Below are 72089 nucleotides of genomic sequence, written 5' to 3'. Positions count from 1 at the left end.
ACTTCCACTTTAAAGTATCAAAAGGCCTGGAATATGATATACCAGGAGACAAAGCATTTTTGAATTACAACCAAAAATCAATTACCAGCAAAACTAAGCATTATCTTTGAGGAGAAAAGATGGTAATTCAACAAAATGGAAAGGTTTTATTCTTTTTATATATGAAAAGACCAGAGCTGAACAGAAAATTTGATTTTCAAATACAAGATTCAAGAGAAACATGAAAAGATAAACAGGGAAGGAAAAACAAGAACAACATGTTTTTTGCAAGTCAAAATGTTTATACCCCTATATGGAAAGACTATGTGTAATTCTTGAGAACGATATCTTTCTCAAGGAAGTTAGAAGGAGTATACTTAGAGGGTGTAAGTATAAGTTGACTTTAATGTGATGATATAAAAAAAATGAAATTGGGGTGAAAAAGGGATTGTACAAAGAGAAGAGGAAAGGGGAGGGAAATGAAGTAATTTACATCACCTAAAGAGGAAAAAAAAGACCTGTTACAATTGAGGAACAGAAGGAAGGGAGGTGAGTATTGTTTGAAACTTAATTTCTAAGATTTGGATTAAAGAGGGAGCCCATTCTTACTTTTAAATAGAAATTTGTCTCATCCAAAGGAAATAGGTGGGGAAAGGGGAAAGAAAATGGGAAGGGTAATATAGAAGGAAAATAGAGGTATAAGGGGAAAGGGATAAAAAAGAGAGGGGTTGAAAAAATGGAGGGCAGATTGAGAGAGGTGGTGGTCAGTAGAAAAACACTGGTAGGGAGGGAAAGGAGAGAGAAAAGTGTAACTTGGGGAAAATAGGACGGCAGGAAATACAGAGTTAGCAATTTCCTGTGAATGTAAATGAGATGAACTCTTCCATAAAACAGAAATGGATAGAAGAATAGATTAAAAGCCAGAATCTTACTCTGTTATTTATGAGAAATACATTTAAAGCAGAGACATAGTTCAGAGTCAATGTAGAAGGCTGGAGCAGAGTATATTATGCTTCAGCTGAAGTAAAAAACAAAAACAAAAAACAAAAAAAAAAAAAACAAAAACAAAGTGATTTTGATTTCAGATCCAGCAAAAGCAAAAATAGATCTAAGAAAAGAGATAAGGAAGGAAACTACATCTTACTAAAGAGTACCATACATGATGACGAATATCAATACTAAACATATATGCACCAACCAGACTCTTAGAGGAGAATTTAAGTGAATTGAAAAATACATAATTTTTATTATATTAAGTTAAAAAAATTTCTTACAAACTAAACCAATGCAGACAAAATTAGAAGGGAAGCAATAATTTTGGATTTTTTTTTATATTCAGAGGTTCTGATTAAGGCCTCATTTCAAAAATATAGAAAACTATCTAAAATTTATAGTAATTCAAGCCATTCTGCAATTGATCAGTCATCAATGGATATGAATAGAAAATTTTCAGATGAAATTAAAAACATTTCTAGTCATATGAAAGGGTGCGCTGTATCATTATGTATCAGATAAATGCAAATAAAGACAACTCTGAGATACCTCTACACACCTCTTAGATTGGCAAAGATGGCAGGAAAAGATAACAAGAAATGTTAGAGGGGATACAGGAAAACTGGGACACTAATACTTTGTTAGTGGAGTTGTGAACTTATTTAACCATTTTGGAGAGGAATTTGGAACTGTCCTCAAAGTACTATTAAACTGTGCACACCATTTGATCCAGCAGTATGTCTACTGGCCCTGTATATCAAAGAAATCATGCCCATCAATTGGTGAAAGACCAAACAAGTTTTTGTATATGAAGGTAATGGAATGTTATTGTTTTATGAAAATGATGAACAAGCTGATTTTAGAAAGGGCTGGAAAGATTTACACGAACTGATGCTAAGCAAAACAAGCAGAACCAAATATACGTTTTACACAATAATAGCAACAATGTGTGATAATCACCTATGAAAGGCTTGATTCTTCTCAGTGGTTCAGTGATCCAAAGCAATCCTAATAGACTTGGGACATTTTTTATAATCATATATACTGCAAAGAATAAAAAAAGATTATATATGAAACTATGAATATTTGTCTTTGCACATTATATTTTAAAAATATATAATTTTAAAAAAGCATTGGTTGTTGGTTAACTTTTTTCATAATCTTGTTCTTGATGGTTTTTATTTTTTATTTTTTTCTTGATTTTTAAAGTAGTTTTTGAATTCTATAAATTTTCTTTGGAGAGGTAATCATTTAATGTTACTCTTTAGAGTACAAAAGATTTTTTTTTTTTACTTCATTGTCCTCCCTTGAATATGAACTGTGTTCTTCTCTATTTCCATAATGATTTTCTATGATGGGTTTCTTATTTTTTATTTCATTTTTTAAAATAAGAATTATTGTAAAGACTTCTAATTATGGGGTGAGGGAGTATGGTGCTTCACTTCAGTTCTACCCTCTGACCTGGAACCCCAAAACAACTCCACTCCATTCCAATTTTCAGCAGCCAGCAGCATCCCTCCCCCACTGCCTCTTCACATACTGGCTGTCCAGGTCCCTTCTCTCCCAGGGCCTCATTTCTGCAGCACAGCTCAGCTTGGAGTTCCTGATCAGCTGTGTTTTCCTCAGTCTTCCCAGACTCAGACTGCAGACTCCCCATAAAGTTCAGGAAGTGAAAGTTCCTGAGGTTCTGGCTGAGGCTCCAGGAAAACTCAGTTAATCCCAGGTATCCTCACTTGTTGCTTCTGTGGAGCTGTCCTAGAGGTGTTTGCAATTTTCATTGGTTTGTCCTGCTCTGAGGTCAGTCTTCTGGTCTTCTTGAGTTGTCCCAGGAAGACCCCTTTTCTGCTCTAAGTCTTCTTTGGGTTTCATTAGTCTATATTCTCCCTGAGGCACAAATTTGTTCTGTTTGTGGAAAAAACCTAAAGAATCTGAAATTTATTGATCTACTACACCATCTTCCCAGAATCGTCCCTTCAACTTACTCTTAATTGAAAAAGTTCCACACCACCTCGAATTGTGACCCAGAAGTGGTATAAGTAAGGGAGCTGACAAATAGTACCATGTAATCTCTTTCCAACAGTTGTCAAATCTTCTCCCCATCTCTGGCTTGAAAGCTTCTAAAGTTGCTACTATTTTTGTCATCATCACTTAGTCCTATCTAGGATGTTTCATCCATGCAGATTCTAAATTACTTACCTCCTTTAGTCACAGATCCCTTTTTCTGACCTTCTATATTTTTGTGGGCTAGAAGAATGCTTCACTCTGTCAATTCTCCCATTTCAGAATTTGATTTTAGGCATTATTTAAAGTGACTTGCAGAGGAATATTAGTAGAGTTCTACTGAGAGTTTCTCTACTCCACTATCATCAATCACTTAACTTTCCAAAGCTCATCTGAAAAAATGATGAAGTTCACTTTTGAAGCTTATTGTTTTAATTATATATTATGTTTTCTTAGTCAATTATTTAGCAGGTCCTGTGGATTTCATTTCTATAATATCTCTTGCATCTTAGATATCATTTTTTTATTACTCTTTTATCTTCTCTGTTGCTATGATTACCATTGTATCCTAGATCCTTATTTCTTTCCACCTGGACCAATATTATGTTTCCCAACTAATAATTCTTTCTGATTCTATTTCCTCCTTCACCTTTCATGATGGGAGAAAAAAGAAACCATCCTTCACATTACTGCCGTACTAGTCATGTCATCTTCTAAAAATTCATCAATAATCCAAAAATAATTTACTATGTAAAATTCAAACAGCCTGAGTGTTAGGGCTCTTCACAACCTAATTATACTCATTCCTTCCAGTTATAACATTATGCTTTTCTGCATTATTTCATAATCACTTCATATATGTAATCTCATCTCTGTACCTTTATTCATGCTATTGTTTGTGCTTGAAATGTCCCAAGTTCTGTATCTCTCAATCCAACTGGTTCACACACGGTTACTCTATCTTATTGAAATCCTACCTACTTTTAATGTCCAAATTAAATACTACCTTGTAGGTTTCCTTGATGTTTTCAGGTGTTAGTAATCTTCCTTGTCCTATCATTGTGTCCTATAAATATCTAAGTGACAAAGCTTTTTACTGAGCTATATCATTGAAAGTTAGATATTTTACCTTAACAAAACTTTATATCCCAATCTCATAAAATGCCTAATAAAATTATGAATTTGATAAAATTATATTTTAGAGACAGGAATAAAGCATATTTTCTGTCCAAGGGAATTGCTCCCTAATTTATTTTTGTTTTAAAAATATAATAAAAATTAGATTCACATGAACAAATTCTCTCTTATGAGTACAACAACAACAACAACAAACAAAACAAAAAAAACAGGAATTATAAAACTCTTTCTGAACTATTTTCTTTAAAGAATTATATTTTACAATGTTCTGCCTGCCTTGTACTAACATATTTGACAATCTTTCTGACTTACCTCGAGACTTTAGTTTAGAGCCTCATTGTCCGTTTCTATGACTTAGAAATAGATCATTTGAAGTATATTGACATCTGTACTAGCATGTATGAGAGTTTAAATCTCCATTTCCTCAGCAAAGTGATTAAGGTAAGGGTGCTTTTAAAGAGGAGCAATATTCTATAAAGTAGGTCTAAATTTTGGGGAAGTGATGATGGCCTCTTTTTCACTCTCCTGGCATTAGAAACAAATTGTAAGTAAAAAACTGAATATTACACAAGAGATTTATTTTTTCAGTTCCCAAAACTTTGGCACCATAGACATATGTTCCATTTGATATTTGGCTTCTTCCAGTGAGATTGTACAACATAATTGTGAGATCATATTATTAGTTCTCCTATGTCACAGTAAGTGAAAAGCACATTGTGTTCTGCAAACTATAAACACACCCACATATGTGAATATACACTCAAAGATATGAAGTCACATAACGTAGTTAAACTTCTCAGAAATCATTAAGCTGAGGACAGATCATTTGTTCTTACTCATCTTCTCAATCTTATAATTTTAACAGTATGGGAAATTTAATGAAAAAATAAAGTGATGTAATGGAAGGGAGAGCTGGACCTGTAGTTGGTAGTGATGTGTGTTCAAGTCTTGTCTTTTACAGTTATTAACTATGATTATGTGCCAGTTCCTGTGGTGCTACTTGGAAAGTCTAAATTTATTTATTTTTTCTACACATTCAGCATTCTACAGCAGCAACAAATACTTTATGACCAACAGTTCTCCATTATCACTTGACTAGATAGAGAAATAGTATTCCCCCCAACTCCCATCGACTGAGATTAGAGGATAAGTGAACCAGTAAAAGACAATTAAGTAAGAGCTGCACTCACCATCTCAAGTACTTGAGGAACAGTGAATGCATGCAGGTCACATAAAGCAGTCTTTATTCACCAGGCACACACATAAATCAACTTTAATGTCAATAAAGTCAGTAATGACAGATTTCATCACGAAGATATAACTAAGGTATAATGACCACAAAGAAAGTGAGGAGCTTATAGGCAGCGGGAATAGTTCCTTTTTTTCTTTCTTTCTTTCTTTTTTTTTTTTTTATTTTTTTTATTTCGTTCTAGGTGAAACCAAGGATAACGGAAATAACTGGCCTTCTCCTCTCCTCCCCTTATTAACTGCAAATAATCCTTGTCATGTTAAAAAGCAGATTGTTTTCTCCAGTGTTATTCACCATTATGTTTTGGATCATATAACCTGACCTTCTTCTGGGTAACTTAAACTTTATTTCCAATTAGCATGTACTTAATGCAGAGATGAAGCTTTATCTGCCTTTATTGCTTTATCACTAGGTCCTGGAATTAAATTTTCTGTTCCTCCCTCACTAAATGTCACAGTATGGTCAAACTTTCTGATTTATTGTCGTTGCCTTTTATTTCTTCTGTAAACAACAGTGATGACAATAATAACGACAAGAAATTTTTAGGTCTTCAATTTTGGCTCTTAGTGAGCTAAAAAAACGAAGAGGGGGAAAGGCGAAGTGTGATGGCATCTATTTTATTTTATTTTATTTTTTCGATATGGGGACAAAGGGAACTTCAATGCAGCAGCCCCTATTGGGAACTTCAGTAAAAACATCACCTTGGGGAAAATGATGCACTCTGTACCATTCTTTCAGTTGTGGAATAAAAATGCCACGATTTTTTCCCATGCATTGAGGTTTTTATCCCCTAGGAATGTGTTCCAGAGCACTCGATTGCCATGTTTCAGTCATTTTGGCTGACATTCAAGAAATGTCTGAGCAGCTAATAATGCCCTTAGTTCAGTTAGTCCACCCATCTGTCCATTACATCTGTCCATCCTTTGGAAAGCTATTATTAAAGGAAACATCACATCTCTCACAAACTTGTTGTCATCATTTCATTGCCTAGCAGGAAGAAAAAGACCGTCTTTGTTCACAAGTTTCTAAACACCTTTTCACTGGCAAAAACTAAATTCAAAACCCCAACTCAAGTGAAAATGAACAATATAACTATTTCTTTTCCCATTCCATTAAAAGTACTTGAGCCAGTTAATAGTATTGATGCCAGTCAAGCACTAGTCCCAAAAGGAAACAAAACAATAATAGCCATAAATTTTCAGTGGAATTATTTGTTTTTTTGTGAGAAGATTGGGGCCATAGGAAGAAATCTAAGCAATATAAAAGATACACACATATTTTATTTAAAAAATTTTAAAGTAGCATAAGATTGATGTGACTTGAATTTTTTATTTGTCTATTTCTGTGCTCATGCATGTTTTATTTATTTTTTTCACTCCTTTCCCAACCATTTTGATAGGATATTTCATTTCTATAGCTTCAAAAGTTAAAATGTGTGCATTATGTCTTAAGATTTTTTTTCACATTTTACCCCATGGAAAGTTCAGTGGTCCTACCTAGGAATATTTGAGGCCATGATAATTTTCAGTCAGAATACATCTAATAACTTCTTGAGTCTTTTGAAACTCTATGGCTCTATCGTCCTTTTTTTTTTTTTTTTTTCTATTTGAAAGATCTTATTTTAAAAACATGCAGAGTCTTCAACATTCGCCCTTGTATAACCTTTATGTTCCAAATTTTTTTTCTTCCTCACTTCTCCTCATCCCTTTCCCTAGACAGCAAATAATCCAATATAAACAAATTCAATTCTTCGAGATATATTTCTACAATTACCGTGCTGCCCGGGAAAACAATTAAGAAATAAATGCAAGCAAACAACAACAAAAAGAGAAAATACTATGTTATGATCTACATTCAGTTTCCACAGTCTTCTCTCTGGGAACAGATGATTCTCTCCATCAGAAGATCATTAGAACTGGCCTGAATCATCTCCCTGTTGAAAAGAGCCAAGTCCATCACAATTGATCATCACATAATCTTGTTGTCATGTATAATGATCTCTTTGTTCTACTCAATTCACTCAGCATCAGTTCATGTAAGTCTCTCCAGACCTCTCTAAAATCATCCTCTTTATCATTTTTTATAGAACAATAATATTCTATCACATTGATATATCATAACTTATTCAGCCATTCTCCAACTGATGGATCCACTCAGTTTCCAGTTCCTTGCCACTACAAAAAGGGCTGCTACAAACATTTTTGCACATGTGGGTCCTTTTCCCTTTTTTATGATTTCTTTCAGATACAAGCCTAGTAGAAACACTGCTGGATCAAAGGGTATGCAGTTTGAGAGTCTTTAAGCATAGTTCCATATTGCTCTCCAAAATAGTTAGATCAGTTCACAACTCCACCAACAATGTATTAATGTCCCACATCCCCTCCAACATTCATCATTATATTTTCTTGTCATCTTAGTGTACTTCTATCTTAATATTAAAGGTGATTATAATTTGCTACACAACTGCAGTGTAGCAATATGGCAAGCTAATAGCAAAAATTATCTTCTAACACATGCACAATTCAATCAATGTTTCCTTAACAGTCACATATTTATAAATCCAAAATCTGCATATTTAGCTACCATAGATTGGTCCATAAAATCTATGTTGTTTTAAGTCAAGAATTTTCAAAATTAAGGTAAAATGTGATGACATATAAATGTAACAAAGGTACATTTTATAGTAACATATGTATATATTATTAAGCTAAATTTTAGTTTATTTTAAAAAAGCACTAATAGAAGCCAATCTGGCTGTACTGAATCGGTTTATGATTATTTCATATTGTATCAGAGTATAATAAGGCAACTAAAGTTGAAAATAAGTAATTCTATTATTTCCTAAAAGAAAATTAAGTAGACAGAAGCTATAGAGCCCATCATTCTTTATTTTCAATTAGTTAATAAGTATTAAAATCATCACCTTTTACAGGATTTAATTATTTCCAAATGAGTATGATTGGGGGAAAATCATGTCAGTATGGCAATTCATGGAAAAGCAGGTTAAACTAAGATTTACATTCCCCAAATTCTGGAAAGTTCTCTTCAGTTTTCACACAGTAATTATAACCAGTGCTATAATAAATAAAACTTGTAAAAAGTCCATTATTTGCCAAAGGATAGGTTCTTTACCTTTATGATTCCCTTTCTGATCTTTGATTTAATGGGGTATTTAGTGTTTATATTTTTAAATAGACTAACAAATCATTTTAGAATTGTAACTTTTGGAGAGACTGTGAAAATCCCCTAGTCCACCTTCATTTTAAAGTTGAAGAAATTGAAGATCATAGATATGTTTTATTTTCCTCATTTTCAAAATACAGAGGAAACATGATCTGTAATTTGGCAGGATGATTATGTTCTATATATTGCTCCAACTTAACATCAAAAACTAATATACAAAAACTAGTATTAGTTGAATCCATACGAAAAAATAAATAACACAAAAGATAAAAGCTTCATGTGTTTATATTACACACTGAAATTATTTTGTTCCCATTCAAGGTCCCCAGGATAGTTCATGTTTCTCTCTTGATGTTGCTAGAAAAAAACAATCTCATAGGTTTATACTTCAGAGTCCAAGTATTAGGATGAGAAGGAGGGGAGAAAGAGGAGCAGGAGAAAGAGATATTTCCATGATTTCCCCTCAATTTTTCAATAATTCAAAAGAAAAATAAAACTTGAAATAAGACATTAGAAAAAAATCAGAACTCTCAAATTTTAATTATTCCTGATAGCATTTTTATAATACTTTAAGATTTGCAAAGTCATTTACATAAATTAACTTATTTGATTCTTATAACTTTATGAAGTAATGAAGATCATCAACACAGTATAAATGCGGATGAGGGACTTGAGATTTCAAAATAAGTTGTGGTTAAATTTTATAATTTTAATTTAAAACTCAAACAAATTTTCACTGTAATCAAGAAAAAAGAAGTTCCTGTTCAAATAACAGCATTAGTACAAAATCTTGAAAAATGTGAGGAAAATTTATAATTATGTAATACAAAAGATGAAGCTCAAGTTGTATACCAAAATAACACCTTATATTTTAAAGTAAGCTTATTTTCCTAGGATAAAGGGAAAGATAAGAAATGTAAGTCATCTGAGGAAAGCCTGCTCCCACAAAAGAAATAGAAACTAACAGAAAGTTTAACTTTCAATAATCAAAAAAAAGAGAGAGAGAGAGAAAAAAACACAAGGAAACATAAGCATTTTTATCATGAAATAATAATTATTTTTTTTTAATTTTTTTTTATTATATATATATATATATATATATATATTTTATAATATTATCCCTTGTATTCATTTTTCCAAATTACCCCCCCTCCCTTATTCCCTCCCCCCGACGACAGGCAATACCATACATTTTACATGTGTTACAATATAGTCTAAGTACAATACATGTGTGTGAATATCATTTTCTTGTTGCACAATAAACATTAGAATCCGAAGGTATATGCAACCTGGGCAGACAGATATTAGTGCTAACAATTTACATTCCCCTCCCAGTGTTTCTTCTCTGGGTGTAGCTACCTCTGTCCATCATTGATCAACTGGAAGTGAGTTGGATCTTCTTTATGTTGAAGATTTCCACTTCCTTCAGAATACATCCTCATACAGTATCATTGTTGAAGTATACAGTGATCTTCTGGTTCTGCTCATTTCACTCAGCATCAGTTGATTTAAGTCTCTCCAACCCTCTCTGTATTCCTCCTGCTGGTCATTTCTTACCGAGCAATAATATTCCATAACCTTCATATACCACAATTTACCCAACCATTCTCCAACTGATGGACATCCATTCATCTTCCAGTTTCTAGCTACAACAAAAAGAGCTGCCACAAACATTTTGGCACATATATGTCTCTTTCCGCTCTTTAGTATTTCTTTGGGATATAATCCCAGTAGTAGCGCTGCTGGGTCAAAGGGTATGCACAGTTTGATAACTTTTTGGGCATAATTCCAGATTGCTCTCCAGAATGGCTGGATTCTTTCACAACTCCACCAGCAATGTATTAGTGTCCCAATTTCCCCACATCCCCTCCAACATTTGTCATTATTTGTTCCTGTCATCTTAGCCAATCTGACAGGTGTGTAGTGGTATCTCAGAGTGGTCTTAATTTGCATTTCTCTGATCAGTAGTGATTTGGAACACTCTTTCATGTGAGTGGATATAGTTTCAATTTCTTCCTCTGAGAATTGTCTGTTCATATCCTTTGACCATTTATCAATTGGAGAATGGTTTGGTTTCTTATAAATTATGGTCAGTTCTCTATATATTTTGGAAATGAGACCTTTGTCAGAACCTTTGTTTTTAAAAATATTTTCCCAATTTGTTACTTCCCTTCTAATCTTGTTTGCATTAGTATTATTTGTACAGAAACTTTTTAGTTTGATGTAATCAAAATCTTCTATTTTGTGATCAATAATGATCTCTAGTTCTCCTCTGGTCATAAATTCCTTCCTCCTCCACAAGTCTGAGAGGTAGATTATCCTCTGTTCCTCTAATCTATTTATTATCTCCCTCTTTATGCCTAAATCATGGACCCATTTTGATCTTATCTTGGTATATGGTGTTAAGTGTGGATCCATATCTAATTTCTGCCATACTAATTTCCAGTTTTCCCAACAGTTTTTTCCGAATAATGAATTTTTATCCCTAATGTTGGAATCTTTGGGTTTGTCAAAGATTAGATTGCTATAGATGTACCCTTTTTTGTCCTTTGTATCTAATCTGTTCCACTGATCTACCGGTCTATTTCTTAGCCAATACCAAATGGTTTTGGTGACTGCTGCTATATAATATAACTTTAGATCAGGTACACTTAGACCACCTTCCTCTGAGTTTTTTTTCATTAGTTCCCTTGCAATTCTTGACCTTTTATTCTTCCATATGAATTTTGTTGTTATTTTTTCTAGGTCATTAAAATAGTTTCTTGGGAGTCTGATTGGTATAGCACTAAATAAATAGATTAGTTTGGGGAGTATTGTCATCTTTATTATATTCGCTCGGCCTATCCAAGAGCACTGAATGTCTTTCCAATTATTTAAATCTGATTTTATTTTTGTGGCAAGTGTTTTGTAATTTTTCTCATATAATTCCTGACTTTTCTTTGGTAGATGGATTCCCAAATATTTTATACTCTCAACATTTGTTTGGAATGGAATTTCTCTTTGTATCTCTTGCTGTTGCATTTTGTTAGTGATATATAAAAATGCCGAGGATTTATGTGGATTTATTTTGTATCCTGCCACTTTGCTGAAATTTTGAATTATTTCTAGTAGCTTTTTAGCAGAGTCTTTGGGGTTCTCTAAGTATACCATCATGTCATCTGCAAAAAGTGATAGTTTAATTTCCTCATTTCCTACTCTAATTCCTTGAATCTCTTTCTCGGCTCTTATTGCCGAGGCTAGCGTTTCTAGTACTATATTGAATAGTAATGGTGATAGTGGGCAACCTTGTTTCACTCCTGATCTTACTGGGAAAGGTTGCAGTTTATTTCTATTGCATATTATGCTTACTGACGGTCTTAAATATATACTCCTGATTATTCTAAGGAATAATCCATTTATTCCTATACTCTCAAGAGTTTTTAGTAGGAATGGATGTTGGATTTTGTCAAATGCTTTTTCTGCATCTATTGAGATGATCATATGGTTCTTATTAATTTGATTATTAATATGGTCAATTATATTAATAGTTTTCCTAATATTAAACCAGCCCTGCATTCCTGGAATAAATCCTACTTGATCATAGTGTATTATCTTGGAGATGATTTTCTGAAGTCTTTTTGCTAATATCTTATTTAAGATTTTAGCATCAATATTCATTAAGGGGATTGGTCTATAATTTTCTTTCTCAGTTTTCGATCTACCAGGTTTAGGTATCAGTACCATGTCTGTGTCATAAAAGGAATTTGGTAGGACTCCTTCATCCCCTATTTTTTCAAATAATTTATATAACATTGGGGCTAATTGTTCTTTAAATGTTTGGTAGAATTCACATGTGAATCCATCTGGCCCTGGGGATTTTTTCCTGGGGAGTTGATTAATAGCTTGTTCTATTTCTTTTTCTGAAATGGAACTATTTAAGCAATTTATCTCCTCCTCTGTTAATCTAGGGAGCCTATATTTTTGGAGGAAGTCATCCATTTCACTTAAGTTATCAAATTTATTGGCATAAAGTTGGGCAAAGTAACTCCTTATTATTTCTCTAATTTCCTCTTCATTGGTGGAAAGATCCCCCTTTTCATTTGTAAGACTATCAATTTGATTTTCCTCTTTCTTTTTTTTGATCAAATTTACCAAAGGTTTATCTATTTTATTGGCTTTTTCATAAAACCAACTCTTGGTTTTATTTATTAATTCAATAGTTTTTTTACTTTCAATTTTATTGATTTCTCCTTTTAATTTTTGTATTTCGAGTTTAATTTTTGGTTGGGGGTTTATAATTTGGTCTTTTTCTAGCCTTTTAAGTTGTAAGCCCAATTCGTTAATCTTCTCTTTCTCAATTTTCTTCAAATAAGCCTCTAAAGATATAAAATTTCCCCTTATTACCGCTTTAGCTGCATCCCAAAGATTTTGATATGATGTCTCATCATTATCATTATCTTGGGTGAAATTGTTAATTGTTTCTATAATTTGCTCTTTCACCCAGTCATTCTTTAAGATGAGATTATTCAGTTTCCAATTACTTTTTGGTCTATTTACCCCTAACTTTTTACTGAATGTAGCTTTTATTGCATTGTGATCTGAGAAGAAGGCATTTATTATTTCTGCCTTCCTACATTTAATTTTGAGATCTTTATGTCCTAGTATATGGTCAATTTTTGTATAGGATCCATGAACTGCTGAGAAGAAAGTATATTCCTTCCTATTGCCATTCAGTTTTCTCCAAAGGTCTATCATACCTAGTTTTTCTAATGTTCTATTTACTTTTTTAATTTCTTTCTTGTTTGTTTTGTGGTTTGATTTGTCTAAATCTGAGAGTGCAAGGTTGAGATCTCCCACTATTATAGTTTTACTGTCTATTTCTTCTTGCAGTTCTCTTAACTTTTCCTTTAGAAAGTTAGATGCTATACCACTTGGTGCATATATGTTTAGTATTGATATGGCTTCATTATTTATGCTACCTTTCAGCAGGATATAGTTTCCTTCCTTATCTTTTTTAACGAGATCTACTTCTGCTTTTGCTTGATCTGAGATAAGGATAGCTACCCCTGCTTTTTTGGCTTTACCTGAAGCATAATAGGCTCTGTTCCAACCTTTTACCTTTACTCTGTATGTATCTCCCTGCTTTAAGTGTGTTTCCTGTAGGCAACATATTGTAGGGTTCTGCTTTTTGATCCAATCTACTATCCGTCTCCGTTTGATGGGATCGTTCATCCCATTTACATTTACAGTTAAAATTACTAATTCTGTATTTCCTGCCATCGTATTATCCCCAGATTATGCTTTTTTCCCTTGACCCCCCTGATCCCCCTCCCCGATATTTAATTTACAGACCCCCCTTGTGACGCGCAACCCTCCCTCTTTTTTTTTTTTTTTTTTTTAGGATCCCTCCCCCCTCCCTCCAAGTCCCTTCACTTATTCCCCTTTTCCTTTTCCCTTTTCCTCTCCCCCCTTTTAATGAGGTGAGAGAAAATTCTCTGAAAAACAAATATGTTAATTATTTACTCTTTGAGCCTCTTCTGATGAGAGTAAGATTCACACAATGATTCTCCCCCTCACTAAGTTCCCTCAGATATGGTGTATTTTCTATGTCTCTTCCTGGGATGTAGTTTCCCTCTTTTTATCACTCCTTCCCCTTTTTCTGAACCGACCTCCTTCCCTTTACTACACCCCCCTTTTTTTCTTTTATATCAGTAAAATCAAATTATCCTTGAGTATTTTTTATATACCCACAACAGAGTTACAGTTCTCAAGGGTTCTGTGTACCTTTTTCTGTTTCTCTTCAGTCTTGTGGATGTAGATCAAATTTTTTGTTTAAGTCTGGTTTTTTTCTTAGAAACATATAGAATTCCTCTGTTTCATTGAATGACCATCTTCTTCCGTGGAAAAAGATGCTAAACTTAGCTGGGTAGTTCATTCTTGGTTGCAGTCCTTGATCTTTTGCCTTACGGAATATCAGGTTCCAGGCCCTTCTATCTTTTAATGTGGAGGCAGCCAGATCTTGGGTGACCCTTATTGTGGCACCTTGGTATTTAAATTGTTTTTTTCTAGCTGCTTGCAGGATTTTCTCCTTTGTGTGGTAATTCTGCAGCTTAGCCACAATATTCCGTGGTGTTCTTTTTTTAGGGTCTATTTCAGAAGGAGTTCGATGAATTCTTTCCACATCTACTTTCCCTTCTGTTTCTATTATCTCTCGACAGTTCTCTTTGATAATTTCCTGTAAAATAGAATCTAGGCTCTTTTTTTGGTCATAGTTTTCTGGAAGTCCAATAATCCGCAGATTATCTCTCCTAGATCTATTTTCCAGGTCTATAGATTTTCCCAGTAAGTATTTGACGTTGTTCTCCAGCTTCTCATTTTTTTTGTTTTGTTTGACTGATTCTTGGGTTCTCTGTGAATCATTCATTTCTATTTGTTCCATCCTGACTTTTAAGGAGTTATTTTCTTCTTTCACAGTTTTTAGTTCTTTTTGTAAATGCCCAATTTCGTTTTTAAATGAATTATTTTGCTCTATTGAATTTTTTTCCATTTCCCTAATTTTTTTTTGAGAATTATTTTCTTTTTCCAATTCAGAAATTCTATTTTCTTGAGACTTTTTTATCTTTTCCAATTCAGAAATCCTACTTTCCTGTGTTTTTTTAACCTTTTCTAATTCGCTAATTTTGTTTCCCTGCATCTCCTGTGAATTCTTTATTTTTTCCAACTCCAATTTCAGGACGTTGTTATTCTCTATCATAGCTTCCCTTTCCTTTCCCCATTTTTCTTCGATCTCCCTCAATTTTTTAAGAGCTTCTTCTAGGAGAGAGTTATGTGATGGGGGGCAGGAATCGTTCCCCTTTAGGTTGTTATCTTCTGAATCTTTGCTGTTAACTTCCTCGGGGTTGGATACCCGCTCTTTCTCTGTATAGAAGGAATCTATAGTTTTTCTAGGTTTTTTGCTCATACTTAAAAAATGTTTTGGGGTCTGTCCCTGGGGTAGGAAATTATTTACTTCTTTACCAGCTTCCTCCCAGACCGGATGGATGCAGCGGCCCCTGCGCCCGCGCTAAGAGAGAGCTCTGGGAGAGAGTTCCCCACCCCCTCCCTGGAAGTGCCTCAGAGGTGATTAGCACTGCTGTGCTTTGAGGGCGTAGAATAGTGAAGACAGCAAGAAGCTCAGCCTATGTGTCCGGGTGGGGAGTGGATGTCTGCAGCAGGTGACGTGAGAAGCCCCTGCGCTCAAACTGGAAGTGTCTGCCAGAAACCGCGGTCCCTAGTTCAAAGGTTCCGCTTCTCTGGGACTTCCTGGAGCTGAGTTCCACTCCCTCCAGCTAAGCTAGGCCGTGTGTTGCCTTGGGCCGTATCCACCCACTTGTCAGTCTCTTAACTATTCTCAGGAGGTAGCTGAGGCCACACCCCCTGGTGCCGAGTCTGCCCCAGGGTGGGGGGGGGGGGAAATCTAATCTGAGTTTTAAAATATTTTGGCTTTCTCTTCTGAACTGCTAAATAATTAGCAGAGAAGAGCTAACAGCCTGTGCCAGATTCCTTTACCTCAGTGGCTTCTCTGATCCCAGAGCCCTTCCCAGAGCAATGGGCGCAGTGTGCCCCTACCCCACCGTCTGTGCTGGTCTTTCTTATTCCTCCCCTGAGAACTGACCTTTCCTGTTGAAACTCCAGATTCTCTTCAGCTGGTAAGTCGTGCTTCCAGTCCTTGTGGTATCTATCAGTCCTGAGCTAATTTTGAGACTTAATTTATCTAATTGGTTGTGAGGGAGTGAGGACGTTCACTGAGTAGTGTGTTTCTTCTCCGCCATCTTGGCTCCGCCCCCGATCACCCCGAAATAATAATTATTAATCAATAAAATTAGTTTTCTTATGTTTATTATCTTTTTTAAAAATAAAGAAATTGGGCTGTGGGATAAAGGATAAAAAGGGATTATCAAGGAACAAAAAGGATCTAAGCAGGTAATGATTAAGAAAGAATCAAAGATTTAGATAAAGTCAGGAAGGAATTTTAATGTTCTTTAGATTAAAGCCCATATTTTTCTAAAACCAAAATGAAAAGATGAGAAGTCAGAAGTAGCACAAAAAAACAACTAAGAAAGAACACTCAAATTTAGTACAATGATGACCAGAAAAGGAATTGCTTCAGAAATTGTTCCAATGTCTGAAGGATAAGGGCCTGTGAGAGAGTAAATAGTAGGGAGGCATTTGGGTTTTATGTTTAATTCCTGAAGAAAAGCCCAAAGCTGAATAGAAAATTTGACTTTTAAATACAAAAATTCAAGAGAAGTATATAAAGACAAACAGGGAGAAAAATCATAAGGGCTTCAGCAAGGTAAAAGTGCTTATATTCCTACAAAGAAGATGATACTTGTAATTCTAAGTATTTTCTCATTATTAGGATAGTTGGAAGGAGTATAATTAGGTACAGTTTTGAGTTGAGTTGACTATTATCAGATGATTATAAAATAATAACATTAAATTAAGCTGTGAGAAAGAGACTTTCATGGGAAGAATGGGAAAAGGAGAGGTAGAATGGGACAAATTTTCTAATCAAAAAAAGAATCACAAAAGAGCTTTAAAGAGAAGGGCAAGATGGGGAAAATAAGGGGGAATACTTCAACCTTATTTTAATTAAAACTGGCTCAAAGAGGGAGTAACATTGGATATGAAAATTTATCTTATCCTACAAGAAATAGGAAAAGAAGTTTTAGAATAGATTATAAGTCAGAAATAAAGATAAATACAAAGTAAACATAAACTACTCTGAAAAGGATATCATAATAACATTATTAAGGTAAGATATTAAAAATAAGATTAGAGAGGGCTTTGAATCACTTCTTAGAACATTAACAAAAGTGAAACCAAAAGAGAGGAGAGGACATCTCTCTAGATGAATTAATCAATTAATAGGAGGAAAAATAAATTAACAATTTAATTACATTCAAGAAATGTGGATAACAAGTAAATTGTGTAAGAAAAGAAGGGTATCAAACTTGTAAAACAATAGTAATCACAAAGTCATAGTGCTAACTTAAAAGTATGAGGAAAATTAATATAAAAATAATAAAACACAAATCCAGTATATCAAAACCTAAACTTCAAATGAAATTGATAATTCAATAAAAATGACAGAATGAACAAGAAAAACCCTAAACATCAGTTATTTAAAATTTAAAATCTAAAGATCAAATTTAAAAATAAAGTCATAAGTTCTGGGAAAAATGTATTGTGTATCAGATGAATTAAAAAAAAGCAGGAACTCTAATCAACTAACATATAATAAAAATTCACAATGTGAAGATAGAAAAAAACAGGAAAAGTACACTATAATGAAAGCTATAATGAATAATCAAACAATATAAATAGTAAGTAAATATGCAGCAGATTATAGAGTACTTAAGGACCTATAAAAAAATCTTAATTGAAATTCCACAAAAGAAATCAACTACTAAAATGATTATGATAGACATTACTATTTCTTTCTCAAAGATATACAAATCTAACTAAAACAAAACTAAAACAAAAAAGGAAATATAGAACTAAACAGGATGAATTGTTTAAAAACAGGAATATTAAAATGAAAATATTCCTTAGAATAACATGCTACTTTATAAAAATAAGCCATGCATTATGGGAGAGTAAAATTATGTAAAAGTAAAAAGTAGATATATAAAAAGTATATTTTAGAGACCATACACTCAAGTGCACTTTACAATTATTATCTGAGCTTACAAATATTGGCAGAGTTCTGCTGTCATGTTAACATGGCACTATTGGGGAAGGGGAATCTGGACATATAAATAGTTTTGAATTCATCTGAATGTATTATTGGCTAACACATCCCTCTCTACCCTTTTTAAGAATAATATGAGATATTTTGTCCAAAATGTTTATTAAATTTCAGTAAACTATATAACCTTTATTTTATCTATCAACTTTCTGTTGCCCTTTCCTTGTTGCCTTCCCACCATACACAAAAATGAAGACTATATGATCTTTATTATAATTATTAATATTACTTTTACCATTATTATTATGCTTACTATTATTATCATTGCTCTTATTATTATTGTTATTATTATTATTATTAATCTATGTTGATTATTTGTGATTGTTGATTCCTCTTCTAAATCTGTACTGACAGGATTTGTCAACTTTATGCCAAGGCTAACATGATAAGACTCATCACGAAATGGTGAGGGATTAGACATACTCAGGAAACATACTGCATTTGGAAGAACTAAGTTCCACATGTCTGGGAATACCTCTCCTTTTCATTTGTGCAAATCTTCAATCTAACCATGATCTCTTCTCAAGAACATAATTATGGAAACTGAGAGTCTTCTTAAAATCATGCTCTAATTTCTACTAGTGGTCTGAGGTATGACTCTGGCTTCTCAAATATTGTGTCAAGTAAATGTATATATTGACAAATCCTATAAAACTGGAAAAACTCCAAGTATAGGCTTCAAGTAAAGCTTTCTGGTGAAAGATGATGGGCATTCTATCAAAGGACCATCATAGCAAATTTCCAAAAACATCTTTATCAGAGAGTTGAATAATATCAAATGATGAATTTTGAGAAGTCATATAATTCCTGAAAACATTTTACTAATGTTACACAGAGAATCAAGAGACTGCATCCATACTAAAGAAATAATAAACCTTTAAAATATTTAAGACAGCCATATGATACAATTATAGTGTGCTGGATTTGGAGTCAGGATACGATGTGAAATCCCATATTATATATACTCTTACTAGCTGTGTGATCCTAGATGAGTCACATCACCTCTAGTTGCCTCAATTTTTTTCATTTATAATTGATGATAATGATAGCTGCTACTCCCTAGGATTTTTATGAAGGTAAAATGAGATATTTTAAAAGTATTTAACAAAACTTAAAATGCCATAAAAATTATATTATTATTATTTATCTTAGTAGCATATGTAGAAGTACCAAAAGAGGTCTTCAAATTAATCTACAAATAAAACAGGATGAACCAGCCTTCCTTCCTTTCAGAAATTCATGATTAACCATGGTGAATCAGTAGGCAAATTAAAGTGTCCTTATCTAGGAATTAAAAGAAAGGGTGCTCTTTGGAAATGCCTGAATGCACAGCAGATATAACCCTATTTCATCATCATTAGTCTAGGTGTCAGTCTTTATTATATAACAGACATCAAGCATTCAGAAATGAATAAGCTATTCAGACGTCTTCTCCTTCCACCCATTCTGAATCTACTCTACAAGAAGAAAAGCAAATTTAGGTGAAAATCTCAGTATTAAATTTAAAAGTATGACTTTTGTATATAGGCATGACATGTCATTAATCTTCTAAAGCAAGAGATCACTCTAACTGAATAGAAACTCTGACAAAATGAGTGCTCTGTCCAAAGAAATAACTGTATTCCCAAAGAAAGTAGCCAATCATATATTTAGAAAGGTCCTTAGAAGCTACTAGGCTAAATTCTAGTTTTATTGATGAGGGAATTTAAATCCAGTTTGGTGTAATGATTTGTTTGCACTCACAGTTTATCCAAGTTCTCTAACTTCCAATCTTCTGTTTTTCTCTACAAGATTTGTCTTGTGAAGCTTCATACAGTACATATTTTTATAATTTACTGTATTTTCTTCAGTAGAATTCACATTACTTAGAGTTTCCATCTGTCATAGCTTCATATTTTAAGTCAATAAACTCAAATGTATGCACCCAACTTTCTCTGAAGTCCAATTGCATGCTTCATGGTAGCATCAAAGTGATCCAGGGCTCATGAAAACTATTATAATGGATAAGTAATAACAAAATTAAAAAATTGAGCACAGGTCTGGGAACATGAACGATATATTATTTATTCAATGACCAATGAGATTAATTTTGAAAAGCAGAAAGGGAAAGACAAGGTAATGTTTTTGTTTATTTATCTTGTTTTGTTCATATTGCTGTTTGCCACACACAAAAAAAATCATCAATCTAAAATAGCATGAAGGATATTCATATGGGTAAAGGTAGTACCAAGATCAATGACATCACAGATTGTTGAAATTTAAAATAAATGTAAAACAGATGTTTGTTGGGAGTGTGGTAAGATAAATATAAAGACTTGGTTGGTATTTGATGTGGATAGATAGAATCTGGAATCTGCCTCACCTTTTCATGAATAAAACACTCCAGCATCTTCAGCAGCCTAGCTGGGATGAAGGGTAGACAGTATCTAAGATCACTAAGGATGGGCAATCTCTCCTATCTATATGCTTTAATATGTGATTAGATATATCTATGTCCATGTCTCTCGTGTATGTCTAATCTAAGGACAGGATTCCAAGGGGTTTAAAATATTTAACTTCCCTGATCACTTTTATGGTTTCAAGAAGGCAAGCCCATTGAGTATATTTACCAGTTTATCTATTCACCTATTTACTAAATGGAAAAACAAAATGAAGTTGAGGAGCTATACAGATATATAAAATAGTAAGGGAGCTGTGTAAGTATGAGTATGATGAAACACCTCAGTTCAAACACTGTTCTCAGATTTCTGTAGATTTGCAAACTCTGAAAGTACAGAGGAGCATGACTCTTTCAGCAATTCAAAAGTTCTTACTTTCCTCTCATGACTGCCAGTTTTGAGTAATGCTTCAAAATGATGTCCAATGATCTTAGTTATGCAAATATTTAGTGTTGCTTATAGAACTCCCTTATACAATGAGAACTCTCATTTAATTCCATACATAATACATATAACACAGGATTTCCTCAGGAAAAACTACTCAGAAAATATATTTTCTGTGTGAGAAGGTATATTAAATAGGTATTTCCTATAATTATATCACTGAATTATGACATGCCATTGTGATATTGTAGAAAGAATCCTGTATCTGGAGCCTATGGACCTGGATTAAAATTATGGCATTTTTACCTACTAGGTGAATAAACACCTACACTAGTTGAATGCATATATAAATAAACTAGCTGAATAAATAACTTTTCTGTCCCTTACTCTTTTCATCTGTAAAATAAAGTGATTGGACTAATTTATCTTCAAGGTCTGTTATAGTTGTAAATCCCATAAATCATAAATGGAAAATGTTCTGAATTGTTCCTTGAGGGCATTTCTTGAATGTTTCACTGAGTTTTCCTAATCAAAAAAAAAAAAAAACTCCATAAAAACAAACAAAAAAAATGTCCCAACTATAATTAAAGTTGGCAAAAAGTAAAACTATCATTCTCATTATATGTCTTTGGAAAAATTCTTACTTGTTAAAATAAAATTGCTTTATTCAGGGATTCTTAAAGTTTTTTCACTTATATCCCCTTAACACTTGAGAAATTTATACATGATGCCAGGAATGTATATAAAATATATTTACAAAGAAAACACTGATAGTAAATCATAATTTTGTGACTCCCACATTCAGTTACATGATACCATATGGGGTTACAACCTACAGTTTAAGAAACTTTGCCTTAATTATTTCTTACTTTTAGCTTGTGTACTTTTAATCATATTACTACTCTTTTAGAAAAAAAAAAGTCTTCCATTTAATATGATGTCCATTTATTCAGTCTCCAAGGATTCTAGGACTAAAATTTACTCATAGAAGAGAAGAAGAATGTAAGGACAAAGGCAGTGATATAATCAGTATATGACACAAGAAGGTGTTGATGAAAGTCAAGTCAAAGTTATAAGTATTTCCTAGTACTTGCTATTTTCCAGGAACTATGCTATGTAGTGAGTAAAAATACAAGTAAAAAGAAAAACATTCCCTCTCTTCAGGGACCTTAAATTCTAACGAAGAAAAAGAAACATGAAGGGAAATCGAAAAGCTTAGATGGGGAGAGATATTATTGAAGGTGTATGATGAAGAAAGTGGCATGAGCAGAATATAGGAAGGAATGAAGAAAGAGATATGGCTTGTTTCAGCCTTTTCTTTAAAGTGTTTTGTCAGGGGTAGAGTCAAAATGGCAGAATAGAACAGATTCTTAGTTGACCTCTCCAAAGATTCCTCTTCAAACAACTTAAAATCTCAAATTGAATTCTATAATGACAGAGCTACCAAAAATCACTAATTGACAAAAATTGCTAAGAAAACTAGTTTAGCAGAAACCAGGCGCATACCAACACCAGACATCCTATACCAATATAAAATCAAAATGGGTAGATGATTTAGGCATAAAAGGTTAATTCATAAGTAAGTTAGTGGAGCACAGAAAAATGTGTCTGTCAAATTCATTGATGACGGAAGAGTTTGTGATGAAACAAAAGATATTAAGGGTCATGGAGAATAAAAAAAGATAATTTTGATTATACGATATTTAAAAGATTTTGCACAAACTAATCTAATGGAGCCAAAATTAAAAAGAAATCACAACACAAAATAAACAATCAGAGTCTATAGCCTCTGACACAAGAAGCCTAAGACAAGGCACCTTGTAACCCAAAAACAGAGCTCAAATTTAAAAGAAGAAAAAAAGGCCAAAAAAGATGAACAAACAACAAAGAATATAACAATATAAAATTTTATGTTGGCAGGGAACATCAAATCACAAACTCATGATTGGACAAAATATAAAAATACCTATGAGCAAATCAAAAGCCAATGGGAAGTGGTTATAAACCCAGAAAGAACTCGTGGAACAACTCCAAAGGAGTTTAAAAATCATATAAGAGAGGTAGAGGAAAAACTGGGAAAAGAAATGAGAGTGATTGTGAGAAAATTATGAAAAAAAAGTCAACATCTTAAAAAAAGAAAAAAAAAAACTACTTAAGAAGTGGAATTTGCCAAATAGAAAAGGAGATACAAAAATCTACTGACCAAACTTACTCTTTAAAAAGTACAACCTGAAAGTGGCTTCTGGAAAGATGGCAAAGTAAGTCAGAAAATTCCAAGCTTTCCAAATTTCCCTCACAAACAAAATGTGTGCCCCAGGGAGAACATAAACCATTGAAAATAAATCAGGCTTGAGGCAGAATAGAGGCCTTCCCAAGACAACCAAAGACATGACAGGTAAGCCAGCATGAAATGCAAACATTGGCATCCACAGTAATTTTTACTTTCTGAACAATGTAAGGAGTTGAGGAAGACTGGAGAAACCTGTGCTGATAAAAAACACCAGCCCAGGTGTGTTTATGAGATAGGGCTCTTCTTGTGAAGCACCGAGTCTGGAAAGTACAGACATTGGAGCAAGGTAATTCTTGGTTATGGGAACTTACAAAAAATAGAACTCTTGGGTTGTGAGTTTTTGGAATTATGCTCAAAAAGTTATCAAACTGTGCATACCCTTTTACTCAGCAGTGTTTCTACTGGACTTATATCCCAAAGAGGTCTTAAAGGTAGGAAAGGGACCCACATGTGCAAAAATATTTGTGGCAGCCCTTTTTGTAGTGGCTAGAAATTGGAAATTGAGTGGATGCCAATCAATTGGAGAATGGCTGAATAAATTGTGGTATATGAATGTTATTGAATATTATTGTTCTGTAAGAAATGACCAGCAGGATGATTTCAGAAAGGCCTGGAGAGACTTACATGAACTGATGCTAAGTGAAATGTGCAGAACTAGGAGATCATTATATATTCTGACAGCAATAAGGTTGTACGATGATAAATTCTCATGGAATTGGCTCTCTTCCATATTGAATGATTCAAACCATTTCCACTTGTGCAGTGATGAAGAGAACCAGCTACACCCAGAGAAAGAACCATGGGAACAGAGTGTGGAACACAACATAGCACTCTTACTCTCTCTGTTATTGTTTGCTTGCAGTTTGTTTTGTTTCTCAGTTTTTCTTTTCCTTCCTTCTTGATGTGATTTTTCTTGCACAAGTTAACTGTATAAATATGTATACATGTATTGGATCTAACATGTATTTCAACATATTTAAAATGTCTTGGATTACCTGCCAACCAGGAGGTGTTGAAGAGAAAGAGGGGAAAATTTGCAACAAAAGGTTATGCAAGGATCAATGTTGGATGCATATGCTTTGTAAATAAAAAGTTTTAATAAAGAAAGAAAAAAAAGAATAGGATATGAAGGTGAGCTCCAAATAGTTGCAAAATGACCTTTGAAAAGTGGTGTAATCCTCAATTAAACTTGAATGGTTTCCCATTACCTATAGGTTTAAATAAAAATTATTCTCCCTGCATTTAAAAAAAATGGGTAGTCCAAAAGAAAGATTTGAGTAGAGCTGAGTATGATATGAATAACATGCATAAGTATGTGGGGAAAGTTACAAATAGTAATTATATTATTACAAATGTAAGAGCAAGAACTAACACAGAGGAATTAGATAGAGGAAGAGGTATTAACTGGAATAGAATAAAATGTGCAGATTAACAGAAAGAGATAAAGAGGGAAGAAAGGTTGATGTAAGACAAGATGGGATACAGAAGGATGTTTAGATTAACAGGAATAGGTTAAGGTGTATACATTAATGGTAATGGGATAAAGTACGAGGGAAATGATGAGGAAAGAAGATAATGAAGAAATCAATGAGATGGCACAGCAAGAAGGCAATATAATGGGAAAAAGTAAAGAAGAATTAGCGGGAATATAAAACAAGAAATACAAACACAATAATTATGACTAGTAGAATTTGTTTTTAAAAAATAAGTATAGTAATTATTGATCTCAAAGTCAAAGTTAAAAAAGATTCAATCAAGAGAAAACTCTACATTATGTCAGCCATATTAATATTGTTTTAAATGTATGTACATGCATATGTATTTTTGTGTATGTGTGTAGGTAAGAGTATGTATGCATGTGTAAACATATTTGTGTGAGTGTGTATACATACACACACATAAATATATCCTTGCTTAACTGTATTTGGCTTGGGGCAAGTAAAGAGAGAAAAGGGGGAAAAAGAATAAAGTAAAAGTACACAGCAGAAAACAAAAAAAAAAACCTACATGAAAACAACGACAACAACAAAATGATGGACAGTTATAAATTTTTTCTTTTACATATGCTTGCTTGAAATGGAAATATATTGTTACGTATTTTGAATCCTCCCTGGTGTTCTGCTGCACACAAAACAATGCTTTTATTTTTTCCTTTTTCTTTTTTTTTTGTCTTTTTCTACTTTGCTTTTTCCTATTTTGCATTTAAGTTTTAAATAAATAAATAAAAATTTAAAAGTATAACTGAATAAATGGTAATTTGCACATAACAACTAATAAGGATAAAAGCTAATTGATGAAAACAACTCCTTAAAAATTAGAAAATGTCATTGAAAACTAATGACTATGAGGCATCAAGAATCAATCAACCAAATTCAAAACACCTCATGGGAAAAACAACTAACCTGAAAATAGATCCAGGAGAGACAATGTCAGAATTATTGGGTTACCATAATCACATGGAGAACCTTAACTGTATCTTTCAAGAATTTATCAAGTCAACTACACTGATATCCTGAAATAGAGGGAAAAAATAAGCAGTGAAAGGATTCATTGATCACCTCAGTAAAAATACCCTAACATAAAAACTCCAAAGAACATCATAGCCAAATTTCAGAACAATCAGGTCAAGAAAAATATACTAGAAGTGTCCAGAAAGAAACAATTCAAATATTGGAGAGCCAAAATAGGGATTATGCAGGATTATGCAAGATTTAGCAGCTTCAAAAATAAAAGATCAGAGATCTTTGAACATGATATTCTGGAAAGAAAAGGAGCAATAACTACAATTACCCAGAAAAAAACATGTATAATGCAGCAAGAGAAATAAAATGGCCATTCCATAAAACAGAAAGATTTCAGACTTTCATAAGGAGAACTGAACAACCAAAAAAAGTTATCTCCATTATCAAAACCTAGAAGAAAAATAAAAAGACATAAAAAGGGGAAAGAAAACAAGGGATTCAATAGAGCTAGATTGTCTAGTTTTATATATGAGAAGATGTTACTTGTAGAATGGGGTAAATTATTGCAGAGGAAAGGACAAGAAAAACCTATTACAGTGGAAGAGAAGATGGGAGGATGGGTGATGGGCATTGCTTGAACCTTCCTCTCATCAGCATTGTTTCTAAGAGGATATAATATACACAATCAGTTGAATATAGAAATTGCTTTCCCTAACAAGGAAGCAAGAGGGGAGGTAAATAAGTAAATTGGAGGGAAAGGAGAAAGTGATTAAGGGCAGAAAAGGGAGTAGATAGACAGGAGCAAAATACTGGTAAGTGAGGAAAAGAATAAAAGGAGAAAGAGGACAAACATGAAGAAGAAGAGATGGAGGGAAATAACCAAGTTTTTACATATAATGCTTATTCATGGTTTTAGGTAGATGCTGCTTAGGATTTTAAGGAAAATTCCTTTTATTCCTGTTTTCGCCAGTGTTTTTAATAGTAATAGGTACTAAATTATGTCAAAAGCTTTTTCTACCTCTATTGATATAATCATATGATTTGTTATTTTTGTTATTGATATATTAATTTATGCAAGTTTTCCTGATATTAAACGTCCCTGCATTCTTGGAATAAATTTCTCTAGGTCATAGTATATTATTTGGTAATAGATTGCTGTAATATATTTGCTAATATTTTGTTAAAATTCTTATATTAATATTCATTAGCAAAACTAGTTCTCTTTTTTGTGGCTCTTCCTAGTTTAGCTATCAGCACCATATTTGTGTCATAAAAAGAATTTGGCAAAATTCCTTGTGTGTTTTTACAAATAGGTTATTGAAATTAATTGTTTAAATGTTTGATAGAACTCACTTGTAAATTCAACTGAACCTGGAGGATTTTTCTTAGGGAGTTCATTGATCATTTGCTCATTTTTTTTTTCTAAAATGGTTTATTTAAGTATTTTATTTCATTTTCTGTTATGGTAATTTATATTTTTGCAAATATCCATCCATTTCATTAAGATTGACAGATTGGTTTTCATATAGTTGATCAAAATAGCATCTAATTATTGTTTTAATTTCTTCTTCCTCAATGATAAATTAACTATTTTCATTTTTAATATGGGTAATTAAGTTTTCTTCCTTTCTTTTTAAAATCAAATTAACTGAAAGTTGATCTATTTTGTTCCTTTAAAAAAAACTTCCAGTTTTATTTATTAGTTCAATAGGTATTTTTTTTAACTTTCAGTTTTATTAATCTCTCCTTTGATTTTTCAGAATTCCTAATGTCATATGTGATTGTTATTTTTAAAATGTGTTCTTTTTCTAGCTCTATTAGTTTCATGTTCATTTCACTGATCTCCTCTTTATCTATTTTTTTAATCCACAAATAAAATTTCTGCTAAGAACTGTTTTAGCTGCATACAATAAGTTTTGGTACATTGTAGCATTATTATGATTCTCTTAGATGAAATTATTGATTTTTTTTTCTATGATTGGTTGTTTGACCCACTCATTCTTTAGTATAAGATTATTTAGCATTATTATGATTCTCTTTATTGCATGTAATTTTATTACATCCATGATCTGAAATCTATTTCTTCTTGTGACTGACAACTTCTCTAAGAATTTGGTACATACATGTTTAGTATTAATATTATTTTATTGTGTGTAGTATATTTTAGCAAGATGTACCTATCTTGTACATATATGTACAAGTATATATGTGTATATATATATATATATATATATATATGTATTACTGCTATGTAGTATAATATGTATATATATATATATATATATATATATATATATATATTTTTTTTTTTTTTTTTTTTTTTTTTTTTTTTACTTTTTGTTCAGGCAATTGGGGTTAAGTGACTTGCCCAGGGTCACACAGACAGGAAGTGTTAAGTGACTGAGACCAGATTTGAACTCAGGTCCTCCTGAATTCAGGACGATGCTCTATCCACTGCACCACCTAACAGCCCTTATTCTTTATCGTGTAATCAGATTAATTTCTATTTTTGCTTTGTCCGAGAGAGAAGAATTGCTACGCCCTGCTTTCTCTCCTTTAGCTGAAGCATAATGCATTCTCCTCCAGCCTTTAAGCTTTACTTTTTGTGGATCTCTGTGTTACAAATGTGTTTCTTGTAAATGACATAATGTATGATTCTAGTTTTTTTGCTGTTTCAATTTTATGGGAGAGTTCATTCACATTCATAGTTATGATTACCAGTTGTGTATTTCACTCCATCCTATGTTTCTTCTTTTTATATGTTTTTCTCTCTTTTCACCCTGTCAATCCTTCACCATTGTTTTGTTTCTGACCACTCTCTACCTCAGTCTGCTCTCCCCCTTCATCACCCTTCTCCCTTCTTTTACCCTCACTACTGTTTATGCCCCTTCCTTTTTTCCACTTTTTCCTCCTACTTTCTTACATGGAAAGATAAATTACTATACACAGCTGAGTGTATGCTATTTCCTCTTTGAATCAAATTTCTTAAGATTAAACTTCAGGAAATGTTCATTCCCCTTCTTTCTTTCTAGGTCTTTTGTGCCTATTTATGTGATCTAATTTAACCCATTTTGTTTCCCTTTTCTTCTTTTCCTCGGTATAATCTTTTCCCTACTCCTTCTTGAAAAGCATCATATCAAATTTAATTCATATTCACAGCTTTTGTCTATGATATTCCTTCTAATGCTTTAATAAGATATAATTCTCAAGTATTCTAAATATCATCTTCCCATGCAAGGATGTAAATACTTAACCTTTAAATGGCTTTTTTTTTCTTTCCTGTTTACCTTATGCTTCTCTTGAGTTTTGTATTTGTAGATCATATATAAAGTCAAATGTATAAGAGTCTTCAATTCAATGAATAATCAAAACTTAAAAATAGGCATTTTTCAGATGGAGAAAGCTATCTATAGGCATATGAAGAAGTACTCTAAATCACTTTTAAGGATAAAAATGCAATTTAAATAACTGAAGCAACACCTTGAACTTATCAGATCGACTAATAGATAAAACAGGAAAATGATAAATGTTGGAGAGCATATGGAAAATTGGGCACTAATACACTGTTGAGCCAGTTGTGAACTGATCCAACCATTCTGGAAGAGTAATTCGGAACTATGCCCAAACAGCGATCTAACTGCATATCCTCTGATTCAGCAATACTGTTACTATGTATGTATCACAAAGAAATCATAATAAAAGGGAAAAGAGCCTATATGTCCAAAAATATTTATAGCAGCCCTTTTTATGGTGGCCACATATTGGACATTGTAGACATGCCTATCAGTGAGAGAATGACTGAACAAGCTATGGTATATTAATTTAATGGAATACTATTTTGCAATGGGAAATGATGAACAGGCAGATTTTAGAAAAACCTGGAAAGATGTGTACAAACTTTTGCAAGTTAATATGAGCAAAACCAGAATATTGTGTACAGTATTAGCAATATTGTGTGATGATCAACTATGAATGACCTAATCCTTTTCAATAACAAAATAATCCAAAACAAGTGCATCCAGTTAAAGAAATGATAGACTCTGAATGCAGATTGAAGTATATATTTTTTCATTTTTATGATCTGTTCCTTCTTTCACAGCTATGGTTAATATGGAAATATGCTTTTCATGGTAGCCTATGTATAACTATACCAAATTTCTGAAAAGGGGATGAGTAGGGAGGAAGGGGGAAAAATATGAAACTCAAAATCTTGTAACAATGAATTCTAAAAAATTTGATGTGATTCAAGGAAAAATATTTAAAAGATAAAAAGAAAGAAATGTTAGAATAAAACTTCACAGATATATTAAGAACCAAAGAGAAAATGGATATAGAAAGAGTTAAGAGTAACCTCCTGAAAATAACTTCAAAAGGAAAACTCCCAGAACCATTGCCAAAACCTAGAGATTTCAGGTTAAAGAAAAAATTCTGCAAGAAGCCCAAAAGAAAAAAAAAATGAAGTTCTGAGAAGCTAGTCATTATACATTATTTATCAGTCACCATGATAAAGGATCAGAGAATATGGAATGTGATATTCCAGAAGGCAAAGGATATGTAGTGAAGAATAACTTATCCAGCTAAATATTGTTAAATGATATAAAGAAGCATGTTGAATTGATATTTAATGAAATAGTGGAATTGTAAACATTTTTGATGAAAAAGCCAGAACTGTGGAGAAATTTGAAGTTCAATAGAGGAGTGAAAAAAAAAACATTAAAATGTAATGTGAATTGGCAATAATAAATGATTAAATAAGGATAAACCACTAATATTTAAATATGGGGAATTGATATATATGTCCCTTTGACCCTTTCTTTGTCAGAGTCTGTAGAGAAGTAATAAAAAGCAAAATGAATAGAAACAAGACAATATTGTATATGATAACATCTATATTGTTTTAAGAATGACTTTGAGGGTATAATTTTGACTATAAATACCCAAATTGAGTACAAAGCGCATATGAAGGAAGACACTATGCATATAATAAAAGGTCTGATAAACAGAACTATAAATAGAATGATTTTAAATATACATTTGCATTGAATGGTTATCATCTCAAGGGCAGAAGAGAGGAAGGAAGAAAAAAAGAAAAAAATAAATTTGAATGATAATTTTATCATATATTTAAAAGGAATAGAAAATTGCACATAATAAATTTTCATGTGCAGTCATTTTTCTATATGTTACCATCTTATAGCAATGTTTGTTTTATTCCATGAACTAAAAGAAATTAAGTAAAAGGGAAGAAAAGAAAATATCTAGTTACTAGAGTACTTATCTATATCTACATACTTCAGATTACAAAATAATTAGGCTGTATTTTATTTATTGTAAAGAAATGTTTGAAATTACCTGTTTCTTAAAGGATTGTATTAGAGGGCAGCAATAAAATCTGAAATGTCCTTTCCTCAAATAATTGTCTTAGAGGAGAAAAAGTTGTTAAAATGATTCCTTAACATGGTTCTTATACTATTAAAAATAATGAAATGTCCCTCCTGGTAATGAAGTTCTTAGGTGATTAAAAGCAGTTCAAAATTTAATATGGGAAAAAAAAAAACAAAGTCCTTTTAATTGATGCTTTTAGGGAAGATGACTGAAATGAATATATTTAGATGGATCTTCTGAGAGAAAAAAACTAATAATTTGCAGACAGATGATTAAGGAGAGGGGATTAGAAGATACAGTGCTAGTTAGACGTCTACTTAATTCTTCCATGTTGCCCATGCATGAAATACTTTCCTTCCTTATCCCTGTCTTCTACTCTTCCTGACTTTTAAATCCCAGGTGAAATCCTACTTTCTCACTGAAGCCTATCCCATTCTTCTAATATTAGTGTCTTACCTTTGATAATTTTTCCACTATGTCTTGTATGTAACATGTTTGTACATAGTTATTTGTATGTGGTCTTCTTACTTTGTGTTTGATTTTCAGGAACAGAGATGGTTTTTAACCCTTCCTTGTATATCCATTACTTATCACTATGCCTGGAACCTAATAGATACATAAGACATTTATTGACTGACTAGTTTGCTAATCATAATCTAGTTTTATAAATTTGAATAAAGCTCCAATCTTTTCTCACGTTTGACAACTTAAGATCATTTAAAATAAGTCATAATAAATTCATTTTAGTGCTACATACAGGGGATGCCTAATGAGAATATTGGCAGAATTCTGGGTTCCATGATCATCAAAATAGAAGCATAAACATTTTCTTTAACCTTTTAACCTCCTCAAAATAGGAATTATTTAGTTCTTTTCCTGGATTCAGAGGCATTTTCTGTCTAAAATTTATTGACATTTAGATCATTGAACCACAAGAAGAGCCAAGTCTTTCTTAGTTCACCACTGCATATTCTTGCTCTTATTGTATATAATGTATTTCTGGTTTTGCTTGTTTTGCAGCATGAGATCTATGTTTTTCAATAATATTTTATTTTTCCTAATTACATATAAAATAAATTTAATATTCATTTTAAAAATTTTGAGTTCCAGATCAAAATGGGTCCATGATTTAGGCATAAAGAATGAAATCATAAACAGATTAGAGGAACAGAGAATAGTCTACCTATCAGACCTGTGGAGGAGGAAGGAATTTATGACCAGAGGAGAACTAGAAATCATTATTGATCACAAAATAGAAGATTTTGATTACAGCAAACTAAAAAGTTTCTGTACAAATAATACTAATGCAAACAAGATTAGAAGGGAAGTAACAAATTGGGAAAATATTTTTAAAAGCAAAGGTTCTGACAAAGGTCTCATTTCCAAAATATATAGAGAACTGACCCTAATTTATAAGAAACCGAACCATTCTCCAATTGATAAATGGTCAAAGGATATGAACAGACAATTCTCAGATGAAGAAATTGAAACTATATCCACTCACATGAAAGAGTGTTCCAAATCACTACTGATCAGAGAAATGCAAATTAAGACAACTCTGAGATACCACTACACACCTGTCAGATTGGCTAAGATGACAGGAACAAATAATGATGAATGTTGGAGAGGATGTGGGAAAACTGGGACACTAATACATTGCTGGTGGAGTTGTGAAAGAATCCAGCCATTTTGGAGAGCAATTTGGAACTATGCCCAAAAAATTATCAAACTGTGCATACTCTTTGACCCAGCAGTGCTACTACTGGGCTTATATCCCAAAGAAATACTAAAGAGCGGAAAGAGACATATATGTGCCAAAATGTTTGTGGCAGCTCTTTTTGTTGTAGCTAGAAACTGGAAGATGAATGGATGTCCATCAGTTGGAAAATGGTTGGGTAAATTATGGTATATGAAGGTTATGGAATATTATTGCTCTGTAAGAAATGACCAGCAGTAGGAATACAGAGAGGCCTGGAGAGACTTACATCAACTGATGCTGAGTGAAATGAGCAGAACCAGAAGATCACTGTACACTTCAGCAACAACACTGTATGAGGATGTATTCTGATGGAAGTGGAAATCTTCAACATAAAGAAGAGCCAACTCACTTCCAGTTGATCAATGATGGACAGAGGTAGCTACACCCAGAGAAGAAACACTGGGAAGTGAATGTAAATTGTTAGCACTAATATCTGTCTGCCCAGGTTACATGTACCTTTGGAATCTAATGCTTATTGTGCAACAAGAAAATGGTATTTACACACATGTATTGTATCTAGGTTATATTGTAACACATGTAAAATGTATGGGATTGCCTGTCATCGGGGGGAGGGAGTAGAGAGAGGGGGGGATAATTTGGAAAAATGAATACAAGGGATAATATTATAAAAAAATATATAATAAGAAATTATCAAAAAAAAAATTTTGAGTTCCAGATTTTCTTCCTCCCTTGTTCTTTTTCCCTCACTCTGAAGTGTTTTATTTATTTATTTTTAATTTTTAAAGCTTTTTATTTTCAAAATATATGCATTGATAGTTCAATAACATTGACTATTGTATAGCCTTGTATTTTAGATTTCCTCCTCCTTTCCCTACTATCTCCCCTAGATGGCAAGCACTAAATGTTAAACATATTAAAATATAAGTTAAATCCAACATGTATAAACATATGTATAGTTCTCTTGCTACACAAGAAGAATCAGATCAAAAAGAAAGAAAGTAAATGAGTAAGAAAACAAAATGGAAGTGAAGAAAAGGAGTGAGAATGTTATGTTGTGATCCACATTCAGTTCCCACACTCCTTTATCTGGGTGTAGATAAACTGTCTTCATCACAAGATCAATGTAATTGGCATCAATCACCTCATTGTTGGAAAGAATTATATTCATCAGAATTGATCATTGTATAATATTGATGTTGCCATGCAAAATGATCTCCTGGTTTTGATTATTTCACTTAGCATTAGTTCATTTAAGTTTCTCCAGGCCTTTCTAAAATCGTTCTCCTGATCATTTAATAGAGAATAATAATATTCCATTACATTCATATATTATATATATATATATATATATATATATATATATATGTGTGTGTGTGTGTGTGTGTGTGTGTGTGTGTGTGTGTGTATACCACCAACCATGTATCAGTATCCCAGTTTTCCCACATCCCCTCCAATGTTCGTCTTTTCCTATTAATATAGCCAACCTGACAGGTGTGTAATGGTATCTCAGAGTTGTCTTAATTTACATTTCTCTGATCAATAGTGATTTAGAGCACTTTCTTATTCTTTTTCTAGATTTTTTTCGTTGTATGTCCAATTCATTGATATCCTCCTTTTCTATTTTATTCATGGATCTATTAAGAAATATAAATAAATTATGATATGAATGTTATGGAATATTATTGTTCTGTAAGAAATGACCAACAGGATGATTTCAGAGAGGTCTGGAGAGACTTACATGAACTGATACTAAGTGAAGTGAGCAGAACCAGGAGATCATTGTACACTTCAACATCATGATTATATGATGATCAGTTCTAATGGAAATGGCTCTCTTCAACACTGAGATGATTCAAACCAGTTGCACTGGTGTAGTGATGAAGAGAGCCATCTACACTCAGGGAAAGAACCATGGGAACAGAGGGTGGAACACAACATAGCATTCTCACTCTCTCTGTTGGTATTTGCTTGCATTTTTTCTCAGTTTTTTTTCTTCTTTTTGGTCTTTTTTTTCTTGCACAACAAGATAACTGTATAAATATGTATACACGTGATGGATCTAGCATGTATTTCAACATATTTAACATGGATTGAACTACCTGCCAGATAAGAGAGAGGGTGGGGGAAAGAGGGAAAATTTGTAACAAAAGGTTATTCAAGGGTCAATGTTGGAAAAATTACCCATGCATATGTTTTGTAAATTAAAAGTTTTAATAAAAAAAATTTAAAGAAATATAAAATTTCCCCTATGAACTGCTTTTGTGGCATGTTGTTTTGGTATTGGGTTCTGGTATGTTGGTTCCTTATTGTCATTCTCTTGGACAAAATTATGAATTGTTTCTTTGATTTGTTATTTGACCCACACATTTTTAAGAATTAGATTATTTAATTTTTAATTTGTTTTAGTCTATCTTTACCTGGCCCTTTATTAAATATAATTTTATTGCATTGCAGCGTGAAAATGTAGAATTCACTATTTCTGCCTTTCTGTATTTGATTGTTAGGTTTTTATGTCCTAATATGTGGTCAATTTTTGTCTAGGCGCCATGTACTACTGAGAAAAAGATATATTCCTTTATTCCTTTCTGCTCCTATTTAGTTTTCTTTAGAGAGCTATCATGTCTGTTGTCTATGATTCTAACAACCTCCTCATTTTTGTGATTAGATTGGCCTGATTCAGAGAAGGGAAAACTGAAGTCCTCTAATAGCATAGTTTTCCTGTCTGTTTCTTTTTGTAACTGACTTAAAATCTTCTCTGGGAATTTGGCTGTTCTACCTTTTGGTGCATACACATTTAATATCATTACTATTTCATTGTTATAGTATTCTTTTTCAAAATGAACTTTCCTTCCTTAACTCTTTTAATAAGATCTATTTTTACTTTTGCTTTATCTGAGATTAGAATTGTTACTCTTACCTGTATGTGCCAAAATGTTTGTGACAGCCCTTTTTGTGGTAGCTAGAAACTGGAAAATAAATGAATGCCCATCAATTGGAGAATGGCTGAATAAATTGTGGTATATGAATATTATAGAATATTATTGTTTTGTAAGAAATGACCAGCAGGATGATTTCAGAAAGGCCTGGAGAGACTTACATGAATTGATGCTAAGTGAAATGAGCAGAACCAGAAGATCATTACATACTTCAAAAACAATACTGTATGAGTATGTATTCTGATGGAAGTGGATATCTTCAAAAAGAAGATCTAATTCAGTTCCAACTAATCAATGACGGACAGAATCAGCTACACCCAGAGAAGGAAACTGGGAAATGAGTGTGAACTGTTTGCATTTTTGTTCTCCTTCTCAAGTTATTTTTATCTTCTGAATCCAATTCTTCCTGTTCAACAAGAGAACTGTTCAGTTCTGCACAGATATATTGTATCTAGGATATACTATAACATATTTATCATGTATAAGACTGCCTGCCATCTAGGGGAGGGGGTGGAAGGAGGGAAGGGAAAAGTTCGAACAGAAGTGAATGCAAGGGATAATGTTGTAAAAAAAAATTGCCCATGCATATGTATTGTCAATAAAGTTATCAAAAAAAAAAAAAAAAAGAATTGCTACTCCTGCTTTTTTACTTCAGGTAAAGCATAATAAATTCTGCTCCAGCCTTTTACCTTTACTTTTTAACTGGCTCTATGCCAAATGTGTTTCTTATAAACAACATATGATAGAATTATGTTTTTTTTTACATCCACCCTATTTGCTTACATTCAATGAATTCATTCCGTTCACATTCACAGTTATGATTGCCAGCTATGTATTTCCCTCCATCCCATTTTCTCCCTTCTATATGATTTGTTCTCTCTACTCTTTTCTTAGGTGTGTTTTTTTTTTACCTTCTCCATCTACTACCTTATCTCCTATCACTACTCCCCCTTCTGTTAGCAGTGTTTTTAACTCACTCTATCCACTATCTTGCCTTTTATCATCCCCCCCTTTTCTTACCTTTTTCCCCTAGAGTTTCTGCATTCTCTTATATCCTGTCTCTCCCTTTTCTTTCCTTTCTTGTCTTCCTGTTTTCTTTATAGAATTACATACATTTCTATATCCAACTGAATGATTAAGTTATTTCTTCTTAGAGCCAAAAGTGATGAGATCAAGCTTCAGACAATGCTCATCACCCACTCTTCATTCCTTCAATTGTAATAGGTCCTTTATATCTCCTCATTGAATTAATTGTCCCATTATACCTCCCCTTTCCTCTTTTTTCCAGGACAGACGTTCTTCCCCCTTTTAATGTCTTTTTCTTTGATGTCATCATATCAGAATCCATTCACAACCATACCGTCAGTCCATGTGATGCCCCCCTCTTTCTGCCCCAGTGATAGATATGGTTCTCAAGAGTTACAGATATTTTTCCCATCTAGGAATATAAACAATTTAACCTTTAAGTAACATATACTTCCCTCTGTTTATATTTCTATGGTTCTGTGTTTATAGACTAAATTTTCTCTTTTGCTTTTTTTTAAATAGAAATTACTGAAGTCTCTTAATTCTTTGAAAATTCATCGCCTCCTCTGAAAGATAATGCTGAGTTTCATTGTGTAGTAAATTCTGGGTTGTAACTCTAGGTTCTTTTTTTATGGAATATGGTATTCCAGGTTCTCCTATCCTTTATGGTAAACTGGAGAGATAATTTAAAATTGTTGCTCTACCTGAAAGTCATGACCAAAAAAGAAAAAAGAGCCTGGACATCATCTTTCAAGAAATTATCAAGGAAACTATGCTGATATTCTAAAACTATAGGATGAAATAGAAGTTGAATGAATCCACTGATTACCACCTGAATAAATCCCCAAATGAAGAGATAGAAAGAGAAATTCCATTTAAAATAGATGTAGATAGTATAAAATATTTGGTAAAATATCTGCCAAGATAAAGACAGGAATTATATTACTACTATTACAAAACACTTTTCACAAAAATAAAATTAGATCTAAACAATTGGAAGAATCTCAAGTGTTCAATTCTACCTAAATTAATCTGTTTATTCAGTGCCGTCCTAATCAAACTGCCAAAAATTATTTTAGAGAGCTAGAAAAAATAATAACAATCAGGTCTATCTAATAGAAGGGGAATAGGATATGAGAAGGGGGGGTGAGAACATAGTGGGCATATTGGAGGAGGGAGTGGTCAATAGTAAAATATTTTGAAAAATACAGGGTGAAAGGAGAAAGAGAATAGAAAAAAATGAGGAAATACAGTTAGCAATAGTAATTGTAAAATGTAGTTTGAAACAAGTTTCTCTGACAAAGCCTCATTTCTCAAACATAGAGGGAATTGATTTAAATTTATAAAAAAAAAAAGCCATGCCCCAATTGATAAGTGATTAAAAGATATGATATGTCCCCAAAAAGGTATAAATTTCTGCATACCCTTTGACCTAATAATACCAGGAGTGGCTAGAATCTCAAAAGAGATTTTTTTTTGAAAAGGAAAAGAATGTAAATGTACAAAAAATTTTATCGCATCTCTCTTTTCCAGGGAAAAAAAAATGGAACTTGAGGGGATGCGAATCATTTGGAAAATGGCTGAATAAAATGTGGTAGGTTATTGAGGTGGAATATTATCATATTACATGTATGGGAAATAATGAGAAGGATACCCTCAACAAAGACCTAGAAAGTGTTCTATGAAGTCCAGCAAAGGGAAGTGTATTGTGTACAAAGTAATAGCAACATTCTAGGATGATCAGCTGTAAAAGACTTTGCTATTCTCAGCAGTACAATGCTCCACTAGTACTCCAAAGGACTTATGAAAAATTCTATCCATAACTAGAGAAGGAACTGATTGTGTCTGAATACAAACTGAGGCGTACTCTCTCTTTTTTAACATTTTTTTTCTTTTAAAATGGGAAATCCAAGTTTTCTTTAATAATATGATTTTTATGGAAAAGTTTTGCATAAAATTAGTAGAGAAATTAGGAGGAACATATTGAAAATATATGTGATGTAGAACTCAAAGGCATCAATAAACTTGAAAGGTTAAGTGACTTTCCAAAAGCCACATGGTTAATAATTATGAGAGGGGGCATTTGAATTGAGGTCTTTCATTATGCCAGATCAGCATTTAATTTGACAGCATCCTGCCTCAGAATAATAGGCTTAAAACATTGCAATTAAATATTAGAAGATATTCATAGAGTCACCTTAAAGATTATAGGTCTCTCAGAAGAACTAGATAATTTGAGGAATCTAAGCAGCACAATGTGAAGAATTGCAGAAGACATCTAAAAAACACTGACCACATTTAATGGGCATAATTCTAGTTCACCTCTGAAAAAAAAATCCTTTCCTGCAAATCTGCAAATTCTAAGCCATAGAGGGGTTAAATTAAACAATTTCATTAAAAGTACAAAAACAAATTCTCCAAACAGATAGAATCAAGACCTTCAAAAATGACAGAAGGGAATATTTGAATAAAGCAAATAATTTGAATAATATAAAACCATTCTGCACCCAACAAAACTGCAAGAGGGAATGAATTAATGCATAAGAGCAAAGGTACTCAGAAAGCAAAGCAAGATAATCCCTGCAAAGCTGAGCATAACCATAAATGAAAAAAGATGGATAGTAAATGAAAAAAAGTTCAAAACATTCCTATGAAGAAAACCAGTCTTGAATAAATTATTTGCTTCTCCAATACCCAGACAAAAAAAAAAAAAAAAAAAAAAAGAAAGATAAGTAAATAGAGCAACCAAGGAAAACAATAACAAGAGCAGCAAAACAAAAGAACAACATTGAGGCCTTTAAGGCATTCATTCCAAAATACACATGAAAGGGTCATGGGTGAAAGCAGAAGTTTAAAAAATTAGAAATAAATATTATGGATTAAAACCACTTCTTCTGTCTCTAGGTAACTCTGTGTTTGTTATGGTTCTAGCTTCTACAATGAAAGAGCACATAAAAGGTGCTAAGGGAGAAAAAATACAGAGGGCATTGCAATGTATCCTAAACAAATCAAAGGCAAATAGTTCAGGAATGTGTGTATGTATTTTTATCTAAGAACCATTTTTCAATAATTAAGTGGGATAATCTTTACTTGATTAAATGAGTCATTTGATTATTCAACTTTCTCAAGTACAATTAAAAAACATTTTATTGTACCAATTTAAAGCCAAATATGACAAAAATTAATCCTATTGACAGAAATTAATATATATTTATACAACCTACCAAACTCTATTAAAATATGCAAGTCTCAATAATTGGGGAAATGCTAATACTGAGGGTCCAGATGGGTCTAATCTCAGAGGCCTTCATGGATGATAAAAGTTTGAACAGAAATTTACAGGAAAGTAGAGACATGATTTGGCAGCAGGGAAAAAGGAGGGTGATCCAGATGGGGAGCATGGCAGGTGTGATGGCTCAAAGGCAGGAATATCATGTGTGAGGGATAACAAATAGCTTTGTTTGGCTAAAGTATGAGCAGAATCTGGGGTGTAGGAATGGAAGCTGTGACTCTCTACACCCCATTAAACAGTCTCTAACATGATTAACTCAATTTATTTCACACAAAACATTCAACAACCAAGATGTTAATTATCCTTTGACTCTTCCCATGACACGATCCTATTTGATAACCTCTTGTGAGACTCAAGTTTTAAGTAACTTTTTTCATTCATAAAAAGTGAGGGAATGGAAAAATGGGTAGTTGCAAAATGTTCATTTAATAAGTACTTTGAAATTACATTGTAGCAGTGAAGCTTGTTTTATGATCAATTCATTTGGGGTCCTATTTAACGAATCACTAAAGAAGAAAAAAGAACTTCATTTTAGGATGTTCCCACTTATACTGCAATCCCATTCCAGAGACCCAGAGATTATTGTTGGAATGAGGCACTCATAGATTTTTATATTAACATACATGTGAGCTTCTGTAATTACATTCAAATCCCAGGAAAGAAAATCTTAGAGGCAAAATATGAAACAAATGAACAGTTTTGTTTACCAAACTGCATTTTGTTTAGTCAAACAGTCATTTGTGATTTCTGGTACCAGAAAATAATATCTCTAAAGGAAAAAGTAATAGTGCCCAATATTTATAGGATACAAAATCATGATATAATGTATTAAAAGTTGGTTGTGTGACTCTGAAGAAATTATTTAACATAATCAATGCTACAGCCACTTCTATAAAACTACAAATTGTCAAGAAATTGGTGATATTCAACAATAGACAATTAGTTCTCCATCAAATTAAGGTATTAGTCCATATACCTATTTGACTATTGTTCTGAGCTTATAAACCACTTTTTACACAATAACAATGAAGATTACCTTGTGAAGTTTGTAGTGTAGCTATAAGGGTTTCCATTTTCCAATTTAGAAAACTGAGATTCACAGAGGTTGAATGATTTGACTTTGTACAGAGGTAAAAAAAAATGCTAATTAGATACAAATTCAAGGCCTACTCTCCTCTGACTTCCAAGTTCAATAGACTCTTCATAACACTACACTATAAATGTGGTAGCTGTTAAGTGAAGAATCTATAAATATAATTTCTTGGTGTTAAAATACCATCTACCATAACAGATTTCAACCCTTTTGGTACAAATACTGAGAACTTGACTGAGGCACCTAAAAGACAAGAGGCTTTCTCAGTAACACAGTCCATAAATTTTCAAAGTGGGATTTTTAATTTAGGTCTTCCTTAGTCTAAACTTATAAAAGATGTGTCTATTGCATATGCCATACTACAATGATTGTTAAATATATATATATATATATATATATATATATATATATATATATATATATATATATATATATATATATATGTACACACACACGCACATATATACATATAGATGTACATTTATATATACTCACATATATAATTACATATGAATATATGTTTTGGAGATAACTGGTAAAATCTAAGAAGCAGAAGAAAAAACATTTCATAATTAGTATCTTAAGATATTATTTGTTTTTGTTTTGAAGAAAAAACTAACTAGGGTGAAGGGACTGGGACTTTGTTCAAAGATGATGATGTTTAAAAGAACTGACTGCATTATTTTAAAGGACATTTCATTCATTCAGATTGTCAAACCCCAAGTGAGCTCTCCTGCCCTTCTCTATCTTATCAAGAGTATAAAAAGTCCTACTTATGTCTCCATCTGTGGATCTCAAATGTTTCAAAAAGTTGTAGATTTTAGTCAATATTTATTAAACCTTCCTTTTACTCACATTGTAGTAGATGTCTTAGGCAAAAATATTTCCTTTTCTGCCTTATTTTATATACACATATAAAAACGTGTTTTAAGCAGCCACAATACACCATCAATTGAGAACTTAAGAAAAAATAAAATATGGTTGTATATAATCAACTAAAATAAAATTTTACATTGATTATACATAATTTTTGGTCTCATTCTTTATATCTTTTGCCATGTTTATCAGGAGGTAGATTATGTTTCATTATCAGCCCTCTGGAATTTTCATTATTGGTTACATGCAAAACTATTCAGTCATATGTATGTGTATGTGTACATGTGTGTAAACATCTACTTATACTTTTTATTCATATATTTGATATAGTGAATATATTGGATTCTCTCAAATTTCCATTTTTGCCACATCAAAAAAGTTAAACATGATTTTGTTCAACCTCAGAGTTTATTTTGTTTAGAAAAATCTTTCCCTTAATCTCTTGCTCTCTAATCCCCTACTTGCTACTTTTCTTGCTCTCCTGTTTCCCTTTTCACTGAAATGTATTTCTATAGTAAAACTGTAAGTTTGTAAAATGAGAATAAGGTTTTATTGTCAGTTGATCCCTGGACTCCTTCCTCCTTGTTTGTAGGGATATCTATTTTATATAAAGTATATGGGGTAATTTTCTTTAAATACCTCCCCTTACCCCACTATAATCTTCCTCTCCTCTTTTTCCATTATTAAGATAATCAATATGTGGTAGAATCAGGTCCCACTTACCCATATTTTTCATGATTTGTTTTCTCTTTTTCCATTAAAAAAAAGAAAATCACAAAAACAAAACAGAACAGAATATTGTCATGTACCCAAGAGAATATTAGGGAGACTTCAAAATATATAACAAATTACCAGTTCAGGAAAGTATGTGTATATATATACATACATACGTATATCTATATATGAGTTTCCAGGTTTTTTACTTCTTTATGGGTTGTTCTTTTATTCTCTGTTGCACACTTTTTTTAAAAATTTTAATTCTTTTTTTTTCCCTTTCATCCTCCACCTTCCCTAAGCTATAGTCTTTAGGATATGTTTATGTATGCATATATAGATATACACACAGATTTTTCCTTTTCCTGATAATTATTTGTTTTAATTCTGCTCTTTAACTTGCCTTGCTATTACTTAACCTCTGCCCAGCTTTGAATCCCTGACTTGTCTTTTTCTGCTAGCCTTAGCTTCTCCCTGCACCCATCCCTCCCCCCTTCTTTCTTTATAGATTTTGGAGGGTACTATACCCTTCATGGAATATATATAGTGTTGCCTATTTAACCTATTCCCAATATATGTTTTCAGAACTATGAATTCTCCTACCCTTTCTAATACCTCTGTTTATTCTTCCTTTTCATTTCATTTGTTTAACATAATTACTATTTTTGCCTTAATGCTGCCCCAATCTTTCTTTTGAGCTAACCAATTGCTGACATCAATCTTAAACATGTGATATACATTTCCATGTAAAAGATATAGACAATTTGTTCATGTTAAGTTCTTTGGAACTGATCTCTTATGTTAAATTTTCTATTGAATTCGGGTTTGATTGAAAGAAAGTCCTGAAAATCTACTAGTTCATTGAATGTTTTTTTTTTTTTCATTCATAATTTGTCACTAGTATTCTATGTTTTTAAATATATGCAGAGGTAGTTTTTTCCTTATATTCATCACTATAAACAAATCTCTCTCTCTTCTCTCTGACCCTTTCCCATGATAGATAGCAAGAAATACAATATAAGCTAAATATGTTCAATTCCTTCAAACATATTTCCATATTTATCATGTTGTGCAAGAAAAATCAGAGAAAAAAGGAAAAAATATAGTTATTTTGTTATCTTCTCATATTATATTTCTATGTTTCATGTTTATAATATACTTTAGATGAACATATATTTTAGATTACATATATAATATATGTTTGTGTATTATATATGGAAAGAGAGAGACAGAAAGAATTGTATTTGATTTTTATCTATCAATTATCCCTTCGGTATGATTTGTATATATATATACACACATACATACCTATGGACATATAAATGTATATAGGTATGTATGTATGTGCATATATATACATGCCCATGTATCAGTACATAGTTGTATGTATTACTGTCCCCAAAAGTCAGTGTAGTAGAAAGTTTTGATAGTATATACATATCATATAGTAATATATAGTATATGCATACACACTAGTTTAATATATATATACATATATAAATACATATATGTATATAGATATTCTTTTAAATTTTAAATATATTTGTGTGAGAGACAGAGATAGAAAAATACGAAGACACAGAAAGATAAAGAGGAACTAATGATTCTTGTATCCAGAATTAAAAGCGTCCTCAGAGGCCAACAAATAAAATTGCTTTATTTGACAGATGAGGTAACTGAGAGGCAGGGAGGTAAGGTATATTACCCAAGTGTATTTTAAAAAATGTGTCAGAAGTTTTTTTGAACTTATGAAAACAGTTTTTCTCTCTCCAAAAATAGTGTTCTTTCCCATTTCTGCCTTCTTTTACTGTATTTATTATCACTGATGTAGGTCAACATGTGACATGCAGGCATATTTTTTTTTCTATCAGGATCGAAAACATGATTTGAACCCAGATTTTCCTGCTCTGAGACTCACATTGCCTAAACATAGTGTCTCTCCTAGATAAGAAATACACAAACATACTAATAGACAGATTTGAATTGCTCTTTTATTTTTCCTCTCCCCTGTGGAATCACAAAAGAACAAACCTAATCCTTTTTTTTTTTTTTTTTTCTTTACTCCTAGAAAATGGATTTATTTTATTTATTTATTTTTATTATTTTTATAAATATTTTTATTTTCTAAACATATGCATGGATAATTTGACAATATTGATCCTTGCATATGCTTGTTTCACATTTTCTTCTCCTTCCCCCATCCCTTCCCCTAGATGGCAAGCAATTCAATAGATGTTAAACATGCTAACATATATGTTAAATCCAATATGTATAAACATATTTATACAATTCTCTTGCTGCACAAGAGAAATCAGATCAAAAATAAAAAGTAGATGATTGAAAAAACAAAATGCAAGCAAACAACAACAAAAAGAGTGAGAATGTTATGTTGTGAACCCCATTCAATTCCCACAGTCCTCTCTCTGGATATAGAAGGCTCTCTTCATCACAAGATCATTCGAATTGGCATGAATCATCTCATAGTTGGAAAGAGTCAATCCATCAGAATTGAACATTGTATAGTCTTTTTGTTGTCATGTATAATGATTTCCTGGTTCTGCTCATTTCACTTAGTATCAGTTCATGTAAGTCTCTCCAGATATCTCTGAAATCATCCTATTGGTCATTTCTTACAGAACAATAATATTCCATAGCACTGATATACCATAACTTATTCAGCCATTCTCCAACTGATGGGCATCCACTCAGTTACCAATTTCTTGCCACTATACAAAGAGCTGGCAGAAACATTTTTGCATATGTGGGTCCCTTTCCCTCCTTTAAGATCTCTTTGGCATATAATCCTAATAGAAACACTGCTGGGTCAAAAAACCTGATCCTTCCTTACCCTAAAAAGATCCTAAAAATACCTTGCATGGTTGATAGTTTGTTAAAGAAATCTTCTAAGAAAAACAGTTTTCCTTGATCCTTCTTAATCTAAAATACTTTTGTATTAGAACAGGGCTATAAACCTCATTTGTATTTAAATATGCCTATCTGCCTCTCTATCTATTTATCTTCTATCTATCTGTCTATCTATCTGTCTGTATTTCTAACTATCCATCTGTTTACCATATATGTCTGTCTGTCTATCTATGCATCTAAATATCTCTCTATTTACTATCTGCACTTCAGTTTTGATAAAAACTGATGTTTTAATGGCTTCTTGTTCATTCTTTCACTCTGAATTTGCAAGGTTAATATAGCTGAGTCCTCCCTCAAAGAAAGCTATTAAGCTACAAATAAGTACTTATCTGAATTCTTTCTCTGCCCAAGCCATGTGTATAGGAAGATGAGAATGCCTCTTTACACTACCTGAAGGACTGATAAAATAAGACTGCTAAAACTAAATTATATTAATTTAAAATTAATATTATAGTCCATGTGAAGAAGGAAGGGCACTTATAATAATCAAAGGACCAAAAATCCCATTGTGAGTCTGATGAGATCTATATGGGCTTTCTTTTGGGGGACCAGCAGTGGATGTAAAGCTGGATACCCCTGCAAATCTGAAAAAGCATAACTGGAAGTGTTTAGGGCCTTCTGCCACTTTGTTTCCACAAATCTGAGACATAGAATCAGCTGACTTCATTCTAAAGTATCATTTCAATATATTAAGCTTTAGATATCTGAATTTTGCATGAGGATTGCCTTTAATTTTTATGGTGTAATTCCTAAGAGAGAACAGTTTATGCTAAGTCATAAAGAGTAAAAGTAACCACCCATCCTGAATGCCAATTCAATATTCTGGTTATTATAGCTATTTGTAGACTATAAATTCTTAGACAGCAAAGCTTGCATCTTTATGTATAATTATCTTTCTGAATGCCAGGTTCATTAAACTATTAATATTTTTTGAATTACACTGAATGAAAAGAATGAAAGATCAGTTCATGAAAAGGTTTCAAGTACATTAGGTATGTGAGTGGAAGGAGAGGAGCACAGAGAAAAATATAATAAGTCTGAAATTCTAGTGGACCTCTATTTTCCATCAAAATCAATATTGTTAAACAAAGGCTCTCCACAAGGTAATGAAATTTATTATGTCCCCAATCTAAAAATGAAGCAAGAGGTCAAAATATTTCTGGAATCACTCAATTTTTACTCTATATTGCTTCCAAGATTTTTTACTTTTTCTAAACCACTTCATTAATTAGATAGAAAATTATTTTCTGTGACTTTATATCACATTCCTCTTAAAAGCGCCAATTTTGCATTTTCACTATTTTCTGAATATCTATATCTGAATGAGTTACTAAATTTAATTGAACATATCTAAAGTTGAAATGGTCAATTTTCTTCTAAAATTTATTTTTCTTATGAAGTCCTTACTTTAATGAATACTGCCAATGGAGAACTTCTAGGGGTATAGGCAAATGGTAGAGTAGAACAAGTTCCCTAATTATTTTCCAACAAACAACTTTCTATTCCTTCAATAAAAATCTGAAGCAGCTGGGCCCACAAAAGGTCAAGGTGAGACATTTTTCTAGCCCAAGGCATTTTTGGAAGTCAGAGGACACTGTGGTGTGGGTATGTCCCAAACCACATGAAGCAATAACAATATCTGTGGGCCTTGGAGGAAGCAGCAACTGCAAGAGCTCCAAAGTCAGAGATGGAGAGGCAATTTGTCAACTAGTCAGAAAGAGATTATGGAAAACTTCTGTTCTGGTGCTGGATGCAGAACAAAACACCATTTGGCAACTCCATTCCACGAACCCATTTCTACATCATAATTTCAGCATAAAGAACACTTAAGGACATGAGGGATCAGTGGCACTGAGGAGCAGTATTGCTTGCTGTGTCAAAGTATCAGGGACTTTTCCTGGGTAAGGACCAAAGTATAGACTAGAAGAGCAGGAGTTTAAAGTGTGAAACAATGCCTCCAAACCAATATGAGCACAGTCAATACTTTTAACATAAGGCTGTAAAGCTAAGCAAACAACAACAAAAACAACAACAAAATCTGACTGAAAAAAGCTACAGTGGAGACAAGGGAGACACAAATTCAGAATAAAATAATTTCAAAACAAGTACAAGAAAAAGCGTATTTAAAAGGAAATTGAAAATAAGTCCAATAAGAATTTTTGAAAAAGTTAAAATGATTTAAGAATAGAGTGCAAAAAAAAATTAAAAGCAATCAAAAAATCATGGTAGAGAAAAAAGTGAAAGGTAAGAAAGAAAGGTGTACTGTGAAAAGAGAGAAGGAAGAGGAAAAATAGAGAAAACTAACACAAAAAGAGGCATGAGAAAGCAGTTTTTAAGAGGAAGAGAAAATGGTAGGAGGATAGTGTGAAAGGATATATCTCATTTTCATATAAATTGGTTCAAAAAAGGAAGAATATATATTCAAACTCAATAAGGTTAAGAAATCTATCTTGCCTAAGAAGAAGTTAGAAGAGGAAGGGCATAGAAAAGGGGGGTTAATGAATGGGAGAGCAGATTGAGGGAAGAAGTGGTCAAAACTAAACAAACTTTAAAGAAGGGGCAGTATTTACAAAAAGAGCTGAAAAAAATACACAGAAGAAAAAAGGATGGAGGAAAAGCCACAGTTAATCATAACTGAATTTCAATGGGATAAACTTACATATAAACCATATGTAGTTTGCTGAATGTATTAGAAATCAGAAACAATATATTATTATTCTTTTAATTTTAATTCTTTTTATTAAATTGTCATTTATTTAAAACTAAATACAAATAAGAACAAACAAAATTTTAAAAAAACAGAAAAACAAAACAAAACAAACAAAAAAAAAAAAAACAAGACATTGTTATGTGCCTATCCAAATATCAGAGAGGATTCAATAACAATAAATTTCCATTTCAAGAAAGCATACATAATAATAGAAGATATTATATTCATGACTGTACAACTTTTCTTTGCTTCATTGTAGTTTATTCTTTTGTTACTTTATTTTTTCTTAATTTTAATTATAAAGAACATTGTACATGCCTAATAAAAGTTTGTCAAATATGTATGCAGTTATTATCTCAGCAGGTATCTGTCAAATGACCTAACTTCCCCTACTTGTACCATATCACCTTTCCTTCACTCCCCGATCTGGTTCACAGATATATCCATTAGTCTTTGGATGCACATTGGGATTTAGGCTTCAGCTATGATATTATCTTGGCTATTCTTGTTATTCCACAAAATTTTCAGAGGATTAAATTATCTAAAATCACAGGCTCATGTAAACTATAAAACTGTAAAAGGGCTGGATTTCTTGTGTCACATATCTTTTTTAACATTGTAATTTTTCAACATTGACCCTTGCAATCACTTCTGTTCCAACTTTTCCCTTCCTTCCTTCTACCCCATCCCCTAGATGGCAGGCAGTCCCATACATGTTAAACATGTTAAATTATATCTTAAATATAATATATGTGTGCCTACTTATACATATGTGTACATATTCTTGTTGCACAAGAAAAATAGAAAGGTAAAAATAACCTGGGAAGATAAACAAAAATGCAAGCAGTCCACACTCATTTTCCAGTGTTCTTTTGTTGGGTGTAGCTGGCTCTGTTCATCACTGATCAACTGGAACTTTCATTGCCGAACATAGACACTTCCATCAGAATTGATCCTCATATAGTATTACTGTTGAAGTATATAATGATCTGGCTCTATTCATTTCACTTAGCATCAGTTCATGTAAGTCTCTCCAAGCCTCTCTGTATTCATTCTGCTGGTCATTTCTTACAGAACAATAATATTCCAAAACATTCCTATGCCATAATTTACTCAGCCATTCTCCAGTTAATGAGCATCCATTCAATTTTCAGTTTCTAGCCACTACAAAAAGGGCTGTGGCAAATTCTTAAAGAATTCTTAAAATTCTTAAAGAATTTCACAGAAATCAAGTCTTATTAAGGAACTAGAAATTGAGTGGATGCCCCACAGTTGAGAAATGGCTGAACAAGTCATGGTATATGATATAATGAAATACCATTCAAACAATATATTATTAAGAGGAAATATACTTGAAATATAGAGTCACATACAAAGTTAAATTAAAGGTCTGAAGCAGAATCTATCCTACTTGAGCTGAAATGAAAAAGACACATGTAGCAATTATGATTTCAGACAAAACAAAAGAAAAAAAAAGAAACAATTAATAGGGATTGGAATGATAACTACATCTTATGAAAAGGAATCATAGACAATTAAATAATAGTATTAGTAAACACAAATGCACCAAACAGCATAGCCTCCAAATTCTACCCCCTCCAGGGCAAGTGGAGTTAAATGACTTGCCCAAAGTCACACAGCTGTTAAGTGTCTGATACTGGATTTGAATTTGTCCTTCTTATTTCAGTTATTTCAATTAAATGTTATCATTTAACTAAATAGAGCAGTGGATAGAGCATTCAGCTTAGAATCAGGAAGACTCTTCTTAATGAGTCAGCCTCAGATGCATACTACTTGTGTGACACTGGACAAAGCCATTTAAAATTTGCTTCAGTTTCCTCATTTATAAAATGAGCTGGAGAAGGAAATGGCAAATGACTCCAATAAATTTGCCAAGAAAACCCCAAATGATATCACAAAGAGTCACTACAGACAAGACTGAAGAAAAAAGTAAGGAAAAAATTACCAATGTGATGTTGAGGTAGAAAATATTTAGGATTTGGAGTCAGAGAACCTTAATTCAAATTCTAGTTATACTTCTTTTATGACAGAGAAAGGCATTTAAAATTTCTGGATCTTAGTTCCTTATTTATAAGATGAAGGGATTATTATATAGTTCTAAGGTACCTTGAAAATCTAGCTCTATGATCTTAGATAGATAGGTAAAGTATCCTACTTCCTGTTCCCCATCCCATCACTGCTAGACCAACTCAGGGATTGATTATGGTTGTATTGGGTTACATGTGTTAAACCATAGATTTTTCACAAGCAATGTGCCAATGGAGAGAATTCTTGATAGTTATTTTCCTTAGTCCAAGATATAAGAGCCTTTCAGTCTATGGTTACTTCTCTTATTGAGAATCCTTCAATATTGTCCCATTTTTTGGATTCATAAAGTCTATTCCTCCTGATCCAAGTAGATGAGAAACTATGAACCATCACATAATTTTTGTACATTTTTGCCCCCCAAAATTATCACTAGTTCCTGGATAAAGAGACTATGCTCAGGTCTCTTTCTCACCTTACCTCCTACACCTGCTCATTTCTAAACCTACACTCACTTTGTTATAGTCTGCTCTATCATTATAAGAAGAAAAGGTCATAAAAGAAAAAAAAAATATGAAGAGGGTGTTAACAACGTACTTGTACTGATTCTTACAACAACTCATCTTCCTTAGAGTCTTAGCTGACCAGTTCACATTGATATAATCCTAGTCCTTCACAACTGAATCAAGAGCCATCTTCTTTCTTTCAGTAAGGTGTCATGGCCAAGGTCACATTCTCCAAAAGGGGAAATCCACCAGAAATCTGCAAACAAAGGTTCATATCCTACAAGCTTATCAAAATGATCAGGGAATTAGTTCATCAAATAAATTGGATAACTTTCTTTAGATCTGGGGCCTCATCACCATGAAACATTCATTTGTTTGTAGCTTTCTTACTCTTGTACTTCCATTTTGAGGACGTCCCAAGACGTCCAACCTCAATTCCTTTCTCAGCTGTGCTTCCTACTTTATGGACTTCAACACTGCATCAACTACAATCTCAGAGTTAAGGACCTTTTTATTTTAAAACTCCCAATCTCCTCTGCAGGCTTTTTCACCCTGAAAAATCCCTTAGATAGACTGATTTTTTTTTCTTTTATTAGTGAGTTCTTCCAGATGTCTCCATTTTTAAGGAGAGACCTAGACTGACAAACCATCATCCCCCACATCTCAAGCTATGCTTCTGACTTTCTGGATATTGCCCCATGCCTTCCATAGGTCTCTTTTGCTTCTCTATCCCCTCACTAATTTTTTGAGTGAGTAGAAAACAAGTTCTTAAGGAAATAGGTTGTCTTTCCTTTTGCTTGTATTTATATCCCCAAAGTGTAGCACTATGCCTAATACATAATAAGTACTTAATACATGTTTGCTTTTCCATGCTCCCCTTGTTTGACCTTCCTCCCAATAAGAAAATGGGGTCTATATCCCCAAATAGATAATTTCACATTTTTATTATATGGTTTGGTTGGATTTGTGATTCTGCCTAGATTTACTTTCCATGAGGAAGCATTACTTCAAGATATTAGAAAGCAAAAAGTTTCTCAGAATAAAGATATTTTTAGTAAGTCTCTAAGTGCAGTTGAACTGCACATCCTGACAAATACATTAGCCAATCACAGTAATAAAACAATTTAAAAAGTCAACGTTACCCAAAAACCTCCCCAGAGCTGGTGGCACCCCGCCCTTACAGAATATGTCACTAGGGATCAATGATGGGCTACAGAACTTTTGTTGTGCCAAATGGATAAAATCATCAGATCAGTTTGTGGTCGTTGTGAATATCAAGACAGCCTATCCTTATCCTCCCTCCCACCTACACTAAACCCACTGTGAAGATGAAGGAGAACTGTTAGAGAGATGACAGAAGCTAAAGAACTCTCAGCATGGGTGATGTTGGCAAACAGCTATGGTCCTGGGGACCATCCAAAGCCTCCAAATATATCTTACAATTTGAGCTTAGAGTAAAAGTAGCAAGTCAGAGACAGGGAAGAAAGGAATGAGCCTATAGTGAATCTTGTCTATGATTATAAACCATATTAAAGGTAATAATTAAGGAGAAGTGATTGTGAAGAAGGTATTGCCCTCTATTAAAAGAACAGTGGCCCAGCTCAGAAATACTGATTTAATTGAATATGGCACCCACCCAGTATAAAGTTATCAAGTCAACCAGCATTTATAAACATGCATTATATGCCAAACATTGTACTAAGTGCTGGGAGGACAAATATAGGCAAAAAGAAAATAATATCTGCCATGCAGAAGATATTCTAATGAGGGAAGGCAACACAAAAAGAGACGCTAAAAAGCAAGTGAGAATATGGCAGAGAAAATTTAGAAACGTGCATGTATTTGCCTAGAAAAGAGTGGATTGGCCTAAATACTTTCCTTAAAATGGAGGTTCTAGAAATAACCAATCAGAAGGATGAAAAACAGAACAGAGTCCTGGGTCAGGTAAATGGATGAGTGTATTTTCAGGATGAGAAGACAATCAGAAGTGAAGGCTCAAAAGAGATGAAAACATGGTTGGCCTGCACCCTTTGTTTAAAATGTAGGCATTCTCAACAAATTCTTGTTGACTGAGATAGGTCCAAAATCCAAGTCATATCATGCCATTGCTGTGCCCATTATATTTTATTGGCTTCCTACATCCTGTAGGATAAAACACACGTTTCTATATTTGACTTTTAAAGCCTCTGACAATTTGTCAGCAACCTATCTTTCCAGACTGATTTCTTGTTGCTTCTCTTCATGTGTTATATTCCTGACAATTTTGCCTCCTTGCTAGTTCCTCTGAACTACATTTTATTTCCTGCTTCTGTTCCTTTTCATTTGCTGTTTTATATGTCTGAAATTTTTCCCCTTCTCAAATTCAGTGATTTTCTTAAGTGCCACTTCTTAAAGGAATCCTTTCCTCATCTCCTCTATGCTCTGAAAAAATGTATTTACTTTGCCTGTACTTTTATTTACTTATCTGTAAACATGTTGTTTATTAGTGGTAAATGTAAGTTCCTTGGGGGAACTGCCTGGGCTTTTTTTTTTTTTTTCACTCTTCCTGCATTAAGTACTTAATGTATTCCTTTTGAATCAAATAGAATTGAAAAGAAAATGATTGTGCAACCACATATTTTCAATAAACCATGCTGAACAATCCAGCTCTAATATGTCTACTTGTCCAGTTTAATCTCACACCTTCATATAACCTATGTTTCATCCAAACTCCTCTGCTTGGCTTCAAGTGCCTAACTTTATGCACCCTTCCCACTGAATCTTATTTTTTACCCACTCCTCAACATAGTCTTCTCATTAGTATTTCATGCATATACAATGCTCATTCACAATTCAGCCACATTCTTCTTGCTCCCCGTATCTTCTCCCCATCCTCCATTTAGAAATCATATTGTATGCATTATTTGATGGAAAGATGGGACCACAGTTAACCTTTACAGTGTGGGGATGGGGGGAATCTTCCTGCACATTACCTTAAAGAAAAATAAGACAGTGTTTTTTCAAATAAAATCAGATAAAGATGAAAGTACAGAAAAAATATTTTCTTTTGGAAAAAGGCAATGAGATTAAAAAGTCATCCTATGAAATGAATTATTATTGAGAAATACTTCATTTTCATTCTATGTAGGAAAAGAGTACATGAAACTTTGAAATCAGTTAATTTTTGACTACTCTTTCATATCTAAATTCTATTTATTCTTTCAGCCCATGCTCAAGGCTTACCATCGTTAGAAAGCCTCCTTTGAAGGCCCCAACACATCCTTAAAATCTTATTCTCTGAAGTCTATTATTCTAACAGAAAAAAATATACATATAGGTTAGAACTAAATTAAGTTCTCCTTTTTTTTCTATCTTATTAATTTTATTTTCTTAAACATAAAAAATTTCTCCTTCCTCTCCAGAGGTCAAATATACACATACACACAGCATGCACACACATACACCATATATGTATGTATGAATGAATATATATGATGTATGCACATAAATATATATATAATATTTTAGTAAGTCCAAATTTTAGCCCAATAACTTGTAAGTATTTAATCTCATGAATGGTTTTTGAATGGCTGAATAGTATGCATTTGTTTTAAACTGTTGAATATTTAATAATACTTATGAGAACATGATTCAGTAGAAAAAAATACTGATTTTATGGCAGAGGAAACTGGTCTTTAACCTCTCCTCTATAATGTTTATCACCTTTGTGATCTTGAGTTAATCAGTCTCTTTGTATCTCAGCATCTTTATCTACAAAATGAAAAGTTCAGGTTAGAGGGTCTTGGAGGTCCTTTTAGGCCTTAAATCTGCATCTCCTATCAGATGGTTTCATAGTGATCACACTTTTAAATAGAAGTTAACTCTCTATTGCTATTTCTTCAATAGCATCTTTGCTACTCCCTTTATTTACTGATTAATAAACTTCTTACCAGAAGATGAAATAAATTGTTCTTTTCAATAAGTTCTTTAAGCCTTCTACTGAAACTTCAGTCATTGTCATCAGTTCAATTTCTATCTTCAAGGTTGTCAGCTTCTTTGTGTACCATCCACTGTGGGACATTGCGGATTCCCAACAGGAGAAAACAACAGGTACTTTTTTTTGTTTTGATTTATTTAGCTAATGACTAAACTCTTTTCAAGTAACACAATAAGCTATTGGATGCTCAGGCTAAGATCACATCTGCTTTTTGAATTGTTCTTCTTTACTGTCCCTTCTCATTTGATCAATTCAGCTCTCATCTGTGATGGTCAAAATTCATTTTAGTTCTTAGCTTATATAATATAGTATATTATAGTATGTGGTAGATATTCTCCTGGATCAATTCCCTCAAATGGAAAAGAAGTCAAATAAAATGGTGATAATAAAATTGATTTCAGTAGCATCTAACAGTATTCCATTCTAAGTAAACTAAATGATCTGAGATGGTTTGAGGAGACTGAAAAGTCTGTTGATATTTACCCCACTTCCTCCTAGCAAAAGATGCCCATATGCATATCTCTGTATACATAAAAAGGAAGGGATTAAAATAGTTGATCCTAAAGGTGCCTTCCAGTTCTAAATTTATGATTCTAAAGGCATATCATCATTATCTGGAGAACACAATGACTATACAGATAAAGTCATTTTTTTATATTTCTATGAGTTATATAACTATGACTTTCGATTAGTATACTTTGTTTCGTAAAAATCTGTATATGTAGACAAGAGAGAACAAGGAAAAAACTTGTTTCAAAGAAGCTTCTATTCTTCTATATTCTGCAGAAAAATAAAGTATTTCTTTTAATGATAAATCCGTGGGTATGATTTGCTTTTCATGTTGAATATTTCAAAAAAGAAAAATTTTTTCTCCACTATTATCCTTATTTGATTGTCCTTGTAATATCCTGCCTTACTTTTCTTCAAGAGAAAAAAAAAGATTCCCTTCCCAAAGTCTCCACCTACCTTAAAGTAATATATTCATTGTCTTACTCTGTTTCCTTAGAGGTCAAACTTTGGTAACTTTGAAAGCCCAATATGCTTGGAATCAGAAGTTAAAGTCCTGAGTTTGATATATACTGGCTGTAATTCGCTTAGTCATTAAATCAATCAACAAACAAACATTTATTAAATATACACTATTGTGTGCCAGACACTTAGCTGGAGACTGGTAAAAAAAAGACTAAAATGAATTAATTAGCGTCCTCCAGGAGGCTCTTTTCTCTTGAGGAGGATTGTTTAGGAAGAGGAATGGCATCAGAAGTTGGGGCAGGGAGATTAGGATACATCTCTTATAGAAGTTGGTGTTAGAGCTGAGCTTTGAAAGCTAAGGAAGTCTCAATGAAAAGGAAGTTCATTTCAGGTGAACAAAACAGCCTGGGCCAAGTCCCAAAGATGGAGTGGCCTTTGTGATGAATAGCCAGAAGGTCAGTTTTGCTGTACTGGGCAACAGATGTAAGAGATTAATAAATAATTAGTCTAGAAAGAAAGAATTAGAGGCCTTTTCTGTACTCACAGAACTGCAATCTTAGTTCAGGCCCTCATTATCTCTGGCCTAACCAAGTGCCTTCTAATTGGTGTCTCCTTGCTCAAATCTCTCCTCATTCTAATCCACTGCCCTTATAGCTGTCAAAATGAATTCCACTTTCTACTTTATAAACAATTTCTCTAGGATTAAAAAAAAATCAGTTCCTTTTTTTTAGCCTTGAAAACCACTCATACAACCTGATCAAAACCTATATTTCTATTTTTTTAAAATACATTATACCCTTCTCTACACTCAATACTGAAGTTTAATTGCACAGGCTACATTTCAAATATGTATTATATTTCTTATTTGCCTCACAAATTCTCTCTCTTGCAACTCAAAGATAATCTGTTCTATGAAGCTTTTTCTGAAACCTTTCCATCCACATAACAATAATAATGACAAGTATTTATTATGCATTGATTACATGTGCATGATACTGCACTAAATGCTGATAGTAACTCTCTACCAAACTATCTTACATTTACCTCATTTATATTTAGTCTCTTCACAATTTCTCACATATATTCTTGCTATGTCTACAACAGATAAAGTAAGCTCCATGAAAGACTATTTCATTTTTTATGTTTATATTCACATAAATCCCAGAACATGATAAATGCATAGAGACTGATAGAAAAATAGATTGAACTTTTATTGTTTAAAAATTTAAAGACTGAATAGAGGAGTTTGTATTTGATCCTAGATGTAATTGTAAAATATCTGGGGTTTATTAATGCCTCTGAATCTCATTTTTTCTCATCTTGAGAAGTAAAATATCAATTTCTGTCCCTATCATCTCATAGGACTGATAGAAAGGTTATGAGAGGAAAAAAATTTGGAAGTGCTTTGTAAATCACAAAAGGCAAATGAAAAGGGTCATATTAAGTGAGGCATGCCATTATAAGCCATTGTGGCATCCTTAGATGTCAAATTTAGTAAATAACATAATCTTCAATAGATTAAAGTACATCTCCCATATTTGACTCTTTTTCTTCTGGTCTAGATCTATTATTTAATCAATGTAGAAGATTCTTCTAATTATAAAAATTTCCTCCAGTGCAGTGATAGAAATCAGTTGTTTCTCTATAACTTAGTTTTATAAAGGCCTTAAGCTTACAAGAGCTTGCTCACAGCTACTATTAGAGGCTGGCTTATATCCAACACTTCCCCACTCAAAGTTGTGTCCTCCAGCTACTACGCTGTGCTGCCTCTCAAATCTGACTGTCAGTTCTAAAATGAAAAACTTTCACCCACTGAAAATGCCTTGAGAGCTGAAACAGAGTTAATTATTTTTCTTAGGAATAAATCATAAACAATTTTTTTTGGTTCACTCTTCTGTCTGCCTACCTAGGGATGCTATTTTTGTTTCTTATTATTCAAGAAGTGGGGAGTTGATTTTCTCTCCTAGAAGGCATGATCTTCTGAGAATAATTTAGCTACCAGAAAATAGTAAAATAGATGTTTGGACAACATTCTTGAGAGCTATGGTGCAGAGGAAACAGGTTAATCTTCCTAATGCCAAATTAATTACTTTGTTGTAATATTAGCCTTGAAATCAGGAAACTTGGGTTTGAGTTCTGGTTCAGAGAGGTTTAACTAGATTATCTCCAAGGTCCTTTGGAACTCAAACATTCTATTTAATCCTGAGATAAATTGCCTTGTCGGGAATGATTTATATGTCATTTACTTTGCCAAAGAAAGTCATCTGGGAACTGACCTGGTGCTCCACAAGGTAATTTTCACTTTTTTATTTGGAATAGGAAAAGTGAGGAGAGTGATTAGCAGTGATTGTGACCAGTTACCCAATCCATAAACTGAACATTGCTGAGCTTGGGGCAAGCTCAGGGTGACTATCATAAAATCTTTTGTATATTTGTTCAGTAAACACAGCTTTACTGTCAAGAGTCAATAGCATGACATTAGAATGAAATTTTTCTGGGACTCAATGCAAATGTATGCAAAAGGAGATATCTATTTTAGAGCTGGTTGGGACCTCAGAACTCATCTCATCCAACCTTTAATTATAGAGAAGAATAAACTGACATATAGAAAGGACATAATTTGTCTAAACTCATAGGGATAATATATAGCAGGTTCAGGATTTTAACCTGATTCCAAATCCAGTATTATTTACATAGTAGAATTTTAAAGTTCCTTTTAGCTCATGTATCCTATGATATGTTGGTTCTATATTTAATTGCAACTAAATTTTATAAAAATGCTTCTCTAATGAAACTGAATTTAAGAAGAGCTTTTGGAATCAAAAGACAGGTTCAAATCTGAGCTTTTACATTTACTAGTTGCATGTCTTGACCTGAGTTCACACTTAACCACTGGAGAATAACTTGAACTGGATAACTAAAGAACGTTAGAATAAGAAAATAATTATAGACTTCTCAGAGAAGTGGGTAGTAGAACACTTAAATTAGGAATATTTAAAGCATCATCTTCTATATTCTATTAATAAGCCTAAATAAAGACTGTGTTATTAATTTTATGGTTTACAACAAAACAGGAAAGAGGATATAAGAGAGAAGGCTAATCTCTCTTTTAAAATTTATTTTATTTGGAAAAAAAAAGAGTAAGAAAAAAAGAAAAACAAAAACTGCTATGGGCCAGAACTCTGTACTTGAAACAAGAATTCTTACAAGGTGTTAACTCAGTGGAATTGATAAGACAATGGTTATCTAGTTTAGCATAGTGATTAATAGTTCTCTAATTCAGCATGGTTGATTTAATCTTACAACAAATAATGGCTCCCTAGTGATATAATGATTGGTTTATACTCAGTATCCTGTAAATGATATAATTATAATAAAGCATATAAGCCGGGACAAATGCAGCCAGGGTGGACTCAGAGGCACATTCATTACATATCCCACCTTTGTGATGGCTGGAGGATGGAGCACAAACCCTGGGACTCAGAGACAGATTCATTCCATCTCATACCACCATAGTGGCTGGCCTGTCTTTCTTTTCCTCCACTGAGACAAAGCTAGCCTGGGCCCCAGGCAAGGAGACAATAAATAATTTGGACTTTAACACCTGACTATTCTCTTGGCAATTACCCTGGGTGAAGTGAAGGCTGGTCCAAAGACTTACAGAAAAACCAACCAGAACACTAAAAAAAAAAAAAAAAAAAAAAAAAAAAAAATATATATATATATATATATATATATATATATATATATATATATGAAAAACAAAATAAAGCAAAACAAAAGAGAACATTGTCATGTGCCTAGCAGAATATCAGACAGGATTCAATATATATGACAACAAATTACCAGATCAAGAAAGTATATGTGTGTGTAGCAGAAATTATATTCATAAATATCCATTTTTCTTTACTTTTTTGTACTTTCTGCTCTGCATCTTATTTACTTTATTTTGTTCTCCGTTTAATCCCCCCTTTCATGTGTGTATATACATACATACATACATACATACATACATACATATATACATATATGTATGTATGTATATACACACACACTCATACCCATACACCTCCCCCACACACCTTTCCTATCCTTGCTACCACTTTAATTAAATTCTGCTCCATAACTTGTCTTGCTATTACTTAATCTTCCCCTACCCAAGAATTCCTCTCTTGTCTTCTTCCCTCACCCTTTCCTTCCCCATCTAGGTATTCCTCCCCTTTTATTTCTTTATAGATTTTGGAGGGTACTATACTCTTTATGGTATACATAGAATGTTTCCTACTAAACCCCATTCCTCATGTGAGTAGGTTTTCAGAACTATAAGCCCTCCACACCCACTCCTCTAATGCCTCTATGTCTATTGTTCCTCTGCATGTCATTTATATAATTACTATTTTTATCTTAACTCTATCAATCTTTCTTTTGAAGTACCCTATTGTTGATGTGAATCTTAAATATATAATATATATACATATATAAAAACATCAATAATTTGTCCATGTTTAATCAGTTTGTCCATATTACAATTTCTTAGCTTTCATGTAGGTTCTTATATGTTAAATTTCATGGTCCGTTTGGATTTTGTTGACAAAGTCCTGAAAATCTGCGATTTCATTGAATGTTCATTTTTTTCATTCAAAATTATAGGTAATTTTGCTGGATATGATATTTTTGACCACAGGCCTAGCTCTTTTGACGGTCCACAGATTCTTTTTTTTTTCTTTTATTCTGCAATCTTTTATTCTAACTGCTGAAAAGTCCCATATAGTTCTAATTGTAACTCCAACATATTTGAATTATTTTTTTCTTGTTTCTTGCAAAATTTTTTCTTTGATCTGGGGTTTTCAAAATTTGGATATAATGTTTCTGTGTGTTTTCCACAAAGGACCTCTGAGGTGATGATTGGTGATTTTTTTTCTATTTCTACTCTCTTCTCATATTCTATCACCTCAGGACAATTTTCTTGGATAATTCCCTTCATTATTGTGTCAAGGTTATCTTTTTGGACAGAACTTTTTGGCAATTCAATTATTCTTATATTTTCTCTTTTTGATTTGTTCTCTATACCTTCATTTTTCTAATCAAACATTTGATCAAAATCAAAATTAAAATTAAACAGGTGTTTTACATTCTGTTCTATTTTCTCATTCTTTATTATATTTTTTAAAATTTCTTGGTCTGTCATAGCTTTGCTGACTTCTTCTTGCCCAATTCTAATTTTCAAAGAATTATTTTCATCTTTGAGGTTGCACTTCCTTTTCTAGTTGGTTAACTTTTTTTGATAATCTTCTTGTTCTTCTTGGATGATTTTTATTTTTATTTTTAGCTTTTCCTCAATGTCTCTTCTTTGATATTTAATATTTTAATATTCTATAAATTCTCTTTGGGCAGTAAGCCATTTCATGTTATTCTTTGGGGTAGAAGCTCTTTTTTTTTCACTAAAGTGTCCTCCTTTGAGATGAACACTGATCTTCCTTGTTCCCAAAATATGTTTCAATGGTGGGTTTCTTTTTCTTTGCTGGTTCATATTTTTTAATAAGAGTTATTAGCATAATGCCTAAAGCTTCCCTTCAGTTCTCCAATCTGACCAGGAACCCAAAACTAAGAGATCCCCCTCCTTCAAGTGCCCACAGCCAGCAGCATCTCTGCCCCACTGCTTCTGCACTCATTGGGAGCTGGCTCCTTCTCACCCAAAGTCTTCTCTCAGCAGCACAACTGGGTTTGACATTTTGATTCATCCAAGGTTCACTTATCTTCCTGGACTCAAACCCAACAAACAGTCTGGGATGAAAGTCTCTGTGGTTCCTGGTGAAGCTCCAACCTTCTAAGGGTCCCTCTTGATATTTCTGCAGAATTAACTCAGAGGTGTTTGCATTTTACACAGATTAATCCCTAGCATGGGGTCTTTCTTCAGATCTTCTCCAGTGGAATCAGGAGGATTTGTTCTGCTCCAAGTTTTCTAGATTTTTTCCTAATCTATGTTCCTCCCTGAAGTGCAAATTTGTTCTATTTATGGAAGAAATCAAGAGAGCTGGAAATTTACCAACCTACTTCCCAGAATCCTCCCCAAGGCTAATTTTGTGAAATCGAAGTCAAAGGGAATCTAATCCAAGACAATAACTTGGGTTGGTTCCTACCTTGTTCAAGATACTGTACTAGGTACAAAGGATACAAAGGAAAAAAATAAAAACCTTTCTCTGGCCTCAAGAGTTTATATTCTATTGACATTAAGATTATATTATAAATTATATAAAACAAATCTATACATTATTATTTGAGAAACAAAAAACCCTTGCAATTTGGAAGATCAAACAAAGGTTTTCATAGAAGATGGCACATGAATTAATGTTTCAAGGAAATCCTAGATTCAAGGAAATGAATTCCAGTCACAGGAGATAGACTATGCAAAAGTAAAAAGATGAGAGATAAAGTAATAATTGCTATGAACAGAAAAAAAATAGGCTAGATTGACTGTAATACAGCACAAATTAAGAACAGAGTTGTGCCTAGAAGATTAGCAGAACCAAAGACATTGTGAAGACCGTAAAATGCTATTTCAAGGAAATTATACTATAGAGGCAATAAAGACCTCACAAATGTTTTTGAGGATGGAAGTAATATACCCCAAGCTCTTCAGACTGTCATCCTTTTTAGAGTGATCTAAACTTAAGTGCCATAAGGCAAAAATACTATACTGTATATTTCTTATCCTTAGATATACAAGTCTATAGAATTTATATTTAGAATGATCTAGTTCATCGAAATTTGTCTACCTATTAATCAACCCTCAATATGCTATTCACTTTAGGGATCAAAAGGAAAAACAATTAATGTTCAATTGCATTATTGTAAGGATCCAATGAAGCAACATTATTCATCTTTTTAAATATTTAAAATATATCTAGTAATTATTTAGAGCTAGATTCTTAGATCTCCCCCCCACACTCTCCATCTAGAACAAAGAATGAAAAGTCGCCTATGGGGAGCTGATTGTTTCATTAGTTCTCTTAAGATATTAAGAAAAATAGAGGAAGACCCTAAATCCAATGGATTATTCCTCTGTGGTAGATTTAAGAATATGGATATAAATTAAACAGGATGATGAAGTTTTGATGGTTCATGGATTTTTATTCATGGAAAGCATTGTCCACTGATGAAGTTAAATATTACCTAAGGTTTTAAATATCTAGGACTTTGTATCTGATAGCTTTCTTTGTTTATTTTTTGTTGTTGTTGTTTTGCTTAGAAATAAAGTAGAACCCAGCAAAAGAAAACTGGGAAATGAGTGTGGACCACAATATCATTTATATTCTTACTGTTGTTGTTTGCTTGCATTTTTGTTTTTCTTCCCAAGTTATTTTTACCTTCTTTCTAAATCCTATTTTTCTTGTGCAACAAAAGAACTATATAAATATGTATACATATATTGTATTTAAGATATACTTTAACATATTTAACATGTATGAGACAGCCTGCACTCTAGGGAATGGGGTGGAGGGAAGGAAGTGAAAAATTGGAATAGAAGTGTTTGCAAGGGTCAGTGTTGAAAAATTACCCATGCGGAATGCCTGCCATCTAGGGGAGGGGGTGGAAGAAAGGAGGGGAAAAACTCAGAACAGAAGGGAGTACAAGGGATAATGTTGTAAAAAAAAAAATTACCTATGCATATGTACTGTCAAAGAAAATGTTATAATTATAAAAATTAATAAAAAAAAAGAAAAATTACCCATGCATATGTTCTGTCAATAAAAAGCTATAATTAAAAAAGGGGGAGACAACTTGGGGAACTTTTTTATGAAGGGCCAAAGTAGGACAATGCCTTATCAAGGATCCCCTTTCTCCCCTTGGCATAGTCACCTGCATGGACCCCCTGCCCACCGAGAAGACATTCTATTTCCAGTATTAACCCCTCTTTATCTCTCTCATTTATTTCCCTAATAGAAACACACCCCTCTTTACCTCTCTGTCAGGATTTTTCTGCTAGGAACTTTACCTTGCTACTGAGGAATTCAGTCTTCCTAGCAAAGGCTGATTTCTCAGTTCCAACAATAAACTTCTTTTTGCCAGTCTTAAAAAAAAAAAAAAAAAAAAAAAAAAAAAAGAAAAGAAAAGAAAAGAAATATAGTAGAAAAAAATTAAATCATATATTTCCTAGAGTGTAAAAAAAATCTAGATCATTCTAAATGCTACAAAGATAAGTTTTATATTCTTTGACTTGTACTTTTAGATAAGATAAAAAAAAAAAAACAAAGAAAAATCATTTACACTCATGCTTCAGAAAACTTTTACATATATTAAAATTTCTCCTCTCTTGTCTTATAGATGCATAATGTCTTGAGATTTCAACATTTTTTAAAACTGCAGTTTTTATGAGATGAGATTTTTATGAGATTTTTACATGCTCCATAGAACAGAAAATTTAAAAAAGAGATTTATTTAAAAATAAATTAACAACAAAACTTTAATCCCCTTAGTGCTATTCACCAATACTTATTAGATTTTATTTTCAAGATTATAGGTGGCAGAAATTATGGTTTAATGCAGTAAATATTCTCATATAAATGTAACTAGGAAAGGCAAATAAAACCAGTTTGACAGAAATATAAGTACCTACTAATCTTATTTATTTCATTTGCACTATAGTATATTGAAAGCTTTTAATTCTGGGCAGTTGATATCTCATTTGAAATGCAAAAACAATGGCAATTTCAAAAACGTATGATAAAATAAAGTTAAAATATCTAAAAAAAACTACATAGATGTAATGAAAAGAACTCTAGACTAAGAGCCTGTAGACCTGCTTTGAAGTGCCAACTTCACTTCTAATGTGTAACTTTCAGATATTTTTCTATTTGCTCTGCTCCTCAGTTCCCTTGCCTATGAAATAAGGACTTAGGGCTAGATAAATACCCACTTTTAAAATTCTGAATTTCTGAATTCCTATTGTGGATTAGTTCTTTGACTTCTATGTCCTTAAGGACCATGAAGAACAAGTTCTCTTTTGAAATATTTGATACAATTTGACTAATAGCAATTATTTGCAAAGTGAATAACCATATTTTTCTTTTTTTAAAAAAATTTGTATTGACATGTTTTTTAACATTACTTATAGGATATTTCTTGTAATTAAAAATGGAAAAAGAAAGAAAGAAAGAGCAGTGCAACAAACACAACAGTTATGTCTGTCATAAAATATAATATTCCATTCTCATAGCTCCTTACATCTTCTAGGAAAAAAAAGGGGAAACCTTTATACATTCATCCTTCAGAGAAAGTGTTGGTAAAAATATGGTCATTGTGAATATTGCTTTCCTGATTTTGTTTATTTTGCACAAGTTCATTAAAGTCTTCTCATGTTTTCCTGAAATTTTTGACAATTATTTACCATGCAACAATATTCCATTATGTAAATGTAATGCAACTTTTTAACAATTTTTCCAAAAAAACAGGAGCCAATTTTGTTATGACTTTGGTACTATAGAAAGTACAGATACAAATAATCTCATGTATGTAGGATCTTTATTTAGTCCTGATATCTTTGAGACAATAGCGTAGCAAAAGGGGTTCTCTGGGTCAAAGGATAGGGGCATTTATATGATTTTCTTAACATGATTTTGTATTGCTTTCCAGAAATATTGGACCAGTTTAAAGAAAGAAGGGGGATTCCAGGAGAAGAGCCAAGATGGTAGAGTGAAGTCAGGAAGCTGCACAAACTTTCAGTTTACTTCAAAACCAAGTTTCAGAATACTCTGACAGAATGAAACTACTCTCCAGCTCAAGATTGATTATAAATATTAAAAAAACAAAAAAAAGTCAGTCTCATTAGGTAAAACATATTCAATCCAGCTTAGATTGTGTTCAGGAAAGCCAGTAAGAGAGTCTTAATCATAGCAGATCAGCATCTGAGATGCTAGGTCCTGGTTCAATAGGAGAGTAAACCAGTGGGGCATCTTCCAGTCCCAGTGCAGAAGACAAACAGCCAGAACAAGAAATAGGCTGTTGTCTGAAGAGAGCAAGTCCCAACTGTTGTGAGAAAGAAACCAAGAAAGAAAGAAATCAAGAAATCAAGGAAAAGAAAAGCACTCATAAAAGATTTTAAAAGACAAATAAGACATATAGAAGAAAAATTGGGAAAAGAAATGAGAGGCCTGAAAGCTTAGAAAATGAAGTATAAAAATTGACTGAAGAAAACAAGCTCTTACAAATGCAATTGGCCAAATGCATTAAAAATCCACTAAAGAAATCAAGTCCTTAAAAAGCACTAATTGGCCCCCCCAAAAAAAATTCACTAAAGAAAACAACAAAAATAGAATTGTTAAAAAATAGAATTATTTATATGTGAAAAGAGATATAAAAGTTAACTAAAGAAAATCATACATTTAAAACCAGAACTTGAGAAATCAAGAATCAATCGAACTAAAAGGAATGGAAAATGGAGGAAAATGTAAAATGCCTTCTTTGAAAAACAGCCAGCCTGGAAAATGGGTCCAGGAGAGACAGTTTAAAAATTATTGGTATAAAAAAAAAATTATTGGTATACCTGAAAGCCCAAACAAAAAGAGCCTCAACCGCATTCTTCAAGAGATCATCAAGAAAAACTGCCCTGATATATTAAAACTAGAGGGCAAAATAGTCATTGAGAAAAATTCCCTGATCATCTCTAGAAAGAGATCCCACAAGGAAAATTCAAAGAAACATTGTTGCAAAGAAAAAAATATACTGCAAGCTGCCAGAGGAAAAAAAATCAAATACTGAGGAGCCATAGTCAGGATTATCCAGGATCTGAAAGATTCTACAATAAAGGACTGAAAGACCTGTTATACCATATTCTGGAAGGAAAAGGAAATGGAATTATAACCAAGAATCAACTATCAGTAAGATTGAGCATCATCTTTTAGGGGAGGAGATGTATCTTCAGTGAAATAAAGGATATTCAATTATTTTTACTTAGAAAAAAAGCAGAACTAAACAAAAAATGATCTTCAAACATAGGACTCAATAGAAGCATAGAAAGGTTAAACAGGAAAAAATATTATTTAAAGGTTAAACTGTTTATATCCCTAGATAGTAAGGTCTACTGGAGATTATTTTAGGAATAGAAAATTTTGAGCATCTTTGAAGACAAGAAAAAAGGAACCAGTAAATAGGGAGAGATTGTAGAATATATAAAGGAAAGATTACTAAGTTTAGTGTCTTTTAAAGGAGATGGAAGGTTATGGAATCAAAAGCACATCTAGAAAGCCTTTAGAAAGAATGGCCATGTCCATCAGATACTAAAGAGAAGAAGGAATGAGGTGTGATAGCAAAAGATTTTGATATGGAGAGAAAGAAGGTAAGATCTCACATCTAATTTTACTTCAGTTTCTTAATAAAGTAAGGGGGAATCCTCAATAAAAAATGGGTGAAGGGAAGTATTGGAGACTTGGGGAGGAAAGAAAAGATTTGGAATAGATTCTGTGGCAAATGGCTTAGGGAATCTAGTTTCCTTACTGCAGTGAAGACCCATATAAATAAGAATTAGAAAGGAAAGAAAATATTGAATGAGAAAAGAAAAATTATTTGACAAAATATGAACAGTAAAGTGATTGAAGGTCATCATTAGGGTAAAAATATTTTAGGAGCAAGGAATATCAGGAAGAGGAGGAATAGTAGTTTATGTTTAGACAAAGGAATGAAAGTTTTTCATTAAAGAAATGTAACACTTATCTATAATGCTGAGATATAGATTATGACAATTCCTTATGTAACTGGGATGGAGTGAAGGAAAAGGTCATGAAAAGTCTTGTGATTAAGCAATTGGAAGACTAAGCTAGTTGAAGGAACATCAATAGGGATTTTACAATCTCATACTATAAGAGCAAAAGTTTAGAAGAAGAAGATAATGAATTAGGTGCTTGAGAGAGAAAGCAGAATTAGTGTGGAGCTATCTTATAATAGTGATGTTGTAAACTGGGTAGGAAATTTTAATCTACTTAAAAGGAGAGGTTCTGAATGATTGATTCTAAAGAGAGAACCTGGTAGTGGCAATAAAGAGAAATGAGCATTCTGAGTTTTCCTCTACAACTGATGTACTAGGACTATATATGAAGACATAGTACTAAAGAGGATGATCAGGAGTACTAAGTCATGGATCTCAGTGAGGGCTAATAGATAGAAGGTATGTATATCAGAGAGAAAATGTCTAAAATCAAGGAAATTGTGATTACCATTGAATAGGAATTCTAAAAAGCACATAAGAATAGATAGGTTCCTCTGGACCTAGTTGGGGCAAGATGGAGAAAGACAGAGAAGAGAGAATGAGAGATAGAGTTGTAGTCTAAAAGAAATCAATGTCATGTTATTAGAATTTATTCAGCATGTAACAGAAAAATATATCAATAATACTGAACTTATATACAACATTTTAATATAAAATTTAATTTAATATAAAATTTCTTCAAGGAACAACATACAAGTATAAGAAGTCCAAAGGAACAAAACTACAAAGGACTTCTTGAAGAATAAAAAGAATAAAGATATTAAATTCCCTTACAGAACCCTGTAATATATGTAGAAACTATTCAAACTCTTTTGAATATCCTCCTATTACCAAAGAAAGTAAAATCATTACAATTTTGGATTTTTAATAATCTGCATGTTTCATGTAAAATGGAGTATCTTGGCAAAACATATAGTAAAGAATTTGAATATAATTTCCTTCCAAGGGATTTGATGCAAAAGTTTAAAAAAACCAAGACCATAAAATATTTTCTATTGTGTTTTTTTTTAATAGTTTGGATATTTAATACAAAATTCTCTCCAAATCAGTAATGTGGTTAGTAATCAAATATGTGAAAGTAAATCCACAGTAATAGAAACTAAAAAGAGTAGAAGAGCAGTGAAGTTTGAGGATTGATATGTAAAACATTTTTAAAATGACATTATACAACTTATTTCACACTAATACAATAATTATCCTCAATGTTCATCACTGTAAGCCCTCTTTATCAATGCTTCTTTGTAGTTCATGAACTCAAAAAGGCTCCTCCATCTTTCCCAGAAACTAGTAGGGGAATATAAAAAAGACTCTGCTACAATGATACAATATCTAAGCTATATTCTTTGGAATGTACAATGAAGCTAATTATAGCTAATTATAAATTATTGATTAGATTGGTTGTGAATTCCTTTGTCCTGCTGATCTCTTCAAAATGGAAGGAGGAAGAGAGGGAGGAAGGAAGGAAGAAGGAAGGGAGGGAAGGAGAGAAGGAGGGAGGGCTGAAGGAAGGAAGGGAGGGAAGAAAGGAAAGAGGAGAGAAGGAGGGAGAAAGGAAGGAAAGAGGAAAAGGAGGGTAAGAGGGAGGGAGGGAGGAAGGAAGGGAGGGAGGAAGGAAGAGAAAAGGAAGGGCAGGAGGGAGGGAGGAAAAGAGGAAAGAAAAAATGAAGAGAGGGAAGGAAGAAGAAATGAAGGGGGGAAATATTAATTTCTTGCTATTTTCCACGTTAAGTTCTGGGACTACAAAAACAAAAGCAAGATAGTTCTTGCCTTCAAGAAGTTTGTATTCTATTAGGGGAAGATAATATATTTTATGGAGTGCTGACCAGGGTGGGATGAGAGAATTCAGGACAGTAAGTTTAGATATAGAATAATTGAATAGATAGCATAGAATAGAATAATTATTCTATAATTGATTTTCAAATTATTTCATATCTATATAAATCCCAACTTTAGTTCTCCATTTTCACCAGAAATGGACACTCCCTCTTAACTTTTAAAATTAATTAGCTAGTTAATTGCCATGTTTGTCTTTTGAACTAATCTGGAATAGTTTAGTTGAAACATTTATCCCCACAGGGAGCTGAGCTTCTGTAATTTTGATCTCTACCTTATGCTTCTATGCTTCTGAAAACTGATGTCATCTGTATGGCTTATTTTTCTTTGCACACTGAATTTTGAAATATCTAATGTCTTTTGCCACAGAAAATGTTTTAAATGATCCTGTAATTTTCCTTGCTTAGAAAACAAATGTGAATGTAAATGTGAACAAGGTTTTTAGGCTGTCAGATGTGGAGAGGAAAAGGCTAGGTGGGTGGGCAAATTCTGTAGCTTTCAAACTTAGAAACCTCTTCATGTTAATTACTTTGTCTGATCATATGCACATTTATTTCAACTTAATAGTTTGAACAGTTTTCTCTCCAAATGCCTGGAAAATATTGATTATATATATATATATATATATATATATATATATATATGCATGTATGTATATATATATATATGTATATATACATATGTATGTATGTATATGTCAATAATCTGAAAATTATTTGATTATTTTGGTCACTCAATTTTTTTCTCTTTTAATTTAAATATATCCATGAACTCTAGTTCCAAAGCAAACTATTATCCAGTTATCTTTCCTAATAAAAATGTTATCAGAAACTATGTGATCTGCTCCCCCATTGTGACCAACAATGTTGCCCAGAAAACAAGAACTTCTGTATGGTAAAGATGCAAATTCAAGCTACTAAGTTAGCCCAGTGTAACTATGGATTGTTTTCTTCCACCTGCAGCTCACCTACCAAGTGAAACATCATATTTGTTCAGAAATGCTATGCCAAGGATATGTTGTAAAATGACTCTGGCAAGAAGAATGATTTTCATCAGCTGCAACAAACAAGTTCTTCATCTCCAACCCGACCATCTGTCCTCCTGATTTCTACCCAGAACTTCATCGATGGGCTCCATTGAACAGGTTTTCAGACTGCCTAAGGTCACTGCACAATCAACCTTAACAGATGGCATCACTATGAACATCCAAATTGTAGCAATGGCCAAATGCAGAGGATGACACACATTGCTGGGGAATATTGTCCTTTGTGCAGGCTGTGATGGTACTGATTTGGCTAAATGCAGCAAATGAAAACAGTGCTCTGTGTCCCAGTGTAAGATATTCACCAACAAAATCCTATCAATTGTTTAAGAGAAGTGGTTTTTTAATGCTGTTTGCAAATGCATTTATACCACCAAATTTCATTTTTATGGTGTTTTCCATCAATACATATGAATAAAGAATCAAGTTCTAAAATAAATTTCTTTCTAGCCTCAACCAACACTATTACTTTTTCATCTGCTTTATGATTCAATTCAGCTAAATTCATTCAACTTAATTCAGTGCATCAGAATGGGTCTTTATTTAGTACCTAAAATTTTCCTGGTTCCATCTTAGGTTACAGAAGTGCAATGTCTTAAAATCTGTGGTCTCATTTGAGATTCAGAATAGTCCTTCTGTAGGAGACCTTTACTCTTCTTTCAAGATGTTGGCATTAGCCATCTTCTCAGATTGCCTTCCATTTACTCTTTTTATTTATATTTATTCTCTTTATATCTCATTATTTACATGGTACCTCCTCTAATCAAATAAGACACTTACTATTTGGATCTGAAGGAGTCACTTAACTTCTTTTTACCTCAGTTTCTTTAACTATAGATGTGTATAAAATGAGCATACTTCACAGGGTTGCCATTAAGTGAGAATCAATTCAGATATTTGTAAAATGCTTACCAGAATACCTGGCACATAGTAAATACTATATAAATGTTTATTCTTTCTGCTCCTCTCCTCTTATAGTTGTAATTAATCTACTTCACAACAAACATTCACTGTAATCATTCTAATCTCCTATCTCATGTACATTCAATGTTCATTACTACCTATTCATCTTTGCCTTTGCTGCTCTTTCTCTTTGGAATGCCTCCTTTGACTGTCTATAATCCCATAAAAACTCACTCATTCTTTAAGGTGCAAAGCAAACAAGTCTTTATCTTTACAGGAAGCCACTGGATATGAAGACAGGAAGACCTAAATTGAAATTCAGCCACAGGGACTTACTAGTTGTGTGAATTTGGACTTTAGTCCCTTAGTTTCTCTGCCTTGTTTTCTCATTTGTTAAATAGGCAAGAGGGGTGACAAGCTCTTACTACTCAGGGTTGTCAGGACGATAAAAATATAGTTTTGCAAACTATAAGATGCTATATAAA

This window comes from Sminthopsis crassicaudata, chromosome 2, assembly GCF_048593235.1.
Source record: "Sminthopsis crassicaudata isolate SCR6 chromosome 2, ASM4859323v1, whole genome shotgun sequence".
Taxonomy (NCBI): Eukaryota; Metazoa; Chordata; class Mammalia; order Dasyuromorphia; family Dasyuridae; genus Sminthopsis; species Sminthopsis crassicaudata.
This window is presented reverse-complemented; position numbering follows the sequence as displayed.